The sequence below is a fragment of the Schistocerca americana genome, chromosome 1, assembly GCF_021461395.2.
Source record: "Schistocerca americana isolate TAMUIC-IGC-003095 chromosome 1, iqSchAmer2.1, whole genome shotgun sequence".
NCBI classification, from domain to species: Eukaryota; Metazoa; Arthropoda; class Insecta; order Orthoptera; family Acrididae; genus Schistocerca; species Schistocerca americana.
In genome coordinates, this window is record NC_060119.1 from 297,862,340 (window position 1) to 297,934,428 (window position 72,089).

Consider the following 72,089-nt stretch of genomic DNA (forward strand, 5'->3'; position numbering starts at 1 on the left):
TGCGCTGCCGCGTCAGCCGTCCGTGAATAGCGGCCCAGCGCGCTGAGCGAGCGATAATCGTAACGCGCGCCCATCTCCGGCGATATCAGTCATCAGAATTGGCGGCGGCGACGGCAGACATAAAAACAAAATCCGGAGCTCTTTGACAGGCGTGTTTTTCCCGTGGCGGTGACGGTCGTGATGGGCGGCTGGCGTGGTGCCCGCGCACCACACAAACATACCCAGACCAGCGCTGCCTGCATCGAGACTCTGCCAGTCCGCTGCGCTCCACGCACAGCAACAAGCCTGCAGGTCTGAGCGGTGCTGTGAATCCCTGGCACACGGTCTTCACCTCCTACATTCTCTAAGGGAAACGCATTGTGAGGAGGTACCTGACAGTATTCCAGAAATAAAGCTTCCACAGCTCTAGTTGGCCGATTTCTTCTTCTTCTCCTTTTCCTACTGACCATGTCTGGATCAATTTCTTTTCCTTAAGCCCGTGATTTAACTTCAGCCCTGTATTCCCACATTCGTTCTCTGTGCGGTTCCTTCCTCCTGTCAGTCCATATTTTGCCAGTTTCTAGTTGTGGCTTTTCTTGGAAACCAAGATGTTCCTAGAGATCTTCTATAGCGGAACACGGTTTTCATATCTTCCTGCATGTCTTTTCTACCAACTCTCCTTCGTTTTATTGGTGAGAAAGTATCACAAGATCCAACTGCTCCATCTTGTATGTTCCCATAATAAACAACGCCCCGTCTACGAATGGCATCTGGTATTTTTTCTACGCGTATGTAGAGTTCATGTTTGTGTCGTCTCATAAATTTACCATTTTCCTTGATGACGTAGGATTTTCCTGAGGATTTGTCTTTCTATTATTTCTAACTATCAGCTACCCACAGCTTCGCTCGCATATCAGTTGATTTTTTTACGACTAGTGTTCGTGAGTAAGCAAGCTATTGTACACTACTGGCCAATAAAATTGCTACACCAAGAAGAAATGCAGATGATAAACGGGTATTCAGTGGACAAATATATTATACTAGAACTGACATGTGATTACATTTTCACGCAATTTGGGTGCATAGATCCTGAGAAATCAGTACCCGGAACAACCACCTCTGGCCGTAATAACGGCCTATATACGCATGGGCATTGAGTCAAACAGAGGTTGGATGGCGTGAACAGGTACAGCTGCCCATCCAGCTTCAACACGATACCACAGTTCATCAAGAGTAGTGACTGGCGTATTGTGACGAGCCAGCTGCTCGGCCACCATTGACCAGACGTTTTCAATTGATAAGAGATCTGGAAATTACGCTGGCCAGGGTAGCAGTCGAACATTTTCTGTATTCAAAAAGGCCGGTGCAGGACCTTCAACATGCGGTCGTGCATTATCCTGCAGAAATGTAGGGTTTCGCAGAGATCGAATGAAGGGAAGAGCCACCGGTCGTAACACATCTGAAATGTAACGTCCACTGTTCAAAGTGCCGTCAATGCGAACAAGAGGTGACCGAGACGTGTAACCAATGGCACCCCATACCATCACGCCGGGTGATACGTCAGTATGGCGATGACGAATACACGCTTCCAATGTGCGTTCACCGCGATGTCGCCATACACGGATGCAACCACCACGATGCTGTAAACCGAACATGGATTCATCCGAAAAAATGACGTTTTGCCATTCGTGCACCCAGGATCGTCGTTGAGTACACCATCTCAGGCGCTCCTGTATGTGATGCAGCGTCAAGGGTAAACGCAGACATCGTCTCCGTGCTGATAGTCCATGCTGTTGCAAACGTCTTCGAACTGTTCGTGCAGATGGTTGTTGTCTTGCACACGTCCCCATCTGTTGCCTGAGGGATCGAGACGTGGCTGCACGATCCGTTACAGCCATGCGGATAAGATGCCTGTCATCTCGACTGCTAGTGATACGAGGCCTTTGGGATCGAGCACGGCGTTTCGTATTACCCTCCTGAACCCACCGATTCCATATTCTGCTAACAGTCATTGGATCTCGACCAACGCGAGCAGCAATGGCGCGATACGATAAACCGCAATCGCGATAGGCTACAATCCGAGCTTTATCAAAGTCGGAAACGTGATGATACGCATTTCTCCTCCTTACACGAGGCATAACAACAACGTTTCACCAGGTAACGCCAGTCAGCTGCTGTTTGTGTATGAGAAATTGTTTGGTCACTTTCTTCATGTCAGCACGATGTAGGTGTCGCCACCGGCGCCAAATCTTCTTCCTGTCGGTTAAATTTCGCGTCTATAGCACGTCATGGTCGTTGTCTAGCAGTTTTAATGGCCAGTAGTGTACGTCCAACTGAGTCAGTTTCCGTCACGTGTCTGGCTGTTCAGGTAGGCATAGTATAGCCGAGCAGTCCATACGGAGGAGCGTTGGTTCTGTACCTCATACCTTCCCATAGACGACATCCGACGTTTTGACGTCAGACGGTAGGAATTTTTGATGAGTGTTATGCCAAACTCTGCTCCAGCCTGTAGGCGGGTAAGTGAGTGTGCCGGCGAATACTGAAACGCTTGTTGGAATAAAAATCATTTGGAACAGCTGAGGAATTCTTCCTCCATGTAACCTGACACGACGAAATACGGCTGCACATAATGCGGCGGAGATTCTACACTCCTGGAAATTGAAATAAGAACACCGTGAATTCATTGTCCCAGGAAGGGGAAACTTTATTGACACATTCCTGGGGGCAGATACATCACATGATCACACTGACAGAACCACAGGCACATAGACACAGGCAACAGAGCATGCACAATGTCGGCACTAGTACAGTGTATATTCACCTTTCGCAGCAATGCAGGCTGCTATTCTCCCATGGAGACGATCGTAGAGATGCTGGATGTAGTCCTGTGGAACGGCTTGCCATGCCATTTCCACCTGGCGCCTCAGTTGGACCAGCGTTCGTGCTGGACGTGCAGACCGCGTGAGACGACGCTTCATCCAGTCCCAAACATGCTCAATGGGGGACAGATCCGGAGATCTTGCTGGCCAGGGTAGTTGACTTACACCTTCTAGAGCACGTTGGGTGGCACGGGATACATGCGGACGTGCATTGTCCTGTTGGAACAGCAAGTTCCCTTGCCGGTCTAGGAATGGTAGAACGATGGGTTCGATGACAGTTTGGATGTACCGTGCACTATTCAGTGTCCCCTCGACGATCACCAGTGGTGTACGGCCAGTGTAGGAGATCGCTCCCCACACCATGATGCCGGGTGTTGGCCCTGTGTGCCTCGGTCGTATGCAGTCCTGATTGTGGCGCTCACCTGCACGGCGCCAAACACGCATACGACCATCATTGGCACCAAGGCAGAAGCGACTCTCATCGCTGAAGACGACACGTCTCCATTCGTCCCTCCATTCACGCCTGTCGCGACACCACTGGAGGCGGGCTGCACGATGTTGGGGCGTGAGCGGAAGACGGCCTAACGGTGTGCGGGACCGTAGCCCAGCTTCATGGAGACGGTTGCGAATGGTCCTCGCCGATACCCCAGGAGCAACAGTGTCCCTAATTTTCTGGGAAGTGGCGGTGCGGTCCCCTACGGCACTGCGTAGGATCCTACGGTCTTGGCGTGCATCCGTGCGTCGCTGCGGTCCGGTCCCAGGTCGACGGGCACGTGCACCTTCCGCCGACCACTGGCGACAACATCGATGTACTGTGGAGACCTCACGCCCCACGTGTTGAGCAATTCGGCGGTACGTCCGCCCGGCCTCCCGCATGCCCACTATACGCCCTCGCTCAAAGTCCGTCAACTGCACATACGGTTCACGTCCACGCTGTCGCGGCTTGCTACCAGTGTTAAATATTGCGATGGAGCTCCGTATGCCACGGCAAACTGGCTGACACTGACGACGGCGGTGCACAAATGCTGCGCAGTTAGCGCCATTCGACGGCCAACACCGCGGTTCCTGGTGTGTCCGCTGTGCCGTGCGTGTGATCATTGCTTGTACAGCCCTCTCGCAGTGTCCGGAGCAAGTATGGTGAGTCTGACACACCGGTGTCAATGTGTTCTTTTTTCCATTTCCAGGAGTGTATATCAGGCATGAATACTGGCAATGACATGTCGACTGGACCACAAGACTGCGAGCTGGTGAAACGTACCGGTAGTTTTGTTATGATGAATGATGGTGATGGCACTAAAATAAAACGCGAAATTATTAAGTAGCGTTAAACTGAAGAAGAAAGATAAAAAGTAGTTTGTAGTCCTGTGCAGCGCAAATTTTCATATTTCTTTATGCTATCCCATCAGCTGCCGTCCCGTGTTTGCCTTTTACACACGGCTGCGCTCGTACAGCGTAATCTAATGCAGCTTCGCTAAAGCCTCTCACGTTCCACACTTCAAGGCACGATGTCTCTCTATTCATCGTGCAGCGTTTAAATAACGCCGTCTTTGAGAGTCTTCGAGAGTCTCAGATACTATGAGACGCTTGACACTCAGTCGCTACAATGCGACGGGCTTGTGATTGATGTTAGTATGGAAGCATGGACGAAACTCATTGAGAATTATATAAGCATTTTATACATTACGTTGGATCGTATTACGTGGAACATTATCACAAACAAGATAAGAGTTCAATAGTCATAGCGTAAATAGCTTTTTCAAGTAGAATTGTGTTTCCTTATTTCGCGTTATACCCTTCAAATCAGTAAATAGCTTGTACTAACATATTTTAAAAGAGGAAGAGATTAGTGTTTAACGTCCCATCGACAATGAGGTCATTAGAGACGGAGCACAAGCTCGGATTAGGGAAGGATAGGGAAGGAAATCGGACGTGCCCTTTCGAAGGAATCATCCCAGCATTTGCCTGAAGCGATTTAGGGAAATCAAGGACAACCTAAATGATGATGGCCAGACGCGGGTTTGAACTGTAGTCCTCCCGAATGCGGGTCCAGTATGCTAGCCACTGCGCCACCTCGCTCGTTACCAGATTTTAAAGTTCCCTATGTTATTTTCCAGTGTTCAAGCTATCTCCATGTCCAATTTAACCAAAATCGGCTCATTGGTCTAGTCTTGAAAGTGTAACAGTTACTTTCATAATTATAATACTAGAATGGATTTCTCGATCATAGTTTCCTGTTCGTAGCAAGGCATTCTGCAGCATAAACTGTCTCCGGTAGTGTAATGTGCGGCATCGTCATATCTTGGAATTAACTAATATGATTTCTTCATGTTGACATGCTGTTTGAAAAGGTTTAGTCTTTCAAGATTTAAATCTGAAATACAGCTTTTTTCTTAAATAATTAAATTGGAGCTCTTCGGTTATGATACTGCCTTAACAATTCTAAATAGATCATGAAAGTTGGAAATGCAGGCCAAAATTATTCCTAGACAAAGCAGGATCAATATTACATGTGAAATAAACTTATAGTATTGATTGGCGACTCCATGTTGTCTTGTGCACTACGACCAGATAACAGGTATACTTGAAAAAAGAGACAGCATTGGTCGTATATTTTTTATTATTGCAAAATCGATTTTCTGTCACTGAGTGACCATCTTCAGTGCTATATTGTATAACTTAAATTGGGATGCACTGTTGTCACTAAGCTTACGGCAATCACAAACTTATAGTAGGATATGCAGAGCAATGGAGAGACAGGGACGTCGGATGATAAGTTTCTCACTAAGGAAAATAAATACTGTATGTGGGCAATAGGAACATTTAATTAAATGTTCTATATCTTTTAAAATTTGTACAAATTATGCTACGCAAGGAACCGAGTAAATTATTTTCCTGAATGGGTAATCCGGGCCGCTTTGTAGAATCAGTTTTTATATTATTTAATAGAAGCATTTAAGTGCTCGTAAAACTAAAAGTACAATAACAAGTTCATGTCAACGTTCATACAGAATTATGTCGGAAAACCATGTCAGTATGCAGAAACCTGCAGGCAAAGTATAATTTCAACTTGATTTTCGCGTGAACACTGTCTAACAAGGCAGTGACAGAAGTCTTCGGACTCTCATTTGCCGCGCAGAATGGACGCGCGGTCTAGGGCGCCATGTCACGCACTACGTGTCTCCTCGCGACGGAGGTTCGAGTCCTCCCTCGGACATGTGTGTGTGTGTGTGTGTGTGTGTGTGTGTTGTTCTTAGCATGAGTTAGTTTAAGTAGTGTGTAAGTCTAGGCACCGATGACCTCAGCTTTTTGGTCCCTGACAAATTCTTAAATATTTGAACATTTTGACTCCGATTTACCTTCCTTCACAACTTTATTTGCGGAAAACGTTTACTGCGAACATCATATTCTGCTACACTCTTCTTTCATGATCCTTGTACACTGCAAAAGATATTTCACTTAATGGAAATTGAATATACGTGCATCTTTCGCTAGCCAAAAACAAAGATCAAATCGTCTAGTGCACAACTGTGCGGTCGTACTAGTCCAGCGGACAGAGTGACAAACTCCGGCCCACGATATCGTGGTTCCTGTCCTGTCTGGGCGCGGGCAATTTTCGGCGTTCCATTCCCTCCCGACGGTCCGACATCCACTCAGCCAGCTGTTAAGTCGAGCTCGCCGCCACCCCTTCCTAGTGTCGTGGCGGACGAAAAGCTGCACTATACCTGCACTTAGTCCAGAAGCTCATTTACGGGTTAATCGTCAGAGACTTTATCTTTTTTAATATGCCATTACTTGTTTAAACTCTCATTTCGAGGTCTCGAACTGTACTAAGTTCCAGCATTTTGAAAAGCGAAGTACCCATCAGAGGCCCGCCCGGTTGGCCGTGCGGTCTTACGCACGGCTTTCCTGGCGGGAAGGAGCGGCTGGTCCCCGGCACGAATCCGCTCGGCGGATTTGTGTCGAGGTCCGGTGAGCCGGCCAGTCTGTGGATGGTTTTTAGGCGGTTTTCCATCTCCCTCGGCAAATGCGGGCTGGTTCCGCCTGAGTTACACTATGTCGGCGATTGCTGCGCAAACAAGTTCTTCACGTACGTGTGCACCACCATCACTCTACCTCGCAAACATAGGGATTACACTCGTCTGGTGTGAGACGTTCCCTGGGGGAGGGGGGGGGGGGGGGGGTCCACCGGGGGCCGAACCGCACAATAGCCCTGGGTTTGGTGCTGGGTTTGGTGTAGGGCGGCGGAGGGGTGAAGTGGACTGCAGTAGTCAATGGCTCTGAGCACTATGCGATTTAACTTCTGAGGTCATCAGTCGCCTAGAACTTAGAACTAATTAAACCTAACTAACCTAAGGACATCATACACATCAATGCCCGAGGCAGGATTCGAACCTGCGGCCGTAGCGGTTACTCGGCTCCAGACTGTAGCGCCTAGAACCGCACGTCCACTCCGGCCGGCGGACTGCAGTAGTCGGCGTGGGTTTGTGGACCACTGCGGCTGCGGCGGGGACGAAGCCTGTCCGTCGTTTCTAGGTCCCCGGTTAACAAACAATACAATACCCATCAGAGACAAAGATATGGTTAGGAGCAGCACTCTCCGATTGTTTGCAGACGACTCTGTAGAGCAGAGATAGTCTCGCCTTTTAGGATACGTCAGCAGTACTCCAGAGCAACCAGTACACTATTTTTTTCCTGTGAGCGTACTACGTGAACTCAGTTTTCTGAAGTAAGATGAGAGGCACGTGTCGGAGGGCAGGAGCAGCCGTGGCGCCGTCGGGCACTCCAGAGCAGAGCAAGGTAGGGCGTACAGGGGCGGCGCCCCGGCGGCCGCTCCTCAGACATGCAAAGCGCAGAGCCGGCCCGCTGCTACCTGTTGCCCGCCGGCGCTTGACATGCAGATTATATTGCGCTCGCGACGGCGGTGAGAGCTGCGACGGGCGTCTCTGCTTGTTCCGCCTCGACTCCCTTTTGAGCTAGCGTAACAGCTTCTCCGGAGCACTGCGTTAGCTCAGCACATTAGCTGCAACTTCTGTAGCGAGCTGAATGTACCGTGCCTCTCGTGTTCGACGGAAACCGGATTCGATAGTCTCTATCTCCGTAACGAGATCAAACGTAGTCGCCATTTTTGCGCCACTCCTAAGTCCCTGCTTGAAATGCTAGAGGGTACCCATCGGAGACAAAGGTATGCTCAGGAGTTCGCCAGGGAAGAATGTCTGAAAATCATGTAAGGTTGTTGCAGGGTAGGTTGTACTGAGCTTTAATAACCGATATGAAACAAATCCGATACGTTGTGTCGTTTTCGAGACTTTTTTAATTGGTTTTCGGGTTTTGCCCATCCAGCCATCTCAATAATCACAAACGAAACGACAGTATATCGGAGAGCGTTTCCTTGCCAATTAGGACGATACGAACGCAGCATGTCCTTCTCAGTGGAGAGAAATCTTCCGAAGTAAGAGTCATTTCAGGTGTGCCGCAGGCAAGTGTCGTAGAACCGTTGCTATTCACGATATACGTAAATGATCTTGTGGATAACATCGGAGTTCAAAAAAATGGCTCTGAGGACTATGGGACTTAACATCTGAGGTCATCAGTCCCCTAGAACTTAGAACTCCTTAAACCTAACTAACCTAAGGACATCACACACAGCCATGCCCGAGGCAGGATTCGAACCTGCGACCGTAGCAGCAGCGCGGTTGCAGACTGAAGCGCCTAGAACCCCTCGGCCACACCAGCCGGCCATCGGAGTTCACTGAGGCTTTTTGCGGATGATGCTGTGTTATATCGAGAGGTTGCAACAATGGAAAATTGTACTGAAATGCAGGAGGATCTGAAACGAATTGACGCATGGTGCAGGGAATGGCAATTGAATCTCAATGTAGACAAGTGTAATGTGCTGCGAATACATAGAAAGAAAGATCCTTTATCATTTAGCTACAATATAGCAGGTCAGCAGCTGGAAGCACTTAATTCCGTAAATTATCTGGGAGTAGGCATTAGGAGTGACGAAAATGGAATGATCATATAAAGTTGATCGTCGGTAAAGCAGATGCAAGACTTTGATTCACTGGAAAAATCCTAAGGAAATGCAATCCGAAAACAAAGGAAGTAGGTTACAGTACGCTTGTTCGCCCACTGCTTGAATATTGATCACCAGTGTGGGATCCGTACCAGATAGGGTTGATAGAAGAGATAGAGAAGATCCAACGGAGAGCAGCGCGCTTCCTTACAGGATCATTTAGTAATCGCGAAAGCGTTACGGAGATGACAGATAAACTCCAGTGGAAGACTTTGCAGGAGAGACGCTCTGTACCTCGGTACGGGCTTTTGATGAAGTTTCGAGAACATACCTTCACCGAGGAGTCAAGCAGTATATTGGTCCCTCCTACGTATATCTCGCGAAGAGACCATGAGGATAAAATCAGAGAGATTAGAGCCCACACAGAGGCATACCGACAATCTTTCTTTCCACGAACAATACGAGACTGGAATAGAAGGTAGAACCGATAGAGGTACTCAGGGTACCCTCCGCCACACACCGTCAGGTGGCTTGCGGAGTATGAATGTAGATGTAGATGTAGAACGTAAAGACAGTACAGCACCCGGAGACTGAGAGGTGAAAATCTCCGACGCGGTCAGGAATCGAACGCACGGCCCTTCGGTTGGCAATCAGCCACGCTGACCCCGCAGCCCGCTTCCGCGTTAATTAGCATTCAAGTTAGCCAGTCAGGTAGCTGCGAGCGCAAATTCAAGAACCCTGGCACATACAGTTGGTGTCAGTTTTTCTCATAGCATAAATGATAGCGCATGAGACTGCTCAGCCTTTCAATCGGGTTCGATCCTTGCTACAGTCCCAGGTGCAATTTTTGTATCGCTCTCTTGTTCAGTTATAAGAAGCCAAACTGAGAACGCATTTTGGGACACCATCTCTGGCGAGCAGCTTGAATTTGCGCGCGCAACGACCTGATTGGCAGTGGTAGTAAAAGTGGGAAACGGCGCAACGTATCGCATTTTTTTTGTTAACAATTACTTCTCAGCACAACCTGTGTTTCAACAAGGTGGAATATACAGGGTGCGTCAAAAAAATGTATACACACTTTGAAGCGCCATAGAAAATTAATTTCCCGTTCTACAATGTTAAATTTCTGGAAATGGAAATCTTAAAGTCCAATTGGAAAAGTAAATGTACTTTGCAAATGTGATTAATGTTCAAACTGGTGGCCTTCAGCATCAATACGTTTCTGTGTACGAGTCACCACTGATTCCGTACATCGTACCAAAATGTCCAATGAGATTTCTGCGCACACCGCCTAAATCTCATTCCAAAGTGTGTCCAGGTTCCGTGGTTTACGTTTGTACATCTCATCTCTTACTGTGCCCCATAAGAAGAAATCCAGCGGCGTGAGGTCTAGAGAGCGTGCAGGAAACTCGATTGGTCCCCTGTGTCCTATCCACTGGCCCGGCACATTGTGATCCAGGTATGCTCGTACGTCCCTATGACAGTGCGGCGGGGCGCCATCTAGTTGGAAATAAAACTCATCATTACCGTATAATGCACGAATGGCAAGGAATATGTAGTCAGCAAGCACTGTTAGGTACGTTTCTCCAGTAACAGTACCTTCAAAGCGGAAAGGCCCAATGAGTCCCCTTGCAGACAAACCACACCACACATTTACACCAGGCAAATTTACAGCCTTTTCAACTGTAATGTGAGGATTATCTTCAGCCCAGTACACACAATTGCGGCTATTGACAGTTCCATTGAGTTTGAATTGGACTTCATCCGACCAAATTATGCTACCCATAAATTCCGGTTCACGTCTCTCCTGAACCCATTCACAAAATTCTAACCTTCGATCTGGATCGTCGTCACTTAGCTGTTGCACCAGCCTTGCAATGTACACAAAAAACTTGCCTTTCTTCAAAATGCGTAGCACACTACTAGCACTTACATTACTCTCACGTGCCGCTTGCCTTGAAGATTTTTTAGGCGAACGCTGAAACAGTTCCAAGACCGCAGTTGTTGAATCATCACCTGTAGCTGTACTAGGTCGCCCTGATCGACCTTTATGCACATCACACACTGTTCCATGAATTTCGAATTTGTCTCGTAGACGTGTAATTGTTAACCTTGAAGGTGATTCTGCACCATACTCACTGTCTTCGAACCGCAGCTACGCTCTCAAACTTCCAGTACCACTTAATTACCTGCTTCCGCGCTTCAAAGCTCAAACGCACTCCGCCATGTTGCAGTTAGTCCCTTGCCACTGCTGCCACCTGTTGGAGGAACATAACATTACTTACTCACAGATATTTAACCTTGTAGAACGGGAAATAAATTGTCTATGACAGTTCAAAGTGTGTATACATTTTTTGACGCACCCTGTAGTACAGTTCGAGACCTCGAAACGCCAGTTTAAACAGGTAAGGGCGTATTTTTTTTAAAAAAAACAAAGGGGTGAAGCCTGTGGCGATTAACCCATGAATGAGCTTCTGATCCGACTGGAAGTGCAGTGCAACTTTTCGTCCGCCGCGACGCTAGGAGGGGTGAGTGGCGAGCTCATCTCGATTGCGGGCTGAGTGGACCTGGGATGTCGTGTAGGGACTGGAACGCCGAAAATTCCTCACGTCTAGCCAGGACAGAACCCACGATATCTTGGGCCGGAGTCTGTCACTCTATCCGCTGGACCAGTACGGCCCCACAATTGTGCATTAAGCGACTTGATTTTTTTTATTTGGTTAACGAAAGATGCACATACCTTCAGTTTTCATTAAATGTAATAACTGTACAGTGTACAGGAGACCATGAAAGAAGAGTGTAGTCGAACATGATGTTCGCAGTAAAAGTTTTCCGCAAATAAAGTTGTGTAGGAAGGTAGGGAGTCCGAAGACTACTATCACTGCCTTTGTAGATAGTGTTCACTTGAAAATCGAGCTGAAATTATACTTTTCCTCCAGGTTTCTGCGTACTGACACTGTTTACCAGGAAAATTCTATGTGAAACAAAGACATGCACTTGTTATTGTACTTTTAATTTGGCCGGCCGCGGTGGTCTAGCGGTTCTGGCGCTGCAGTCCGGAACCGCGGGACTGCTACGGTCGCAGGTTCGAATCCTGCCTCGGGCATGGGTGTGTGTGCTGTCCTTAGGTTAGTTAGGTTTAAGTAGTTCTAAGTTCTAGGGGACTTATGACCTAAGATGTTGAGTCCCATAGTGCTCAGAGCCATTTGAACCATTTTGTACTTTTAATTTGACGAGTACTTAAATGCTATTATTAAATAATAAAGAAACTGATGCTACCCTGTAACACATTTACTAGCTTTTCAGACGATTTCTGGCAACCCCTACATAAATCATCGGACGGATAGGACGAGTAGGAACACGAGAATGTTTCCTAACGACGCTTTAGTGCACGGCAGAGTGTCGTCTATAAGTGGCTACAGGAGGATACAGGATGACTTGGACAGAGATTCCGTTTGATGTGTTGAATACAACTTGCTCCAAATGTTAAAAATTGTATTTTAAATACAAATGACTGCGAAAAACATTTGCTGTTTGACACAATAATGTATTTTAAGTATCTAGACGGAACATTGCAAAACGCACCTGAAATGGATCTACCATGTGAAGGCGGTTGTAGGGATGGCGTATTGTCAACTTCAGTTTACTGTGAAAATTATAAAAGTGTGTAGCTCATCCATAAAGGAGAACGCATATAGAAGACTTCTGCGACCCATTCTTGAGTACTGCTCGAGTCTTTGGAATCACCATCTTGTCCGATTAAACGAAGTATGAAAGCAATTTAGAGGCTCGCTGCTAGATTTCTTAGCGATAGGTCCGATCAGCACACGAATAGTGCAGAAGTGCTGCGTGAATTCGATTGACAAATTCCTGGAGGGAAGAAACTTTCTTTTCGCAAAATACCAAAGAGAAAGTTTAGAGAATCGGCATTTGCGACAAACTGTAGAACGTTCCTACTGCCACCAAATACCGGGTGATCAAAAAGTCAGTATAAATTTGAAAACTGAATAAATCACGGAATAATGTAGATAGAGAGGTAAAACTTGACACACATTCTTGGAATGACATGGGGTTTTATTAGAACCAAGAAATACAAAAGTTCAAAAAATGGCCGACAGATGGCGCTTCATCTGATCAGAATAGCAATAATTAGCATAACAAAGTAAGACAAAGCAAAGATGATGTTCTTTGCAGGAAATGCTCAATATGTCCACCATCGTGCCTCAACAATAGCTGTAGTCAAGGAATAATGTTGTGAACAGCACTGTAAAGCATGTCCGGAGCTATGGTGAAGCATTGACGTTGGATGTTGTCTTTCAGCATCCCTATAGATGTCGGTCGATCACGATACACCTGAGACTTCAGATAACCCCAAAGCCAATAATCGCACGGACTGAGGTCTAGGGACCTAGGAGGTCAAGCATGACGAAAGTGGCGGATGAGCACACGATCATCACCAAATGACACGCGCCAGAGATCTTTCACGCGTCTAACAATATGGTTTTTTTTGTTCTAATAAAACCCCATGTCATTCCAAATATGTGTGTCAATTTTTACCTCTCTATCTACATGGTTCCGTGGTTTATTAAGTTTTCAAATTTATACTGACTTTTTGATCACCCTGTATATCTCGCGTAAAGACAGCAAAGAGAAAATTAGAGGAATCAGGACTGGTACACAAGCATATAATCAGTCGTTTTATCCTCTCTCCATTTGCGAGTGGAGCAGGGAAGGGAATGCCTGACAGTAGTACAATGTAGCGTGCACTATGCCCCGTACGGTGGCTTGCAGAGTGTTGGTTCAAATTGCTCTGAGCACTATGGGACTTAACATCTGAGGTCATCAGTCCCCTAGAACTTAGAACTACTTAAATCTAACTAACCTAAGGACATCTCACACATCCATGCCCGAGGCAGGATTCGAACCTGCCACCATAATGGTCTCGCGGTTCCAGACTATAGCGCCTAGGACCACACGGCCAACCCGGCCAGCATATCTAGTTTTCAGCAAAGTTATCTGCACCTATGGTTGCTACAAGTGGTATATTTTGACTAAACAGATACAAGAGCAAGGTGACAGATTACGGGAATGGTGCTGCAGATGCTTGTCAGTTTTCTGAAGTCAGAGATCAACATCCAGGTACTAACAGATATAGCCGATTCAGACCTTCTTGTACAGATATCTTTGGTACCTGTATGAGCTAGTAGTTTTTTTTGTTTCCAAACAGTTCCCAAGTAGCAAGGTAGTGTTTAGTACACTCTGATACATCAACGACAGTGAGGTAGATCACAAGATATGTGCGGATAAAAATTTTTATTTCCTAACATTTCCCAAGCAACAAGGAAGACACGTGGTCTGAAGCATATATAGATAAACCTGCTTTGTTCCGCTCCTTCAAAGAATAGCAGAATAATCGCATTAGGCGATTAGAGTCAACACTACATATTAACGCTCCGGAGTGCTCATTTCCCTATAAACAGTATATGGACAAACACAGTACATACAGGTGTAACACTTTACAGGAGCAGTCATTTTGAATTACATCTTGATAACTGTTTGTGAAAGCGCCTTGTCATCGCGAACTATGCTCCCCAGCCACTCGCAATACTGAAGACTTCTCCTTTATCGTCTTCGTTCGCTGCACACGGGCCTTTTCGCAGGTTTCACGAATCACAGGACACTTCACCAACTTACGTGACTCTCAGGTTCACACTATTTCATAGACTCTTGCTTGTTAAGTGTTATCACAGCAGGATTCTTTTTATTGCTCTTCAAGCGCAATTACTGGCGGATGGGACACGACAAAGAATTCTCCGCCTCACACCGTACAGTGGCTTAGACACTTTCTGTTCCTCTAATTGTGCTTCACTGAATCTGAGTGTTAATCAAATTAAAACCTAATTTTTAGCCATTCTTGCTGTACTGTCTTCTTTTTTCAGCGTATATACATATATATCATGTGATCCTATGCTTTTTTTGAGACAACGTTTTACTCAAACTCCAAACAAGAGACAATGGTATCGTCATGAGTCCCAGGAAACTGCCCTCGTTGAGTGTAGGAGGCTACATAGACCGATTTCCTATTTGGTGTAATGATTGGCAGCTTTCTCTAAATGTAGAAGAATGTTAGTTAATGCAGACGAAAAGGAAAAAAATCCTCAAATGTCGAATATAGTGTTAGTGGTGTGCTGATTGACAGTCACGTTGATTAAATATCTATGAGTAACAATTTTTGCCCCCTACACTTCCTTGCATTGCTAAATCGACTATGCTGTGGTGCCGTAGAATGTGCCATACCAAGAGATCCCTTCATTTATTCAAAGTGTACTTTAAATTTCTTTTTCTTCCACTTCGATTCAGTACCTTGTCAGCTTCGAAATGTTTAGTCCCCATGTTTCACTTGTCTACAGCGCTACACTCCAAAGAAATACTTTCAAAAAAGACGTCATAATGTTTAAACTTTTATTAACAATACTCTTTTTTCTAGAAATGATTTTATTGTTTCTGCGTTTTATACCGTGTCTACTTCGGCCAATGTCAGTTATTTTGGTGCCTAAATAGCAAACCACATATACTACTTTTAGTGTCTATCCAAATTTCTCAGTTTCTTCACAGATTGTTCCGTGTAAACAGTGAACAACATCGGTTTGCTTTCTTCAACCAATTTTCTGAGTCGTAGGGCCAGTGTTACCTTGCGCTCTGCTGCATTTCTCCCGGCCAAAAACCGATCTTCTCTGAGGCTAGCCTTTACCAATTTTAACACTCTTCTATACATAATTCGTGTCAGTTTTTTTACACACATGATTTATTAAACTGATAGTTCGTTAATATTTGCAGCCGTCAACACATGACTTATTTGGATTTGGAATTGGAATTGTTACATTCTTTTTGAAATCGAAAGTACTTCGCCCGTCTCATGTTTCTTGCTCACAGTCTTCTGTATGTTCACGATTTGTAGACGTGTTTTGCGCATGGTGCAGCTTCCTTAATGAATGTACTTTTCAGGAACGCTAATGTATCTGACTCAGCAGTAAGTTTCAGAATATTGCAACAATCATCCACTGGAGATATAACTTCACAATTTCCCTTACCTGTCACTCTATCCGACTCGTAAACTTAAGGGGACCACACCCTGCCTATCTAACCCATGTTAATTTAGGCAATTATTTGACCCATTTCTGAAAAAACTACTTAATGCAGGACCTTAATATTTTTACTGTATGTTACATGATGATAATAGATTCAACTGTACTAAAATATACTTTATGCATTTTATAGTTGTTAAGAAAAACTTTTTTAACTTTATTAACAAAAAATATATTTTTTTCTGCAGACAATATTCTTTTGTGAACTTCGTAATGGGGAATATTAATGAATGTAGTACCGTAGGTGGATTTGTATGTTATGCAGAGTCTCTGAAAATTTCATTCATTTATCTATGATAGTTTCTAATGTAATGGGGAATATTAATGAATGTAGTACCGTAGGTGGATTTGTATGTCATGCAGAGTCTCTGAAAATTTCATTCATTTATCTATGATAGTTTCTAATGTAATGGGGCATATTTACTGAAAATTTTAGTTTGCGGTAAATTGATTTTAAAGAAAAAAACTTTTGAAATTTGTTATTTACAGTTAATTAAAACTGTCCTGCTGCATATGATGGCCCTTCTTTGGCCTCTAGCAGGTCTTCCAGCCTTTTTTTCACCTTCCTGGATGTTTGCCTTGCTTTCTTGACCATATTAGATGCATCGGCTATCCTCATTTTATCGCAATGTTGCAGCCCAAATATCATATTTTCACCAGGATTAATTCCCAGCTTTTTCAGTACCCAACACTTTTCAATATTACCAAAATTGAATGTAATAACAGCATCATGAACTCCTAGTTTCATTTTATGCATGCCCACAAATACAGTTTTAGGAAGGCGGTTCCAAATTTTGCTGTTGAAACATTCATTTGGGTTATGTGTCTGCCCATGCAGACATTTCCTTAGAAGGTCAAGATGAGCCAAGTCTCTGAAAATATGTTTAATTCCTTTAATAACAGCAGCAGGAAGAGAATGCTGGTGAGAATAAGATTCTCCAGTTGACTGAGCCCTATTTTATTTGCCCCACGAATTTTCTCCTGATGGACACACTCCATGACATGGCTTACCATTAGTAGAGGACTTGTAGAAGAATATGGCCCAAACATCTCTCTTCATTGACTCCAGATTTTCTTTATTTCTCCTGATTCCCTGTCCATAGTATACCTGTAAGTTTTCTATAACAACTACTCGCAATCACACTTGAACAAAACTAACCGCATGTTTGAAAGCGTGTTGTTTACAAACAGCAGAAACAAAAGATTACCAACCATTGCATTCCAAGGACATCCCACAGCCAACACACTCGGGAGTATATAAAAAAAATGGTGCAATGTAGGGGATATAAAGAACTAAAATATATGGAGAAATGTGGGTGACAGAAAAGTGGGCGTGGCACATAAACACACGTGGTAGGAAAATGCTCTTTAAGTGCTAGAAAAAAAAATTCCAGCAAAATACTTTTCAGAGTACTTAAATAAATCCTTAATCTATCGAAATATGATGAAAACCAAAAATCGATTTTTTTCGACCTGAACAACGGTGTGGTCCCCTTAAAAGAAAGAGCTATTTTGTCCCGACATCTGTAACGGCGAGTTACTCGCGGTAAACAGAAGTAGCTGGTTCAGCACCTCGGTCAGAGTAACCCTCACATACTTCCCACCGTGGTATTATATTACTGATGCTCAACAGAATCAAAAATCTCTGCGACAGCAGATTCGAAAATCACTACTGGCAAAAAATGCGGACGGTGAACAGTACAACTTGACCCGTCTGCGTGTTTGCGAGTAGTTGGTAGAAACACTGAATAACGCGCTCCTGAAATTCGTCTTGCAGATCTCACAGCGGCTGTCGGCATCAGACCGATCGACGAGCGTCCGTCAGCATCCGGTCCAATCCGCGAATAGCCCGCCGCTGCCGCTTCCCGTTGCTCTTGGCTCTCCGCCACTTATCAATGCAGAAGCCCACAGTGGCGCCGTGGTGGAGGTTAACACCAGGCACTTTCCACAGCAGCTCGACACATAATGGATCGGGTAGACGCACTTGTTGCACTTACATTACAATAAATGTAATTAAATAGAATCAGATTATTAAAAAAGCCGCAATGTTTCTCGTCATACGGGGGAGAAGCATCAAGTTATAATCATCACATCGAAAAAAGTAAACTGCGACTGTAAAAATGGTGAACGTTTTCTGGAGAAGTTGATTACAAAAATTTGTATTTTTCCTGCTCAGTAGATATTCTTCCTTGCTTTACGTATTACCATACATATTCTTCGATATTTAGAGCGAACAATAGGAGCGAAAGATCACATCATTGTCTTTCAACCATTTTAATCACAGCACTTCGTTCTTGGGCTTCCGCTCTTATTGTTCTCTATTGATTCTTGTGCACACTGTATCCTACCCGCCTTTCCATATAGCTCATCCTTATTTTTCTCATAACTGCACATCTATGTCATGCTATTCAAGTAGCTACGTACACTATGTAATCAAAAGTATCCGGACACCCAAAAAACCATAAGTTTTTCATATTAGGTGCATTGTGCTGCTACCCTACTGCCAGGTATTCCGTATCAGCGACCTCAGTAGTTAATAGACATTGTGAGAAAGCGGAATGCGGCGCTCCGCGGAACTCACGGACTTCGAACGTGGTCAGGTGATTGGGTGTCACTCGTGTCATACGACTGTAAGCGATATTCACACACTCCTAAACATCCCTAGGTCTACTGTTTCCGATGTGATAGTGAAGTGGAAACGTGAAGGGACACGTTCGGCACAAAAGCGTACAGGCCGACCTAGTCAAAAATGGTGCAAATGGCTCTGAGCACTATGCGACTTAACTTCTGAGGTCATCAGTCACCTAGAACTTAGAAATAATTAAACCTAACTAACTTAAGGACATCACACGTATCCATGCCCGAGGCAGGATTCGAACCTGCGACCGTAGCGGTCGGTCGGTTCCAGACTGGATCGCCTAGAACCGCACGGCCACACCGGCCGGCCCGAGCTAGTCTGTTGACTGACAGAGACCGCCGACAGATGTAGAGGGTCGTCATGTGTAATAGGCAGGCATCTATCCAGACCACCACACAAGAATTCCAAACTGCATCAGGATCCAATGCAAGTACTATGACAGTTAGGCGGGAGGTGAGAAAACTTGGATTTCATGGTCGAGCGGCTGCTCATAAGCCACACATCACGCCGGTAAAGGCCAAACGACGCCTCGGTTGGAGAAAGAAGCGTAAACATTGAGCGATCGAACAGTAGAAGTACGTTGTGTGAAGTGACAAATCATGGTACACAATGTGACGATCCGATTGCAGGGTGTGAGTATGGCGAATGCCCGGTGAACGTCATCTACCAGCGTGTGTAAAATTCGGAGGCGGTGGTGTTATGGTGTGGTTGTGTTTTGCATGGAGGGGGCTTGAACCCCTTGATATTTGGCGTGGCGCTATCACAGCACACGCCTGCATTGATGTTTTAAGCATCTTCTTGCTTCCCACTGTTGAAGACCAATTCGGGGATGGCGATTACATCTTTCAACACGATCGAGCACCTGTTCATAATGCACGGCCTCTGGCGGAGTGGTTACACGACAATAATATCCCTGTAATGGACTGGCCTAAATCCTGCAGAACACCTTGGGATGTTTTTGAACGCAGACTACGTGCCAGATCTCACCGACCGACATCGATACCTCTCCTCTGTGCAGCCCTCCGTGAAGAATGGTCTGCCATTCCCCAAGAATCCTCCCAGCACCTGATTGAACGTATTCCTGCGAGAGTGGAAGCTGTCATCAAGGCTAAGGGTGGCACGAACATGTAAGTCGTTTTCAGTCAGGTGTTCGGAGATTTTTGATCACATAATGTATTATACAACGTGCACATTATGCAATAATTACTGTGTAAGTATGGATTAAACATAGTGAAGATTGAATGTAAGCATTGTATTCATTACTTTGAATCGGATCATGTAGCACCATCATCTAATAAAACAATTTTCAGTATGATAAATATCAAAAGTCAAAGAGTAAATGGCTTTTTCGGACAGCAAATGTTTTCTTCTAATTCACTTAATATCCTTCAAATCAATAAGTATTTTGCACTACACAATTTATAAATAGCCACTGTTCTTTCTCAGGGTTCGCGCTATCTCCATTGCAAATTTCACCAAAATCGGTTCAGCAGGTTAGTCGATAAAATGTAACAGACATAGTTATTTTCACATTTATAATATTAGTATACCACGGATAAAACTTCCAATTACTACATATTTTTTGTTCGTGACTCGAATATGATGAAATAAAGTCTGTACGGTGTCCCAGCCGATACTCAGTTTACCTGCGAAAACCCAATGAAAATTCGTCTAGTAATTTTGTAGATTATCGTGTTCAGACAGAGAGACACTGCAGTTTTACGTGTTTGTTATTGGTATAGGTTACTGATAACCGCGTTGGAAGCAGAAAATATGTACAGGGCGACTCAGGAGGAAAGATACAAGTTTTGATGCGTGATAGCATTAGTGTTTCTGAACAAAAAATGTCCGTTGGGCATATGCCCTTTTTCGAACGGTTTATGAGATATAAGACATTTAATGTACATTGTGTTTTATTATCTGTATTTTCAAACATAGTCATTGTCTACAATATAACGCAGTACTGTAAAAGAAGTTGAGACGTACAGTTTGACAGGGACATCTGTGGTGTAGTAAATCTGGTAACTACCTCTAAGTGGCCTACAAAATCTACCTGTTACAGAGCACGCGCGTTGCGCAAGATTTTGAATATTCTCGCACTCTCTTCGCAAAAGCAATGGAAACAATGAAAAGGTCCTTTTTTGTAGGATGACTGACATAGTTTAGTTTTGTGCTGCGACACATTATCACTGGGGTGAGTGGTTTCCGAGTTACTCAAGAGAAAATGTACAAAAGTGATATTAAATGTGTTCTATCTTGGAAAAGATTCATAATAAGACATATATCCATATAAAGTTTTTTGTTCAGAATAACTAATTCTGTCACTCCTCAAAGCATGTACCTTTCTTCCTGACCCACCCTGTATTACATGAGGAAAAGTTCCACTTCGGAAATCATCTTGTCATCATTTGGAAGTATCTGAGACGCAATGGTTTTTGCAGCTGAGGAAAGAGGAAGAAATCGCTTGATGACATGCAATACAATGCGAGGAGTTTGTCAACATTCGGGAAGGAAACCAAGCAGTATACGTGACTGTGTTCTGTGACGAAAGAGCTGGATCATTCCTGTGGAGCACAAACATGGTGCTTAGGTGGCTGAAGAAGTCATCTGGCTTGATCTGACTCATCTACATCACCGCTGCTGCCTCGAGGTCTCAGACTGACGATGCTTTAGAATGGGTGCCAGTAATAGCGGAACCCAGCGAACAGAAAGGGTGAAGCATGGGGAACGAAATGAGCCGTATTATTTTAAAAGCTGCCACATGATCATTTGCCTGAAGAGATTGATGGGAAACCACGGAATTTCTAAATCAGGGATGCCAGACGTTGGATTGAACTGCCCGCCTGTCGCATGCCATTGCGGCACTTCGCTCGGTAAACATGCAGACATGCAGAATAAAGATGTAGAATGTTAATCGGTGTCCATGCGACAACAGGCACACCTAGTATGTTCCAAAATACCGCGCATAATAACGGGATTTGGTGCTCGTACCTCGTGTTCTATTCGTGATAAAAAGGAAGGGTCATGTGTGTTGAATAGCCCTTGGGCTAGGGACCATTTTTATACCCAACAGAAGGATCTTGTTAATGTCACTACCCTACAGTACAGGGTCAAAATATGAATATTACACGCTTCCTCCTGGTTAACCAAATGCAGCAAATTGGTTAGTTCTTTTTGCATTTGATGTGGTTTACGATGGCTTGATAAATCTTACTGAGGCATGGACGTTTCCTCTGAAAACCCCTAAAAAAGATTCTTTTCATATATTTTCGCCGTCGCCGGCGGACCGAAACCCAGCCGAGGATTTCAAAACGTCTGTGCACAGCAAGTGGCTGAAATTTTTCGGCTATATTCCTAAGGACCCGATCTCGAACACGCAGCAAATTAATCAAATTTTAACGGTGTATTCTCTAGGCATTGTGCTAAAGAGTCATCTAACTGTTTTAAAAATTCTTTATTCCTTTCGAGAAACACCCCAAAAACTTTTTATTGGTACTAAAACGAAACTACAGCTTTTGAGACAGTTATGCACAGCAAATAGCTGTAATTTTACGGTGTATTCTTAAGATCCCGATCTCGAAAAGCCTTGAAAATTTTCTTCAGATCTTTATACGTTTCCGAGATACAGAGGTTTAAAGTTACACTCCTTGTACATGTAAAATATACACGTTAGATACGGTAGCTGTAATTTTACGGTGTATTCTTAAGATCCCGATCTCGACAAGCCTTGAAAATTTTCTTCAGATCTTTATCCGTTTCCGAGATACAGAGGTTTAAAGTTACACTCCTTGTACATGTAAAATATACACGTTAAATACGGTGTGAGGCGAAAACGTAGTGTATAAAGTGACGTAGCACGAAGAAGTATATTGTAAAGTGTGTCCGCCATGATCTGGGAATCCCATATTGTACTACTGAGGCACATGGAAAATATTTTTTAACTTAAAATCTGGTCTGAGGCGTAAACTTAGTTTTCTATTATTTCAATTTCACTTAAGTAGGCTATCTAAATTTTGCTGACCAATACATTTCTTTTCATGTGAGTTATATGTTCCGCATAGAACAGAAGGGAACCAGCAGAGAAATGGTCCTGTCTGAGCATAGTAACTAGGAATATATTCCTATTTATTTGAAACACTTTGACTAAAAACTGAGGTATCAGCTGCCTCATTCTACCTTCCTCAGTCCTTTAAAAATTTTCCCAAAAACTGTGGCACACATTCGCGGTTTTTTATGCTGAGAGGGAAGAAGACAGTGGTAGTAGCAAAGAGAAAGAAAAGTAATAAATACTGGAATATGTTGACAGTGGTTGTGGTATAGAAAGAGGAGACAATGTCAGTGTGAGAGAAATAGAGGGACCCAGTGGTAGAGGAACATAGTTGATAGTGACAGAACAGAGCTAGGAAAAGAGCGAAGGAGACAGAGTGGAGGAATTAAGAGGAGGACTAGGTGGAAGTGGTGGAGAGCCAGTGGCTGAGACAGAGCATATGACAGTGACAAAGAGGAAGAGAGAGATAGTGACAGAAGAGATAGCAGCAGTGGGAAGGAAAGAATGAGATATTAGCAGTAATAGAGAGAGGAAGAGAGTGACAGCGATAGTGAGAGGACACTATGGTGGTAAGAACGAAGTGCACTGAGGCTGAGAGACAGGAAGGGGTGACAGTAAGAGAGACACAATGAGTTGAGCTGAAAGAGAGAGTGAGAAAGACCAACTGGGAAGGGATGGGTATGAGCGACTTAAAGCGATTGAGTAATAAGAGTGAATGAGTTAAAGTTAGGGGTGGAGCTTTTGGGAGTTTGCGGTGAGTCGCATGACAAAGAAAGCCCGGATATGTTCGCATCCCAAAATGTTTGGGAAAATTTTTAAAGGTGCCGAGGAAGATAGAATGAAGCAGGCGGTATCCCACTTTTCAGTCGGAGTTCTTTAAACAAGAGCATACTCGACTTTTTTCCGTTGTTAAATTTGTTTTATTTAAAAAGCTTTAAGAATTTTCACATAAAAAAAGTGGGAGTATTACTTTTCAGCACATCCTCGTATAAATAAACTTTAAACACAAGGTTCAACTAGAACAGCAAGCAGTAAAATTAATCCTGAATACCAAAACAAATTACACAAGGCCAGCACAAATAAAATTCATGAATTAAAATGGGATTCAAAAGCGATAGACAGAAGTAACTTAGGCGTAGATGGACAGAAACCTGTAGCAATGTAACTTATCCAAGTTGCAACCGGTAAACTCTTTAAATGAAATCAGGATTAATTGAAACCTAAAATACATAATACTAAGAGACCTGCGGGACAGTGGATTGCTCTTAACGACTCGTTGTGTACTATGCATGCTAAGAAGCTTACCAAAAAACTATAGCAAGCGCTGATGACCTGTAGCTCTGTAATTCCGCTTTGCCTCTGAATTCTGTAGCCACAAATAGGTGACCAAGTTCATCGGCCATCTTCCACCAGATCTGGACGACGTGATCCTCGGGCATGCAAGCTAGAAGATTAAAGAATCACACAGTCGTTTAAAATGGTTTCAGCTTTGGCTAATGCTCATAGCGTCCGTGTACCACACGACCGACAGCAGTTGTCCTTGGATGACCATCTTGTAATTACCGGTGGTAAACGACTCCGTGCGTGCTTTTACGCATCGCCGTTAAGCCGGCGAGGTAGTGGGCGCACATGTCCCCTAGCGGGGCGCCGAGGAGGAGGTTTCTTACACAGGCAAAGAAATTACATCGCGCCTTAGATATTATAGCTAAGCCCCGCATGTGTCACACATTTAAGTATCTACTCATATTACAAAAACCTTTCATCACGCTACGACCGTATTCTTCAGTTTTCTGCTGTATCGCAGACTATTCTTTTTAGTTTGGCAAAATAATCTGCTCCTACTGTACATCTTCGTGCTGCAGAAAGGAAATGTCCCTGAAGATTGCTGCCTTCTGTATAAGGTGTGAGATGCAAAGGCTACAATTACTGTTATCCCAGTGAAACCAGGAGATCAAAGTACACAATCGTCTACCAGTACTCCGCAAGCAATCTTACCGTGTGCAACGCGCCCCTTTACATTTCCTTTTATCAACACAATACTGCACACTCCGTAATGCAAATAAATATTCTGTGTACTATTTAGTACAACCATATAACATGAGATGCAAAATTCTGTTATCAATATGTACTTTATAATAAAATTACTTAAAAAACATGAAGAAAACTGTTTCTGCATCACAGTAATAAGAAACTGTTATTTTGGATCATTGCTACAAACGTCGGCAGAAGACTTTATCTTTCGCGAAATGGCTACCTCCAATTAGCAGACAGTAGACGCAGGATCGTCATCCGCGTATGTGATCAGTCACACTAAATAAGTTGCAGACGAAAAATGATGCCTAAAATTAATTCTCAAAGTGTACAGCATATCGTGGACAGGAAGATGATTACAGGCAAAAGGACGAGGAAAGAAGTCGGATACAACCTCTGCGAAAGAGCCATTCCACTACTTGCCACTAGCTTTTTACGATTTTAGAGATTAACTCACTGAGTAAATTCTCCGATCAGTTTTATCCTAAACTAGCCAATTGCCCAGCGTTGCCCGTGCATGTATTTATTCCAATCTTCTACTATCCATCTCCTCCTTTCCCGTCTCTCTGATCGTCTCCTCCTTCATGCCATCTTTGTCCATCTCCTCTACTCCGTCTCCCTGTATCCATCTCCTCCTCTTCTCTTTTTCTGTTCATTTTCTCCTCCTCCTCTCTCTGTTCATCTCTTTCTCCACTCTCTCTCTCTCTCTCTCTCTCTCTCTCTCTCTCTCACTCACTCACTCATTCTCTCTCTCTGCCTATCCTCTCCTCCCCGATTCTGTCCCCGTGTGGTTCTAGGCGCTTCAGTCCGGAACCGCGCTGCTGCTATGGTCGCAGTTTCGAATCCTGCCTCGGGCATGGATGTGTGTGATGTCCTTAGGTTAGTTAGGTTTAAGTAGCATCTAAGTCTAAGGGAGTGATGACCTCAGATGGTAAATCCCATAGTGCTTAGAGCCATTTGAACTATACTCCCCGTTTTTCTTTCCATTTCCTCCTCTTTCCTTCTTCTATTTATCTCCTCCTCCCCCTCTCTGTCCATTTTTCCTCTCCCTGTCTCTGGCCATACCGTCCTTATCCCTATCTGTGTGCACCTCCCCCTTCTTCCTCACTACCTCCGCCTCTCCTCTCTCCACGTTACCACTCTCACCCGAAGAGGAGGCTGGTGGTTCTTACCCTCACTGTGATTATTTCCAGACAGTAACTGATACGTGTACCAAGTCTGGTTGAAATAGGTCCACTGGTTTAGGAGGAGATATGGAACATACATACACACCTCCATTTTCATAATATATATGGCTTTTCGTTCCTGCTGCTACTGCACAAGGTAATCCGCTCACTTTATAAGGCCGAAAACCCCCGATCCCTTACACTCGACCTCGTAGCCGAGTCAGTGCAACTGCGGCGATACCAAGGCAATTGCATTGAATCCTTTTCGTAACGTAAATATTCGTCACGAAATTTCGGCGAGTGAAACAAGGATAAGGAACGACGCACGTATCGTGATTATAAAACCAAAACCTCCGTTCGAACAGATCTCGGAAGGCCCTAACAGTACTGACTGACACCGATGTCATCCTCAGCCTAAAGGCGTCACTGGATGCGAATTCGGAGACGCGTAAGGTCAGCACACCGCTCTTCCGGCCGTTGTCAGTTTCCGTTACCAGAGCCACTACTTCTCACTCATGCAGCTCCTCAGCTTGCATCATAAGGGCTGAGTGCACCCCGCATGCCAACAGCGCTCGGCAGACCCATCCTAGGGCTAGTCAAGCCTGACAGCGCTTTTCTTTGGTGATCTGCATCTACATCGGTGTGTGGCGGAGGGTACTTTGAGTACCTCTATCGGTTCTCCCTTCTATTCCAGTCTCGTATTGTTCGTGGAAAGAAAGATTGTCGGTATGCCTCGATGTGGGCTCTAATCTCTCTGATTTTATCCTCATGGTCTCTTCGCGAGATATACGTAGGAGGGACCAATATACTGCTTGACTCCTCGGTGAAGGTATGTTCTCAAAACTTCAACAAAAGCCCAGACCGAGGTACAGAGCGTCTTTCCTGCAGAGTCTTCCACTGGAGTTTATCTATCACCTCCGTAACGCTTTCGCGATTACTAAATGATCTTGTAACGAAGCGCGCTGCTCTCCGTTGGATCTTCTCTATCTCTTCTATCAAGTCTATCTGGTACGGATCCCACACTAGTGAGGAATATTCAAGCAGTGGGCGAACAAGTGTACCGTAACCTACTTCCTTTGTTTTCGGATTGCATTTCCTTAGGATTCTTCCAATGAATCTCAGTCTGGCATTTGCTTTACGGACGATCAACTTTATATGATCATTCCATTTTAAATCACTCCTAATGCCTATTCCCAGATAATTTATGGAATTAACTGCTTCCAGCTGCTGACCTGCTATATTGTAGCTAAATGATAAAGGATCTTTCTTTCTATGTATTCGCAGCACATTACACTTGTCTACATTGAGATTCAATTGCCATTTCCTGCACCATGCGTCAATTCGTTTCAGATCCTCCTGCATTTCAGTACAATTTTCCATTGTTACAACCTCTCGATGCTCTAAAGCATCATCCACAAAAAGCCTCAGTGAACTTCCGATGTTATCCACAAGGTCATTTATGTATATCGTGAATAGCAACGGTCCTATGACACTCCCCTGCCGCACACCTGAAATCACTTTTACTTCGGAAGACTTCTCTCCATTGAAAATGACATGCTGCGTTCTGTTATCTAGGGACTCTTCAATCCAATCACACAATTGGTCTGAAAGTCCATATGCTCTTACTTTGTTCATTAAACGACTGTGGGGAACTGTATCGAACGCCTTGCAGAAGTCAAGAAACACAGCATCTACCTGGGAACCCGTGTCTATGGCCCTTTGAGTCTCGTGGACGAATAGCGCTAGCTGGGTTTCACACGATCTTTTTTGAAACCCATGCTGATTCCTACAGAGTAGATTTCTTGTCTCCGGTGAAGTCATCATACTCGAACGGGACTCTGACGGGAACCGGTGTTACCACTGCGGCTAGGCCGTTGGCTCGTTTCATGACCATACTATGTGGAAACGCGTACTCGTAAATTGGAAATCTTTTAGCAGTGTCTCAGCGTGTACCACTGTTCATAGTGATTCGTGAAACATCTTTGTGGCATTTGTTAGTAATAGTATCAGTGGACAATTGATTTCCCCTCCCCTCCCCCCTTTCTTCCATAACATGCTGTTCATCTTTGGAACACAACCTACGACCAGCTTAAAGAGAGAAGTGGTGACACTTTCTGCAGGACCTCACCATCATTTTGCAGGACAATGCTCAAGCACGTACAGTGCAAGCTGTTACTGATTTGTTTGACTGATGTGGCTGCTAAGTGCTATACCACCTACTGCACTCCCCTGATTTAAGCCCGCGTGAGTTCAACTCGCTTTCTAAACTGAAGGAAACACTTCACGGCATTCGTTTCAGAACTGTTACAAATTCGTCGGGCAACAGACCGCGCCGCTCGAACTGTCAACACAACTCGCACTGCTAAGAGTATCCTACGACTTCCATATCGCTGGTAACGGGCTATACACAATGCTGATGACTACTTTGAAGGTCAGTAAAACTTTGAAACACGTATCTATTTTGTACGAGCTGTAAATAAATATTTGCCACTATTAAAGTTCCAACCCTCGTATAAGCTAGATTTTCGAAGAAGAGGTGAGGAAGGAGGAATGATAAGGGGATATTTTTTACGAAGGAAAATGTTGTGCGGGTAGGGGCGAGAGGAGTAACTAGCTGGAATATTATTGTAATATTACTGGAAGGATACTGCCGGGGTTAATAAAAGGTTGACATCATCTATCGTTTCTGTTATATCCTAGCCAGTAATGCCACCCGAGCCCGCTGCCAAAAGGTTGGCAGCATCAAAGTCCGGACGCCGTCCGCATAAGCAGCGCCAGCGAGACAGGAAATCGCCGCAAGTCTGCGCGCGCCACCGCTGGCTTCTGGCTTCTTAAGCGCTGGAGTCGCGAGCGCTAGGACAGTTCTGTATTCGCCGCTCAGTTGTATACTCGCCACCGAATTGTGTACTTGCTAGTCAGTCGTGTGTTCATCGCAGCAGAGTTGTTGTTTGTCGTCAGCCGACGCTGACCTAGCCGCTCCGACTCGAACTAGACAGATTTCTGTAGACACGGAGTTCACTACTGTGTTTCTGTATCTTCGTTAATAACGATTAGTACCGACTTTTATTTAATCAGAGTGTTTGGGTTTTCATCTTTCTGTTCACTGTTCCAGCGGTCCGGTCGGCCCGCTATTAAAAGTGTGGCGGTGGCTTCGTAAGCCGTTTCTACAGTGAATTGTTTGTCGCTACGAACGCCGCCACAAAAGTTTCCACCAGGTTGTTAATTTGAGTGAATATTTTACTAAGCACTGCTACCTAGTTTCGAGTGAATGCTGATTCTAAGGTGCACCCTCATAAATCGTATGAAATAGAAATCACATGCCATGCACAGTTATGTGTAGCGAGACATGCCTGTTTATACTACCGTGAGTATGACATACGTGCAAACATTATGCCCTTAACTGTAGGAGCACTGCCGACTCGCGGGAGCTCGGCCACGTACATGGCGTGAGCGAGCGGTGTCGCTGTGTTGGCAGTTCGGCTGCCCGAGAGCAGTCTCTCCTCTGGGCTAGCGTGTACCTGGCCATTAGCATCAGCTACCAGGGAGCCACGCGCAGTGGCTTGAGAGGGGACGGGGAACTGGAGGAAAAAAAGGTCAAGCGCCAGATCGCCACAGTCCGTGTCGGCTCTAAGGTAGCAACAAGGCTGCGGCGAGATTCACCGCCAAGGTCGCAGGCACAGAGGTGGAGCAGATGTCCACTGAAGCAGACTGTGCCACTGAACGAAACATCGCGTCGCCCGGTGGTCCATTTCGCTTCAAACTCTGGACAGAGTAGAAGAGAACGGAGGAACGGGTCTAGCTTTAGTCCTGCTAAATCTTGTGTACGTAGCACTGGTATATACTTGTGCAATGCTGCGATGTCGTTCCAGTCTCAAGCCGATATAATACGTGCCGTGACAGTTGCCGTTAAACAGTGAATCGGACAACGTCACATTTTTCCGATAATGTGTTTGAGACTTGATTAATATACACTGAAGTGCCAAAGAAACTGGTATAGGCATGCGTATTCAAATACAGAGATATGTAAACAGGCAGAATACGGCGCTGCGATAGGCAAGGCCTGTGTAAGACAACTGTCTGGCGCAGTTGTCAGATCGGTTACTACAATGGCAAGTTATCAAGATGTAAGAGAGTTCGAATGTGCTGATACAGTCGGCGCACGAGCGATGGGACACAGCAGCTCCGAGGTAGCGATGAAGTGAGGATTTTTCCGTACGACCATTTACGAGTGTACCGTAAACATCAGGAATCCGGTAAAACTCAAATCTCCAACAACTCTGCTGCCGGAGAAAGGTCCTGTAAGAACGGGACCAACTACGACCGAAGAGAATCGTTCAGTGTGACAGAAGTACAACCCTTCCGCAATTTGCTGCACATTTAAATCCTAGACCATCAACAAGTGTCAGCGTGCGAATCATTCGACGAAACATCATCGATACGGGCTTTCGGAGGCAAAGGCCCACTCGTGTATTCTTGATAACTAGACGACACAAAGCTTTACGCATCGCCTGGGCCCGTCAGCACCGTCTCTGTACTGTTGATGACTGGAAACATCTTGCCTGGTCGGATGAGTCTCGTTTCAAATTTTATCGAGCGGATGGACGCGTACATGTATAGAAACAACCTCATGAATCTATGGACCCTGCATGTTAGCAGGGGACTTTTATGCTGGTGGAGGGTCTGTGATGGTGTGCAGTTGGAGTGATATAGGACACCTGATACATCTAGATACGACTCTGACAGGTGACACGTGCGCAAGCATTCTGTCTGATCACCTCCATGTCCTTTGTGTATTCCGTCGAACTTGGGCAATTCCAGCAGGACAATGCGACACCCCATATGTGCAGAATTACTACAGAGTGCCTCCAGGAACACTCCTCTGAATTTAAACGCTTTCGCTGGCCACCAAGCTCCCCAAACACGAACATAATTGAGCATATCTGGTATTCCTTACAACGTGCTGTTCAGAAGAGATCTCCACCACCTCGTAAAAAAAAAAAAAAAAAAAAACCGCTCTATGACGGTTTTCGGTGACCGGGGCCGTTACTATTCGGTCGAGTATCTCCTCAACTGGCATCACGAGGCTGAATGCACCGCTAGAAATGGTAACAGTACGTGGCGGCCAGGATGGTCACCGATCCAAGTGCCGGCCACGCCCGACAGCGCTCAATTTCGGTGATCTGACGGGAACCGGTGTATCCACTGTGGCAACTCCGTTGCCGACACTCCCTCCTACTCTTCCGAGATTTATGGACAGCACTGAAGGATTCATGGTGTCAGTTCCCTCCAGCACTAATGCAGACATTGGTCGAGTCCATGTCAAGTTGTGTTGCGGCACTTCTGCGTGCTCACGGCGGCCCTACACGGTATTAGGTGGGTGTGTGAATTCCTAAGGGACCAAAGTGCTGAGATCCTCGGTCCCTAGACTTACACACTTCTTATACTAACTTAAGCGAACTTATGTTAAAAACAACACACACAGCCATGCCTGGAGGAGGATTCGAACCTCTGGCGGGAGGGGCAGCGCAATCCGTGACATGACCCCTCTAACCGCGCGGCCGCTCCGCGCACACGATATTAGGTAGGCGTACCAGTTTCTTTGGCTCTTCAGTGTATGACAGCGATTCTGCTTAGTTGTCAGGATGAAATAAGATGATTAACGCTCGAGAAGGTATGTTTATCACATTTTTGACCGGTGTAATGACGCATATCGATTTAGAATTAAACTACTACCGATATTATCCGAAATCATTGGCTACTAAATTTCCTCCCACTGGCTCCACATTTGTAACTGGCTCTCGTACTGGCTTAATAGCGTAGTTCACGAGTTCAAATGTATCTGCGTGCACATATTTGCATTTTTTAGTCGACGGTCACTTCCCTACGGTGCGGCAATGCCACATCGTAAAAATTGGTTCCTCATTACTGCAGTTACCTCTGCACACAAAAATGTCAATAATGTTTTCTGTAGAAATCTTGGGGAGCTGTTCGGAACTGTGAACATCTTTTTGTCCTCAAAGTGACAAATAATTTTTATTATAAGATTAAAATTTTTTTCTAAGTAACGTTTCTTTTTTTGCGAAATGCAGCAGAGCTATTAAAATTTTTTAGATTGAACTGAAACGTATGGATAAATATCTTTGAAAAGGATTGTATATTTCTCGTAAGTCGGGTGCGAACTTCACCCGACACAGTATTCTGCAATAATGCCCGATGCCGATATCAGTCCACATGGTTTCGATGCGAGGATACGCCATGATCGAAGCTGGCCCGTTGGCGATTGGTCGGCTGTCTGAAGATGCGCATGAAACTCGGTATAAGGATACTCGCCGTTACCAAGGATATTTTACACGCATATGTTCTCGCTAGGTAACAACGTTTGACGTATTCCATTGATTTCTGGCATCTTCGGAGCCATCCATCTCGAGAGTCCAGAAAATGACAACTGAAGAAGACAAACGGATGTCACATGAGGTAAAGGAACTGCTTTTGGAACCGTTCACGAACGCAATAACACAAGCGACGAATATGACTACGATTTCGATCGAAAAACGTGAAATATCGACTAAAGCATTTCAATACTGCGATTTCTACTTCTAATTCTTTATCAGCGACTTGAGTATAAAGTTTTACTGGAATCCGCTAAATTTGTAATTCCGACATCGGACTTCTTAATGAGCGACTCAAAGCATTTAAAAAGGACGCATTTTTGTATTGTTTTATATCCATTTTTCTGTTCTTTCCAGATGTTGAAGCGAGTTGGGCCACTGTGCTTCGCAGTGGTTTTCTCTATCCCCGAAGTGAGGCGCGTTGTGCTGCAAATGGTGTGATGGCACACACAACACGTGCTGAGCAATGTACGCGTAATGTTGTTTTCACAGAGTGACCACCCCAATTAAATATCGATAGCTATTCAACGCTCGCTTGATGGATTATCGAAAACGAAAACGAATTCTGCAGAATTGACGGAATCCAATTACGGGATGGAGCGCCCCAAATCGGCCCGCCTCGCTGCTGGCCCAGCACTGTGAGGCGTCCGCGCTCTCGCCAAGTGGAGTAGTCCCCCCCCCCCCCCTCGCCCGCCCCCTGCCAAACTGCCTGAAGCGATATGGAACAGGGCCGGCGAAATGTGCGCTTATATCGAAATGACATCGACGCCCCATATGTCGAAATATTTCTCCTTGGGGTCGACAAATACAGAGGATCATTTTCATTGGAAACACTCTGAATCGTGAGACGGCCGAAGATGCACCGGACAACGCTTTATATTGTTCTCAAATAGTCGTCTCTCCACTAAACGCTTACATACCAATGTACTACATTCACGATACATTTATATTGAAGAAAAAAAGCAACCAACAAACGATGGACGCTCAATAAGTAATGTAACTGTTTTTTCAGAAGGCAGGTTGATTTTATTCGGGATTCCAATACACCGCTTTTTACCCACTACTTCGGGCTACAAAACCCCATTTTTCAACATTATCATCCGCTCAATGCGACGGCCTTGCACCACCTTATCGGTGGAGCATGGTACCACTCTACTGCTCGATGTCGGAACCAGCGTTTACTGCATCAATAACCTCGTCATCATCTACGTACTGCTTCTCGCGGAGTGCATTCTTCATTGGGCCAAAGAGATGGAAGGTGCGAGATCCGGGCTGTAGCATGGATGAAGAAGAGCAGTCCAGAAAATTTTTGTGAGCTGCTCTAGGGTGCCTTGCGTTGTCATGGAAAACGAGAATTTCAATTGCAGTTTTGTGGCGCGAGCACGCTGAAGTCCAAGAATGCATCAGATACAGCTGTCTGCGGCCAGTCCGCACGCGGGAGATCGAACAGGTTTCCGCAACCTTGTTGCGACGGTGACAGACGTCTCGCCCAACGACTTACCGTGCTTTTTTCTACTGCCAAGTCTCCGTAGACATTCTGCAAGCGGCTATGAATATCTGCGATTATCTAGTTTTCCACCAAAAGAAACTCAGTTACAGCTCTGCTTGGAATGCTGCTCAGTTACAGACACCATTTTCAAGGCTACGTATACCACTGCCACCTACCATAACTTCATGAAACTACAGGAGCGAGAATATTCCACGTCCCTCAACAAATTCTGCATTTTTTCAACCTAAATTTCAGGAGAAACAATGTCATGATCACTTATTGAATGAACGTGGTCTTATCCCGATGTTTTGTGTTCCATCTGAGACAGCGTAAATCGAGTGATTATGATTAAAATAGCGTTGTCTTTTATATTAATGGTATTTAGAGAGGTGCAGCGAATAATTTCCCGTCCTCGTCGTTTCCCACGGTTTGAAATTCGGTGCACTTCTGTTCTTATTGTTTGTAAATGACGATCTTCTTGATCTTATACTGTTGAGGTCAGTATAGGAGACGTTACGACTGAAATTTTCAAGACATTTTTTATCATTTATCTATAAGTGGCCTACATTAATAAAACGGTTGATACAATTGTATATGAAAGCAGTATGTAATTTCATCGGTACCTATAGAGCATGGATAAACACTATACTTAAACTACAATCTTAACAACTATCGGACGTGTACGTTGATGAGAAATTTAATGGTAAATTTTGTACAATATAAGACATGAACAACAGCAACAATGTTTATTCTGCCTCAGAGGCCTGAGGTAATGAAAATGCCGTGTGGCGGGGGCCTTGCGTCGGACAGACCGTTCGCCTGGTGCAAGTCTTTCGAGTTGACGCCACTTCGGCGACTTGCGTGTCGATGAGGTTGAAATGATGATTATAAGGACAACACAACACCCATTTCCCGAGCAGAGAAAATCTCCGACCCACCCGGGAATCGAACCCGGGCCGTCAGGTACGACATTCCGTCGCGCTGACCACTCATCTACCAGCGGTGGACAGTACTTGCATGTAGGAGGCACGGGAAGCAAGTTATGTTTCTTTTCTTTTTAGAAATAAAGAGTTCAGTTCATCTTAAAGCGTTATGTACAGATTACTTTGAATTCCTGCCACAGGCCATCCCAACTTTCTTCCTTCATTGTTCCTGTCTGTGCTGCCTCCCTCAATATCCGACACTACTGATAACAGTAAACAACAGTAGCATTCGGGGATACGCTATTTGATCAAAAGTATCTGGACATAATAGTGGGCATTAATATGACGTGTCTCCACCCTTCGCCTTTACAACAGCTTGACCTCTTCTCACTGTCGGCGACATTTTCAGTGAGGTGTCTGAATGTCTGTGAAAGAAACACAGTCCGTTCTTCCTCAACAGAGGAAACCATAGAAAGTAGTGATGATGGCCGCTGGGGTCTGCAGCGCCAGTCTATTTCAGGAACTTTATTATTGACCACAAAGCGCCTGTAACTTTTTCTTGTACTCCTTCCCCTACAACTGCATTCCAGTCCCCCATGACTATTATATTTTCGTTTCCCTTTACGTACTTTCTCCACCTCTTCATCTTCAGGTTGCGACGTCGGCATGTCTATCTGAACTATCGTTGTCGGTATGGTTTGCTGTCGATTCTGATAAGAACAACCCTATCACTGAACTGTTCACAGTAACACTCTCTCTGCCCTACCTTCCTGTTCATAACGTATCCTACTCCCTTTATACCAATTTCCGCTGCTGTTGATATTACCCTATACTCATCAGAAATCCTCTCCTTCTTTCGATTGAGCCTTTGGACTTCTCTTTTTAGATTTTCTCGGTTCTCTACGATATTCGAGCTTCTAAAATCCCAAACCCCGACTGGTAGAACGTTACCCTTTCATTGATTATTCAATCTTTTTCTCATGGTCACCTCCCCCTTGGCAGTCCCCTCCCAGAAATCCGAATGGGGGACTATTCCGGAATCTTTTCCCAAGGAGATATCATCATGACAGTTTTTCGATTACAGGCCACTTGTCCTGTGGATACACGTTATGTGCCTTTAATGCAGTGGTTTCCATTGGCTTCTGCATCCTCATGGTGTTGATCATTGTTTATTCATACATTTTAGCGGCAGTTTCCCATCCCAAGGACAAGAGTGTGTCCTGAACCTCTGCCCTCTTGACAAAGCCGTTGGCAGAATGAGAGTGACTTCTAATGCAGGAAGCTTTCAGCTGCCAATGCTCATTGTTAATCAAAATTTAAGCTGTGGCGGGTTTTGAACGCAGGACCGAGGTTGTTTTGATTAGTAACCAAAGATACTTCCCCTAGACCATCGATGCGGTAAGCATATAACAACTAATCTAGTCTAGAAAGTTGTATCAGGTTTACGGTTTCCATCGGTTTTTATGTCGTGCTACATGGAATAACATGCTTCTATGTCGGGTATAATGGAATAACAAGTATTCCATATTGTCGGATATGCTATCTTGTACTTCGGAACGTACCAACGAAGCCAAGTGTATTCATTGTCAAACATCAAACAAGGAATAACATTCTACTGCTCTTCTAATTGATGTACCTTTGAAATCATATCTGCAAAAAGTTTGTGGAACTACAAAAACTATTTTTATGCACTGTCGCTCACACGATGTATTGAGACGACCTGGACTTCGTGCAGAGCATCATGTGGGCACGTAGAAGTAGTTCACGCGCCTACCGCTTTGCAGCTCCGCTCTAGGGACGACAGAACACGGTATGTCACAGTAGCCAACTATTCTATTCCATAATGCCCGAGTTTCCCATACTAATATTGTAAATTAAGTGACATTTAGCACATCATTGCACCGTATCCAAGCTATCTGTAACGAACGAACTTGCTAGCAGATGATAAATGCATCGCCACCAGCGTAGTTTCATGCAGTAAAATCTGAAATCTGCTACCTACAGACACAGCTTGACACGATGATATTTGGCGCCACCGTATCTCTTCCCTTTACCAAAAAAATTCTGGAAGTGTCAGTTTCGTCTACCAGCAGAATCCGAATAATCAACCTCGTGGTTGAAATGTGATTTACACACTGAGCATACGCTGATGCAAATTAATTCTGAAAAAAGTAATATGATAACATGATTTTCTAAGAGCCTTGGTTCCTACAATTACTCATTTATCACCCTTCAGATACTTCAGATCTGGGAAACTTATTGTAGCGTATGAAACATTCAACATTACAGTGATGTTGATTTATGTTGCTCAACAGAATAACCTATTTTATAAAACTTGATCGTGTGTTAGGGATGACTTGATAGAATCCTTACACTCGTAGTTCCCAGTTAAACCCCAAGACGGTTAAGTGAGAGTCACTAATATAACTGGACATTAAAAAAATAAAATTATATGGAAGTATATGCAACAGAAGTTGCTCTCATGAAGTTATATTCAGCTTACAGACTGAAAACTCAAACCAAATTAAGGCATTCATTAAAGACATCCAATGGAGAACAGAGAAAACAAAAAGGCTACGAACTTCTCAGAAAATACCACATGACTTAAATTTTGGAATGCAGAAGTCAGAGTTTTGACGTCACACAAGGTCATTTGGAACTGAACAGATTTGAAGGATTTGGATGGGGATGGGTGTGAAGAGAGAATCGTCCAGGCAGTCATCTGAGATAATTTTGGGGAACAATGGAGGGCCTAAACGAGAGTCATCCAATTTGAATTTCATCTATGCTCTACCGAATACGAGTCCAGTGTCCAAACACTACCCTCTACGTACACTACACTTAGTGCTCAGATGGACTAGATGGTATGTTTGAGAAACTATACAGTTTTATAGTTCACAATCCAGTTCCACACAAGTAAGGTATTGTTGTGTAAATTTTATCTTGATTAGTTTCTTTTGTAACCTCGTCGGAGAACGATTTCCATACCAGCTGTGTGGACTGTTCTTGATGTATTAATACACCCCTGGTCTTTAAGGCTGGAACACCATCTAGGCGGCCTACAACAAATATCAAATTGGAACTAAGTGTAATATGGGAGGACTTCAGAAAGTAAGTTATACATTATTATGGTAAAACTAATATTTTTATTGAATGCTGCACTACATTTCAGAATGACACGGATGAGTGACACTATTTATAATCATGATCACCAAGTAACTTCCCATCGCTGGAAAAAAATATTCCCTCCCCCCCCCCCCCCCCCTTGTATACAGTATACACTGCGGCCAATCGCGACATTGCATTTGGTCCATATACCACCAGAATTTGAAGATGAATCTGTGTACGGTTGAGACGTTTTACCCAGAAGAATCGAACCGTCTCGTGTAACTCCGCATCACTGAGCTTCCGAAGCTGGTAATGCATCAGTGTTAGGAACAACTGAGGTCTATGACGAAACATTTTCAGAACTGAAGTATTAGCACATCGAATAAGATAGAGTGATGAACATTTGAAAGCAATTCTTTTGAGCGGATACAGCAGCACCAAACCGAGCATTAATTTCACAAATCTCATTAACTTGTTTTATTTCTTGGTTTTTCAGACTCGTATATGTGCACACTAGGTATGATGTTGCTATCTTTTGCTAATATCACCTCCCATAATAACTTTTTTAGCTAATAAATATGTTGGCTGTCATTCTTTGTGCACCGCAGGCCACTTACCCATGAATCATGATTAACATGGAATACTGAACTTAGTTTTCCATCTTTTTCCCAAGAGATTTCGTTCTAGGTTGCAAGTATTGTAAATAATGATAGTGCGGCCCATGCTTGTAATTTTGTCAGCTACCCAGCGCTCTGTGAAAAAAGTTTGGTGACCTGTGGGCTGGTTCCGGCCCGCGATTTGTTTCAGTCCGGCCCACAGAAGAATTTCGTTGGAGAGCTGGTGAGTTCCTCAGACGTTCAGTATTATTGCAAAACGTCAATACAATGACGGAGTGAGGGAGGGATTGTCGTATTGCCACTACGAGAAATATTGACGAACAGTGATGATTTCGACCTATATATTCTAAAAATTACCAACATGTATCGAGCTCGTGAGTATAGGCATTGTCAGTTTCACATTTCGCCACTCTGTTGTTCCCATTTTTCCAGTTTGGCTTCTGTATAACACGGCTGATATATGTTAAGGTGAAGGGATCAAAATTTTCAACATTTTAAAGTTGAAAAAGAAATGACGGTTAATATACAGTATTTAATATTACAGAGGCAATCCATGACTATGCAGTCCGTTATCAAAAGTGTTTTCTGTAAAATATTTAAAACCTGCTAGCTAATAGTGTTTCTAGATATTGACACACTCGACTGATTTGCGTGTAGCTAAAAAGGACAGAGTTACTCCTGATTGCTTATCGATTGGGATTGGCTATTTTATCACCATATTTTGTTTATCTGTTATTTCTCGTATTAACGTTAACAAGTAATTCTTATGGGTTGTGGACGTATTAGTACACTGCAACTGGTGAAACTTAAGGTAATTTATAATGAATTAGCTGCAACCAGTACCTTTTATAGGTGTTAATTTTTCACAATACTTGAAGAAGCCTGGTATCCCATCTTCAGATGTTTACATTTATTTCCGTGTTATGAAAATTTTTTCTTTACTAACAGCGTTGCAGAATGTTTCAAAGCTCGTTTTTTAGCTATATCGGTATGTTATCTCAGCAACATTAACGTCGTGGACATTATAGTTTTGACTATGTGCACAGGGAGTACAGCTGACGAGGTGGCCCAAGAAGGAGTTCACGAATCAGGCTCGCAGGTAGTCAAATGTTGCTCATGCCTGCTACAGAGCACAGGTGTGCAACCATAGTCCGCAGGCAAGATCGGGCCAGTAATTGGTTTCAATCCTGCCCTTGGACGGAATCTGTAGATCAGACCTATATTCTGTTATTTCCGCCGATCCTCGGCTATCTTGAAACTGATGTTAGACATCAGTGAAATTTCTGCTTACTCAGCACATTCACAATAACGTATCACCACCCCTAGATTTGAACAATAAAGACAAACGCGTTTCCAGTCTGAGCGCGAAGTTATGGCCCATTTGCATAAAGACAGTGGGCCAAACAGCTCACTGCTTCAAAAGGGTGCAGGTAGAAATATTTTCACTTATGTATCAATGCTGACAGCACATACACAAAAAAGAATTGTTGTAAAACACTGTAAAGTGTTTTGAATTCTATGCTGAAGCGAATTTTTTGTGCGATGTGACGATGAAAATTCTTATTTGTAACAAACAATTGCGTCGGGGACCACGAATGAAGCGCCGCCTTGCGGTCTAGTCCACTTTGTTTCAATCTTGTTCCTTGATAGCTGGCTGCAGTTGCTTCATGGTTAAGAATAGTAACCTCATACAGTGCAGCTATTTGACCATTTTGTGTTTCACATTATGGTATAACATTTGGTGAGCTAAAGAAAAACATATTGTACAATGAGAGAACAGAGTCATGGGATACCTCCTAATATCGTGGCGGACCTCCTTTTGCCCGCCGTAGTCTCACGACTCGACGTGGCATGGACTGAGCAAGTCGTTGGAAGTCCCCTGCAGAAATGTTGAGCCATGCTGCCTCTGTAGCCAGTGCGGGATTTTGTGCACGAACTTACGTCTCGATTAGGTCCCATAAATGATCGATGGGCACTACGTCCGGCGATCTGAGTGGTCAAACCTTTCGCTCAAATTGTGCAGAATGTTCTGTAAACCAATCGCAACCAGTTGCGGCCTGGTGCCATGGCGCATAGTTGTTTGGGAATATGAAATCCATTTTCAGTCAATGATCCGTTCAGTTGAACCAGAGCAGAGGGTCCATTGTATGTGAACAGAGACCAAACCATTATGGAGCCATCGCCATCTTGGGAGTTGGGTTGGGTTGTTTGGGGGAAGAGACCAAACAGCGAGGTCATCGGTCTCATCGGATTAGGGAAGGACGGGATTGGAAGTCTGCCGTGCCCTTTCAAAGGAATCATCCCGGCATTTGCCTGGAGCGATTTAGGGAAATCACGGAAAACTTAAATCAGGATGGCCGGACGTGTGATTGAACCGTCGTCCTCCTGAATGCGAGTCTAGTGTGCTAACCACTTCGCCATCTTGCCCCAAGCCTTATTGAGTACTTGGGTGCATGGCTTCGTGGAGTCTGCGCCATGCTTGAACCACGCATCAGCTCTTGTCAACTGGAATAGGGACTCATCCGACCAGCCTACGGTTTTCCAGTCGTCTAGGGTCCAACCAATATGTTCATGAGCCCAGGAGAGACGATGTCGTGCTTTTAGCAAAGGGGCTCGCGTCGTTCATCTACTTATAGGCCATTAACGCGGAATTTCGTCGCACTGTACTGATGAATACGTTCGCCGTACTTTCCACATTAATTTCTGGCGTTTTTTTACGCAGTGTTGCTTGTCTGTCAGCACTGACAACTCTATGTAAACGACGCTACTCGCAGTTGTTAAGTGAAGATTAGATTAGATTACATTACATTACATTAGATTAATACTAGTTCCATGGATCATGAATACGATATTTCGTAATGATGTGGAACGAGTCAAATTTTCCAATACATGACATAATTAAGTTAATATAACAACTTTTTCCCCTTAATTTATATCTAAAAATTCCTCTATGGAGTAGAAGGAGTTGTCATTCAGAAATTCTTTTAATTTCTGCTTAAATACTTGTTGGTTATCTGTCAGACTTTTGATAGTATTTGGTAAGTGACCAAAGACTTTAGTGGCAGTATAATTCACCCCTTTCTGTGCCAAAGTTAGATTTAATCTTGAATAGTAAAGATCATCCTTTCTCCTAGTATTGTAGTTATGCACACTGCCATTACTTTTGAATTGGGTTTAGTTGTTAATAACAAATTTCATAAGAGAGTATATATACTGAGAAGCTACTGTGAATATCCCTAGATCCTTAAATAAATGTCTGCAGGGTGATCTTGGGTGGACTCCAGCTATTATTCTGATTACACGCTTTTGTGCAATAAATACTTTATTCCTCAGTGATGAATTACCCCAAAATATGATGTCATATGCAAGCAATGAGTGAAAATAGACGTAGTAAGCTAATTTACTAAGATGTTCATCACCAAAATTTGCAATGACCCTTATTGCATAAGTAGCTGAACTCAAACGTTTCAGCAGATCATCAATGTGTTTCTTCCAATTTAATCTCTCATCAATGGACACACCTAAAAATTTTGAATATTCTACCTTAGCTATATGCTTCTGATTAAGGTCTATATTTATTAATGGCGTCATACCATTTACTGTACAGAACTGTATGTACTGTGTCTTATCAAAATTCAGTGAGAGACCGTTTACAAGGAACAACTTAGTAATTTTATAAAAGACATTATTGACAATTTCATCAGTTAATTCTTGTTTGTCAGGTGTGATTACTATACTTGTATCATCAGCAAAGAGAACTAACATTGCCTCTTCATGAATATAGAATGACAAGTCATTAATATATATTAAGAACAACAAAGGACCCAAGACCGACCCTTGTGGAACCCCATTCTTGATAGATCCCCAGTTTGAGGAATGTGCTGATATTTGCATATTATGAGAACTGCTTATTTCAACTTTCTGCACTCTTCCAGTTAGGTACGAATTAAACCATTTGTGCACTGTCCCACTCATGCCACAATACTTGAGCTTGTCTAGCAGAATTTCATGATTTACACAATCAAAAGCCTTTGAGAGATCACAAAAAATTCCAATGGGTGGTGTTCGGTTATTCAGATCATTCAAAATTTGATTGGTGAAAGCATATATGGCATTTTCTGTTGAAAAGCCTTTCTGGAAACCAAACTGACATTTTTTTAGTGCTTCATTTTTACAGATATGTGAAGCTACTCTTGAATACATTACTTTCTCAAAAATTTTGGATAAAGCAGTTAGAAGGGAGATTGGAGAGTAATTGTTGACATCAGATCTATCCCCTTCTTTATGCAAAGGTATAACAATAGCATATTTCAGTCTATCAGGGAAAATGCCCTGTTCCAGAGAGCTATTACACAGGTGGCTGAGAATCTTACTTATCTGTTGAGAACAAGCTATTAGTATTTTGCTGGAAATGCCATCAATTCCATGTGAGTTTTGGCTTTTAAGCAAGTTTATTATTTTCCTAATTTCAGAGGGAGAAGTGGGTGAGATTTCAATTGTATCAAATTGCATAGGTATGGCCTCTTCCATTAACAGCCTAGCATCTTCTAATGAACACCTGGATCCTACTATATCCACAACATTTATAAAATGATTATTAAAAATATTTTCAACTTCTGACATTTTGTTCGTAAAGTTTTCATTCGATTTGATGGTAATACTGCCTTCCTGTCCTCTTGGTTGACCTGTTTCTCTTTTAATAATATTGCAAATTGTTTTAATTTTGTAATCAGAGTTGCTGATTTCAGACATGATACACATACTTCTGGATTTTTTAATAACTTTTCTTAATATAGCACAGTAGTTTTTATAATGTTTGATGATTTCTGGGTCACTACTCTTTCTTGCTGTCAGATACATTTCCCTTTTCCGGTTACAAGATATTTTTATACCCTTAGTAAGCCATGGTTTGTTACATGGTTTCTTACGGGTATATTTAACTATTTTCTTGGGGAAGTAGTTTTCAAATGCATTTACAAAAGTGTCATGAAATAAATTATATTTTAAATTGGCATCAGGTTCACGGTACACCTCATCCCAGTCTAACTGCTGTAGGCTTTCCCTGAAATTTGCAATTGTTAAATCGTTGACTGAACGTACTACTTTGGAGAACTGTTTAGTACTGCTGAATGGAGCTATGTCATATATTGTAACTAGCTGTGCACCATGATCAGAAAGACCATTCTCAGCAGGCTGAGCATTTATCTTCTTAAGCTTATCTTGGTCTATAAAGAAGTTATCTATCAGTGAGCTGCTATCCTTCACCACCTGAGTAGGAAAATCAATAACGGGTGTCAAATTGAAAGAACCGAGTAATACTTCAAGGTCATTTTTCCTATTACCCTCTTTCAGAGAATCTACATTGAAGTCCCCACAAATAATAATTTTCTTCCCCCTGTCTGACAGATAGCACAAGGAGTCCAAATTTTTCAGAAATAGATGAAAATTTCCCAGTGGGGACCTATATACAGTTACAATTATAAATGTGCCTTTATTTAATTTAAGCTCACAGGCACATGCTTCTATATGTTTCTCTACACAAAACTTTTTTGTTTCTACACTTTTTGCACAATGATAACTTTTGACATATATGGCAACTCCTCCTTTCTCCATATTTTCTCTAATTACATGTGCAGAGAGCTTATATCCACTTACATTTACCTTATGCATATCAGTAACAATGTGATGCTCAGACAGGCATAGTATATCTATTTCATCCTCATCTTCTAAATCTTCTAAACAAACCAGAAGCTCATCTATTTTATTCTTTAAACTCCCAATATTTTGATGAACCATACTTACATTATTTTTAATTATACTTTTATGAGAACCTTTCCGTATTCTAACATTTGCAGTACTCTCCTGTCTGAGTTTTTCATTCTGCTTAGGCCAAGTTCCTACACCAGTGGTCACATGGTGTTCAGAGAGGCAGATTATGTCAACTGGTTTGGGTGACTTTAATTTATCAATGCAATTACCTAGGACTGAGATACAACTTGGTGGAGATAAAATTTCTGGATGATTAGTGAAAATTTATAACTGACAGCTGTGATTGGTGATCCAATGTGCTAGAATTGTGCTGTTTAATTTCTTTCCTAAACTGAAGATTTGTTTCAATCCTGACCTCTCGTAGAACTTGACATCTTTCTGTCTTACCTATCCTAAAAAAGGTGCTGCTCCAACACCTGTAACCACTGGTATTTTACCATTCATGGCAGTGCCTCCCCCCTTAAATTTCCTGCTATTACCCCAGCCAGTTTACCCTTCCCTTTCCTGTTGAGATGTAGGCCGTGCCTGGTATAGTCCCACCTATTGATAGAATCAACAGGAACCACACCAATATGAGCCCCCACACCCGACCCAAGTAGCCGTTCCAACTCCAAATTAACTATCCCAACAGAAGGGTTCAAATGAGGCTGGTCATGGCGTCTCAGTACAGACACAAATTCATCAGTGGTGTGTCTCGATGCCGACGCAATCTGTACCAGGTCACACTCTATACTGTACCCAGGATCTCTGTCGATACTGTTCCCTGGCCCTCCCACAATAACCACAGTGTCTTCCCTGGTAAATCCTTTACAGAGTGAACCTAAATCCTCTGTCACCTGATCCAGACTAGCACTTGGTTTGAAAAAATTTGTGACCTGGTATTCTGGTCCTAATTCCTCCTGCAGAAATTGGCCTACACCTCTGGCATGAGAACTGTCTAACAACAAAACTTTCTTCCTTTTCGATGACTTTCCTATATTCTTTATCAGTTTCCTATTGAAAGTTTGTTGTGTCCTGTCTACACCTACCTCTGCTTGAGGCTCATCAGTTTCTAACTGAAGCAACAGGTCAAACTTATTTTTGACATTCACCACAAAACTGTCATAGTTCTAGGCCTGTTCCTTCTGTTACCTGTTGCCACTTCCCACCTCTCTTTGCCCTTCTCCCTCCTTAACGTGTCCAGATCTTCCCTAGCCTGATCTAGCTCAGCCCGAAGGGCAGCAATTTTCCCCTCCTGTTCCACTATCTTCCTATCTCTGCTGCAAATCCTACATAACCACTGATGAGCCTGATCCACATTCCCGACACCCACGCCACTGCAGTGCCCCCAATGAAAAAAACTACTGCATCCATCACACCAAACGCCGGAACTAACAATTCTGCGGCAAGTCGGGCACTTCTCACTCATGACAAAAATAATACTTTAGCTAGAATAAATCAATTAAATTTCCGAAAATCAAAAAAGACGTTACAAGAATTAAGCCTATTTACAAATGTATATAAGCAAGTTTATGATTTAAAATTCCGCTGTTTTTGTGAGATCTGTGTTAAAACAATGAAGGTATACGATATTTATTATATATATCACTCGATGTAATGAAAAAAGGACAATTAAACGAGATACTTTAAGTTTGAATCTCCAAAAACGTTACGAGAATTAGGCTTATAAACAAATGTATATAAGCCAGTTCTGATGTAAAGTTACGCTGTTTTTCTGAAATCTGTATTAAAACAATGAAGTTATACGCTATTTACGGTAGTTTACTTATATGTTACCGAAAAACTAGTCAAATTACCGTGAAACAAGAAACAAACACGCTTACAAAATTTAAGCCTAAACGCGACTTCGCAAAGTTACGATCTTTTCGTGTTTTCTGAAAAAATACGCAAATAAAAGTGAAACCCTTAACGGCAAGACTAAACGATACACTAATGCACGTATTTAATTTGTTGTCGGTGTTAAACTAAATTATATTCCTGTCTAAATCACTTAACTTTCACCGAGCGAGGTGGCGCAGTGGTTAGACTCTGGACTCGCATTCGGGAGGACGACGGTTCAATCCCGCGTCCTGCCATCCTGATTTAGGTTTTCCGTGATTTCCCTAAATCACTCCAGGCAAATGCCGGGATGGTTCCTCTGAAAGGGCACGGCCGACTTCCCTCCCCATCCTTCCCTAATCCGATGAGACCGATGACCACGCTGTCTGGTCTCCTTCCCCAAAACAACCAACCAACCAACTTAACTTTCTGGAAATAGTTTCTGGTGTCACTCGGCGGCCATCTTGGATCCCGAAGGCCGTCGGTCAAACTACCATTCTGCGTTCAAAGTTTGTTAATTTCCTTCGAGCGGATAATTTGTCGCATGAATCACCTGCGTCAAATAACAGCTGCGCCAACGCCCTTTTACACATTATGTACGTGATATTACCACCATCTGTATGTGTACATATCGCTACCCCCATGACTTTGTGTCGCACTCTATACTAGGTCTCTACTCAATGGTGAAAATGTAATATATTTCTTATGTTTTGGTACCAGTTTTGTGTTGCATTTTGTGTCCTTTGAAAATGGCGGAATGTCGAAATGCATAAGTCGACTTTGGAAATAATAAAACGTTTGGTCAAGTTACAGAAAAGACATTGATTAATCAAGAACTTTTGTGGTAGGCGACAGTGGCACGAAAATTATCTACTATACAAGAAATGCGTCGATTCGAAGAATGGCAGCTCGCTGCCATTCGTGTCGGTATGTCGCCCATAGACATTAAAGACACGGACGCTACTATTTTGGTTTTATGCGCCGGAACACTGTTGCCGCGTCACGTGACGAGGCTGCTCACGAGTTTAAGTATGTGAATCAGTTCCGCAGATCACTAAAGGTTGCCCATCCCTGCACTAGACAGAGGTCAATACAGCAACCGTAGATGGAGAAGTGGAGATGAACTGCCAGCAGTCTCTCTCTCCCTCTCCCCCTCCCCCCTCATCCCCCCCCCCCCCCCCGCCATGTTACTTGCCTGTACAGCACTGTCCCCACCCTGACCCTTAAATCCGTGTTAACAAGTGGTGGCGACTCGTCGCTTGCAGAACTGGGGTGGTAATTAGCGCTAGGCGGCACCGCTGCAGCGCGGCGCACTCTCCCAGGGGCCCTCCACTGCAGTCAGTCCGCGGGTGTCGGAATCCCGGCTGGGCTGCGCCACGGCAGGAACCTAATCACCGCCACGTCGCGGCTCTTCCAGTCCGGAGGATGGCTTCCACTCAGTTCCAGCCTCATTCATAAGGCTGCTGCAGGAACACTGCACTCTGGAGAGAAAAGAATGAGACGGGAGCTTATAACGCACTGAGGCCGTTGTCAGCCTGAATATTGTAGAGCTACACTGATGGAAAATGAAATATGAACATCATGCATCTACGAATGAAGTTTTGTTGTTGTTCATCTTCATCATCATCTTCTAGTCGCCTCCTCCTGCCTGTCTCTATCTATGTGATGACTAATCTCAGAAGCTGCCGTAGGGCTTTTGATCTGGTTTTGCTAATAGATGCACTGATTCCCGAGGAAAATTTATTGTAAATAATTTATAAATACTTTGTACAAATTATCTGAACTGTGATGAATTAAAATTAAGTCCTGAAAACTATGCCACTGCCACCTAGCGAACGGCCACAATAACTCGAGAGAGAGCAACAGTAGTTTGAGGCAGTAGATGTTCAAATGTTCAAATGTGTGTGAATTCCTAAGGGACCAAACTGCGGAGGCAGTAGAAATTAAGACCAGATTCACATCTGCTGTGCTGGATGATGATGATGATGTTTGGTTTGTGGGGCGTTCAACTACACGGTCATCAGCGCCCGTACGAAGTACCAATTTGTACACAGTCCAATTTTTTTACACAGTCCAATATAGCCACTGCCGAATGATGATGATGATGAAATGATGAGGACAACACAAACACCCAGCTCCAAGAAAATCCCCAACCCGAGCTGGAATCGAACCCGCGACCTCGTGATCCAGAGGCAACAACGCTAGCCAATACCCCGAGCTGCAGACTGCTGTGCTGGACACACTAGCTCAGCGTGTCGGGTCAGAGGGCTGGTAACCAATTGTAATTTAAAAAAAAGCCTCGCTGAAGAATTTGAAACACGTTGAGTTACATCCGCCTCACAGCTAAAATTACAAAAAATGAAGACGAAACAGACAGAACGACAAAAAATAGTGATAGCGCATTTGACTAGAAACCGAAAGGTTGTACGACCGAATCCTGACAGTGTTGCCTTTATGCTCTCTTCCTTTTAACCTAGAATTCACCTCTCAATGATCTGGAGATTCGCCACAAACGAAACGCTGCTCGGATTCCATGTTACACTGCAGCTTCCCTTCTGTCAGTAGGAATATGTAAGCCGCCTAAGTGACCTCTAGTCGATTTCAATCGCGTCAGAACAACTGCATAGTGAAAATACAAGCAAGTGCAAAACATTTGGTTTTCCATTATTTATTTTGAAAAAGGGAGCCGCCTGGTAGAATTTTGCACAGAGTATAACTTAATCATAGCAAAGAAGCAGGCATGAAATAAGGTTGTATACATGGAAGAGGCCTGGAGATACTGGAAGGTTTCAGATAGATTATATACTGCTAATACAGAGATTTAGGAACCAGGTTTTAAATTGTAAGACATTTCCAGGGGCAGATGTGCATTCTGACCACAATCTATTGGTTATGAACTGTAGATTAAAACTGAAGAAACTTCAAATATGTGGAAATTGAAGGAGATGGGACCTGGATAAACTGACAGAACCAGAGGTTGTAGAGCGGTTCAGGAAGATCATTAGGGAACGACTGACAGGAATGGGGGAAAGAAATACAGTAGAAGAAGAATGGGTAGCTTTGAGAGATAAAATAGGGAAGGCAGCAGAGGATCAAGTAGGTAAAAAGACTATGGCTAGCAGCAATCCTTGGGTAACAGAAGATATATTGAATTTAATTGGTGAAAGGAGAAAATATGAAAATGCAGTAAAAGAAGCAGGCAGAATGGAATCCAAAGTCTCAAAAATGAGATCGACAGTAAGTGCAAAATGGCTAAGCAGGGATGAATAGAGGACAAATGTAACGATGTAGAGGCATATGTCACTAGGGGTAAGATAGATACTGCCTACAGGAAAATTTAAGATACCTTTGGAGAAAAGAGAAGCACTTGTATGAATAGCAAGAGCTCAGATGGAAAACCCAGTTCTAACCAAAGAAGGGAAAGCAGAAAGGTGGAAAGAGTATATAGAGGGTCTACACAAGGACGATGTTCTCGAGGACAATATTATAGAAATGGAAGAGAATGTAGATGAAGATTAAACAGGAGATATGATACTGCGTGAAGAGTTTGACAGTCGAAACAAGGCCCCGGGAGTAGACAACATTCCATTAGATCTACTGACAGCCTTGGGAGAAAAATGGCTCTGAGCACTATGGGACTCAACTTCTCAGGTCATTAGTCCCCTAGAACTTAGAACTAGTTAAACCTAACTAACCTAAGGACATCACAAACATCCATGCCCGAGGCAGGATTCGAACCTGCGACCGTAGCGGTCTTGCGGTTCCAGACTGCAGCGCCTTTAACCGCACGGCCACTTCGGCCGGCAGCCTTGGGAGAGCCAGGCCTAACAAAACACTACCATCTAATGAGCAAGATGTATGACACAGGCGTAATACCATCAGGCTTCAAAAAGAATACGATAATGCCAATCACAAAGAAAGCAGGTGTTGACAGATGTGAAAATTACCGAGCTATCAGTTTAATAACCGATGGTTGCAAAATATTAACACGAATTCTTTACAGACGAATGGAAAAACTGGTGGAAGCCTACCTCCGGGAAGATCAGTTTGGATCCGTAGAAATGCTGGAACACGCGAGGCAATACTGTCCCTACGACTTACCTTGGAAAAAGGAAAGGCAAACCTACGTTTCTAGCATTTGTAGACTTAGAGAAAGCTTTTGACAACGTTGACTGGAATACTCTCTCTCAAATTCTGAAGGAAGCAGAGGTAAAATACAGGGAGCGAAACGCTATTTACAATTTGTACAGAAACCATATGGCAGTTATAAGAGTCGAGGGGCACGTAAGGGAAGCAGTCGTTGGAAAGGTAGTGAGACAGGGTTGTAGCCTATCCCCGATGTTATTCGATCTGTATATTGAACAAGCAGTAAAGGAAACAATAGAAAAATACGGATTAAGAATTAAAATCCATGGAGAAGAAATAAAAACTTTGAGGTTCACCGATGACATTGTAATTCTATCAGAGAAAGCAAAGGACCTGGAAGAGCAGTTAAACGGAATGGACAGTGTCTTGAAAGGAGAATATAAGATTAACATCAACAAAAGTAAACATGGATAATGGAATGTAGTCGAATTAAATAGGGTGATGCAGAGGGAATTAGATTTGGAAATGAGACACTTAAAGTAGTAAATGAGTTTTGCTATTTGGGGAACAAAGTAGCTGATGATGGTCGAAGCAGAGAGGTTATAAAATGTAACCTGGTAATGGCAAGGAAAGCGTTTCTGAAGAAGAGAAATTTGTTAATATCGAGTATAGATTTAAGTGTCACGAAGTCTTTTCTGAAAGTATTTGTATGGAGTGTAGCCATGTATGGAAGTGAAACGTGGACGATAAATAGTTTAGACAAAAAGAGAATAGAAGCTTTCGAAATGTGGTGCTACAGAAGAATGCTGAAGGTTAAATGGGTAGAACACAGAACTAATGAGGAGGTATTGAAGAGAATTGGGAGAAGAGAAATTTGTGGCACAACTTGACTAGAAGAAGGGATCGGTTGGTCGGACATGTTCTGGGGCTTCAAGGGATGACCAATTTAGTATTGGAGAGCAGCGTGGAGGGTAAAAATCGTAGAGGGAGACCAAGTGATGAATACACTAAGCAGATTCAGAAGGATGTAGGTTGCAATAGGTATTGGAAGATGAAGAAGCTTGCACAGAATAGAGTAGCATGGAGGGCTGCATCAAACCAGTCTCTGGACTGAAGACCACAACAACAACAACAACATGACTGCTTTTATTGAATCATACCTAGATGTGGACACGTTTTTTTGCGTGGCACAGCGAAGTAGTCTGCTATAACGAGCCCACTACAAAGAATTGTGGCAATGAGTCTCAACAGTCCATCACAGTGCTTACTGAGCTTCACAAGATGATTGCAATAACACGAGCTAACACGTAGGTCATTCGCGTTTGCTATTATTTTTTCTTTTATTTGTGCCACCTCAGCCAGCCTCCAATACATTTTGAAGCACGCACAAACAAATACACCCATGAAAAGTGAAATGTCGTGTGGCGAGGGCCTCCCGTCGGGTAGACCGGTCGCCTGGTGCAAGTGTTTTTAGTTAACGCCACTTCGGTGACTTTCGTGTCGATGGGGATGATATGATGATGAAGACAACATAACACCCAGTCCCCGAGCGGAGAAAGTCACCGACCCAGCCGTGCATCGAACCCGGGCTTCTTTGCACAGCATTCGGCCGTGCTGACCACTTTTTTTTCATTTTGTTCGGTATTGTTCGATGCGTTTTGTCTGGTCGGACGTCGCAAGACATCCGTTCAAGTTCATGGTTGATTCCTTTACTCAGGTTCTTTTTTTTTTTTTTTTTTGGCCACAGCTCTCTGACCGAACACGCTGAGTTACCGTGCCGGCGCCACTCAGCTATCGAGGCGGACAATACACCCATGCTTCGCATACAATATTTACTATTTACAATGATTGTAACCATTTTACTTAGATCACGATCTGTTCCCGTCGTTGCAATGCGATGTCACTCCAAAGGCCAATTCAACATGGAACACACAGTGTTCATGTTTCCAGACAACTTTCCTAGCGTGTACTGCTTACACCACGTTAAATTTTATGAAAGTGATGATATTCAGGTACTTAACGTTGTTCTCTGAATTTTATTCGCGGCTCCCAAGCAAAATACGCTATGCCAGTAAAGTCGTCTGGCGGTAGATACTGAATGCTACGTGCGCAAAGCCGGGCCAGGTTACTAGTTATTATAAGCTGGAAACCGTTGCTCGCTTTAATCATAAATATAAGTCTGAGTGATGCTAAATGTTATTATCGTTACATAAAGAAAAGTATTATCTTCTAAATAAATTTCAAATCGTGAGCTAATTTTTATATATGAAATTAATGAATTTACTCATGGTTCTTTTGTTGCCTGTGCCTGCAGTCACTTTCAGAACTCAATTAAAATTCCAATTAATTAATTCAATAAAATTGAACTCCAAGTTGCTGGTGTAGCCATGTACCATCACAATAAAATAAAACAGTTAATAATTGAGAGAGTATGTATAACGAGGTGATAAATTTTACGCAACAAATGACAAAGACAAATCAGAAAAGGAATGGAGTTTGGTTGGTAAAGCATACATAGGGGTGGAAGTTATACAAATTCTCCCGTGAATTAATCCTTTCTACAACGCCATCTGACTTTTTTATATGAACCACTGTGACACCTAAATCTGTTCAAATGGAGTGAACTACGACCAAATACATCACAAGCTACGCTTCACCAAATAACCGCAATCTGTGACTACCATTTAACAACCCTACGCGGGTGCAGAAATACTTTACCCTTTCACCTTGATTCAGACGGCAGCATAAAACAGCGCGCTGTGGGCGAGGAGCGGCGCACTGCAGCAGCTTTAAGTTCTGACGCGTCCACGAAAATTTGCAAACTGTGACTGTTCTGTTGAAGAAGTGCTATATACATTTAGATATTAGTTCATAGCAATACTTAATAAAATTACATCAGCTTCTCAATGACAAAAGATTGCGTTTTCTTTTTCTAGGTCGTTTAATTCTCATACCTCATACATTACGAATTTATTTTTAATTGTTCGATCACGCACGAATCATGTTTCTCCACATCAGTTTACTGTTGCAACCCACTAGCCACGGTTACTTTTAAGTGTCTATGGAGTTCTCTGAATTTAGCTTCTTAAACAATGTTGCATTTCCATCCTGCTCTATGAAAGAAGGTAGAAACTTAGAATACCGAATGTGAAAGTACTGACAGATCTATTCTTATGATGTTTTTCATTATTTCTCTGAGCAATAAAAATATCTTGAACAGTTATATAGGATGTTCCGATCGTAAGGGCTACAAAAATTTTAATAGAAGAGGATATGAAGCCAGATCTGTACCTGACGTATCTTCGTAATTGAGAAATGAAGGTAAATTACCACACGTGCTTGAAATAACCTCCCCCCCCCCTCCCCCCCAACTGTATACAAGATTCAACATGTCACTGTATCTTCTTGAATGTTGCTGCCAGTGTACTGGATTTCACGGCGGATGATCCAGTGTAACTCGCCGAAGTACCGAAGTATCTGTAAAATGTGGTGACACCGAGGTCTAGCGAGCTGTGTGTGGGCCTCGTGTTCCAGTGTGGAGTGGCTTACTGTCCATGGCGTTCCGTGCGACTTCCTCCCTCCGGTATCTCACTATGTATTAATATTCTGTGGAAGAGCACGAGTCTCTTGTGAAACGATATCGGATAAATGGCTCCTTTCAGACATGTCTGCGACTGCTTTTAGAAGCTTCGGTTGTCGACGTAACTCATCTAAATAATGAATCTGAGGCTTGGTGACGAAACTGGAGACAAAGGGGACATAATTAGAGCTGTACCCTGGGGGTCTACCTCATACGTCGCTAGAAAGTGTGGTTTTGATAAAGACACGATTGTTGGGGGTCACGAACATAGTCTCATCGCCATTTATCGCAAAAAAAATGGTTCAAATGGCTCTGAGCACTATGGGACTCAACTGCTGTGGTCATCAGTCTCCTAGAACTTAGAACTACTTAAACCTAACTAACCTAAGGACATCACACACATCCATGCCCGAGGCAGGATTCGAACCTGCGACCGTAGCAGTCGCACGGTTCCGGACTGCGCGCCTAGAACCGCGAGACCACCGCGGCCGGCATTTATCGCAGGTGCTAACCTTATAAAGGTAATGTGTACAACAGCAAACCATGCACCATCGACGATTTGTGTGAGAACATCCACGCAATACTCTGGCTGCAAAATTCACGAACATGCTGGACTTTGTTGAACTGGTGGGGAAGACCTTTCCAGCACCTTTTGTAAAATGCCTTTATTTCTCAACCATAAAGGTATGTCACGTATAGATTTAATTTCATATTCCGTTTTATTAAGATTTTTATAACACTTTTCCCAGGGCCCCTTATGGGCTGGGCACCAAGCATTTAACGTAACTGAAACGTTTGTGAAAGAGGCATTTACCATATCTGCGTTTCAACACGAATATCTTTCGTTGCAGCCTCCCATACACTAAAGACATTTTGTTATCTGTAAAAACGTAAATACCAAGAAAGTTTTTGCCCTCGTAATTATTCAGGGCTTAAATCAAAAATTGTGTATTTGCTTCCGCACAACTGTGCGTAGCTTGTGAAGCCGGCCGAACTTTGAGCGTTAGTATGAATGAAAAAATAGATATTTTGCTCCTGACGCCATGTTTCCATGCAAGAAATATGGCTCTGATGTGGACACACTCGAAATTTATATACGAGGACCCACTGAGAAGTACCACTTCCACATTTTTATGTGAAAATACTTGAAGCTTTTCAAACAAAAAACGTGTGAAATCTTATGGGACTTAACTGCTTTAAACAAAACAAACGTTATTTACATTCTGCGTCTTTATTCTTTATGTCTACATATGTATTACTCAGTAGCCACACCGGCGATGAAAACGTTTCTCCCAATGAGAGATCAGTTTGTTGATTTGTTGATACTGTTACAACCCCTCCGAGCTCAGGAGTTGTATTCAGAACGACCGAAAAGTATAGTTTGGGAGAGGCAGATGACTCACGCTGTAGCGTGCAGAGAAACACAGGCAAGTGTGTCACTGACTTTTATTACGTCGAAGATACACAGCGGGCCTTCTGCTGAACTCGGCGATGGAACCGCGCAGGTTGCGTGGGTCAGCGCCAACGCGAAATGCCGGCATCTGCAGTGTCGTTGTCCGACTGACCAGCCCTGCGGACGTAGCGTCCCACTCGCACCACGGCTAAGTGGCCGCCGCGTGCGTTAACTACGCCCTCAAACGCAACTCGTAGACCCCTTGTAGAGCGCCGAAGGGAAACAGCGACCGCCGTAGTTGTAGTGAGCCGTAGAGGCTCCGGCTGTCCACCCAGGTAGAGCTCGTTCAGTGCCAACAGACAGTTCTGCCCCCGGGAGGGCGCGAGTTCCCATACCGGCCCCGACTCTTCAGACGGCAGCTTATAGTCCGCCGGACGATACCACCCAGAGAGCGAAGGCTAGCATCCCTCTCTCTCCTCGCGATATCCATTACACAAACGGTCATCGTGGTTGGCCCGTAAATTAAACAATCCTCCTTCTAGTCGTGGACAAAAAGGCGACTCGATTCCCCGATTTGAGCCTCTGGGCTCGGTTATTTGTACTTCTTTTCCCTACGCCTCTGACCTAGTTCCTCTGTAGATAAGTGGAGTGCTCTTTAGTAACTAGAGCTTCAGCTTTCCTCAGCCTGCTTGGACCCCTACACACTGCTCACTTGACGCTCTTGTAGCTGCAACGTATGGGCCCTTACCAGCCCGTCGCTGCCAGGTGCAGTCCTGATTACTTCACATTTGTATACAGTGCCCGTCGGGCCGTGCCTTCTACCCTGCGAGGGGTATTGTAAACCTGCCTCGCGGACCCGTTTGTAAAATATCAACATTGGCCGCGCCTGCCATCCGATGTGGCAATCGGTCCATTAACTACTGCCTTCCAGCCATAGCTGCGCGAAATTACGAGGGTAATCCCAAAAGCAAGGTCTCATATTTTTTTATAAGTACATAGACCTGTTTATTTTTACAATTGTTCACATCAGTTTACAGCTTGAACATTTAGCTATTTTTCGACGTAATCACCATTTCCGTCAATGCATTTTTGTAGACGCTATGGCAGTTTTTGTACGCCCATGCCACACCAGTTCGCCGCCAAGCTGTTCAGAAAGTTATGAACCTCTTCTTTCACCTCATCGTCGGAGCTGAATCACTGGGGCTACAATGAACGCTGACAGATACTGTGAGACTCTGAAAAACACAAACTGGCAATTCATAACCGGAGAAGAGGAATGTTGAACAAGAGCATACACATTCTCCATGACAACGCTAGCCCACACGTCGCTCGGCAAACCGTTGCTCTCCTGCAACAGTTTCAGTGGAACATAATCACCCACTCATCCTATAGTCCTGACTTGGCGCCCAGTGACTATCACCTGTTTCCTAGGTTAAAAGAACATGTGGCCGGAAAGCGATTCAGCTCCGACGACGATGTGAAAGAAGAGATTCATAACCTTCTGAACAGCATGGCGGCGAGCTGGTATAACATGGGTATACAAAAACTGTTACAACATCTACAAAACTGCATCGACAGAAATCGCGATTATGTCGAAAAATAGCTAAGCGTTCAAGCAGTAAATTGATGTAAAACATTGTAGAAATAAACAGGTATATGTACTTATAAAAATGGGAGACCTTACTTTTGGGATTACCCTCGTACAAGAATTCCCCGAATTCACGTCTGTACTTATTCGTGGCGCAAAAATACCGTCGCTCTAGCACGTTTACCTTTGTTGAGTGAGCCACCTGTACTTGCAGCGCTTTATCGCTATTAAAGTGAAGTCCACGAAGGTGTTCTTCAAGTTTTGGAAACAGATGAAAATCGTGTGGAGGCTAAGTCGCGACTGAATGGAAGATGATCGATAACAGTGAACCCAAAGCGTCAGATTGTTCCAGATGTCGCTGCCCTCATGCGTTGTCTGGCATTGCCATACTGAAAGAAAGGGTGCTTCCATGCGTCGACGAACTCCTCGAATTTATGCTTTCAGTTTTCTGTTAGAAACTCGATTACAGCACGCTGTTTTTCACACGCCGACTCAGTCACGTTACACACCGCCATGTTGCACGCCTCAGTTCGGAACCCCCTAGCAGACGAGGGTCGCAGCTTGCGTCAGCGCGAAAGACGACTGAATAATCTGCATGACGTGTAACACCTTAACCGATGTTGAGAACAGCATAAAAAATTCGGACGCATTATTTTTCAGCACGCCCTCACGTAAGTCTTATGTCATACCCTCACACTTTCGCAAAAATATCGTCCAGACAATCCCGAAGGTAGCAAGGGCAGGAAAGGGCTCAAGCAGCCAAGTTTCTGATACGCAAAATATTCAAAAGAATGGGAAATAAAACTGGGTATCTGTTAAATGACGATATAGTCGAATGATGTAACCAGTCTGAAGACTGCTGACACAAGAAATGAAGGAAAGCTAAAAGGAAAAGCCTTCAGTATTGCAGCCAACATTGTCGAAAACTTTCGTGAATTCTGAAATTTGTCTTTATTCTACCCCAACCTATTCTTCTAACAAGGAACCCCTTGAGTGCGAAATCTCAAGTTCAGTCTTTAGTAAAGCGCTTTGAACGCACGTTGTGTTAACAATTATGACAGGAAAAATATTAGCTGCTAAGAAGTCGTCATGTGCATCGGAAGGGTGACGGAAAATGAGTGTTAGATTGGCGCTGAGATCAACCTTTGTGGGATGTATGTATTACACTTCACAAAAGGGACACCTCGAACTCAGAAGAAAAAATGTCACACCAGAGTGATCAAAAAGGTTCGTACAGTCAAGATCGTCCGCAGCTCGCTGTCTAGTGGCTAGCGTTGCTGCCTGTGGATCACGGGGTCCCGGGTTAGATTCCCAGCCGGCTTGGGGATTTTCTCCGCCTGGGAACTGGGTGCTCGTGTTGTCCTCGTCATTTCATCATCATTGGACTGATTAAATATTGGGAATTTGTACGAGTGCTGATAAGTGCGCAGTTGAGCGCCCCATAAAACCAAACATCAGCATAACCACCGTCAAGATCGAAGGTGAACTCCTTGGAAGCTATAACCGATGCAAGACTTTCAGCTAGGTATCCATGCTTAAAGGATGCATATAGAACCATCCTGGTGTAGCGAGATGATAAGAACTGGTGGAATGTGCTGGCTTGCAGCTGAATGCGCTACACTCTGTTCTGGAGCGTATCGTGAAACTTGCTAACCTTAAGGCTTAGCTGCATATAGTGCGATAATATGTTTTATAGGCACGGAAAAACAAACAACTTATTTGTGCAGGGTTTCCAGATGGTATGAACTGTGATTTCTTATCCAAACGAGTATGATTTTTATACGCAGACCAGTTTTTTGACAGCAGTTGTCCAAAGGCAGTGCTCTTACCATCGTTGTAGTTCTCTTACCACCTTTTTCCCACTCTTGCTTGCTGTGACGTAAATATTCCCTATTTCCTTTCCAAGAATCGTAGGAAGTAGAGCAGCCCCAGCTTATCGCAGCACAGTAAATAACTTTCCAGCCAATGTACCATCCAAACTAACAGTGGGTATAATCATTTACGAATGCGCTAAGGCACTGATGTTGGTTGACGCTGATGCAACTCTCTTGGTACCTCTGACTTACAGGGTTCCTTTCATGTGCATTTCCTTTTAAAATCCAGATTGGTTGGAGTTGAAAACAAGTTCCTAGTGAACAACAGAATAACTTTATTTATCTCATCTACAAATCTTCGGGCCGATTCTGCAGTTTGCTGTGCATCGTCAAGTTGACGCTTTGTTTCAAATTTCGTTATCTTACGTCTTCCAGTTCTGTAGCACTGTTTGAAGTTATGCAGCCATCCACTGCTTCCTTTGAAATCACTGTAATCTACGAAGCGCGCAATTTGATGTGCATAAGGCAGTAGGTCAGTATCATGCACATTCTCTAAATTGTATCGAGCATCCTTGAAACTCACAAACACCAGCTTTTGTAATGTTAAGCACGTACCGTCATCATTGTATCCTCATGTACATCGTCCGCGCAGTAGAGCGTATACGACACCACACATTCCACTGATTAGTCTTGCAGAAACGCTAAGATATCATCTGCCACTTCTTTCACACCTTGCTAAATATCTTGGGTTCCTTTCTGAAGTAATGTCAATTTCGGCAACCATTGCTGTACATATAATCCAATGTTTGCTTTTTTTATCGTTCCCGTTGCTCTGCTTTGTATGGACACCATTAGCACTATAGCACTGTTGTGACTTAGTCGCCGAATAAGCAGGTCAACCTCATGCTGCGTTCAGCATTGGCTACATCCAGTCCCTCCCTCTGTTGCCATTAGCAATCAATATTGTGGTTGCATGGGAGACAATATGTGGGGCGTCAAATGCTGTAAACTCATTCGTCTGTTGCCACCTCTCATTCAAAGGGCTCCTTGTAACATAAGTCATAGTATCTGTTCTGCCTCGCGTGCTCCTCCAGTTCTCCAGAACACGATCTGATCTCCCCAAATCTAGAGCTCGACCAGTTTTTTTCATTCATCTGTACATAATTCGTGTCTTCGACTGGTAACCAAGACTTAACCCGCCAGGGTAACCGAGAGGGCTAATGCGCAGCTTCCTGGACTCGGGTAGGCGCGCCGACCCCGGATCGAATCCGCCCGGCGGATTAACGGCGGGGGCCGGTCTGCTGGCCAGCCTGGATGTGGTTTTTGGGCGGTTTTTCACATTCCTCTAGGTGAATACCGGGCTGGTCCCCAAGTTCCGCCTCAGTTACACGACTCGCAGACATTTGAAAACGTTCGCACTATTTCATGACTTACACTCGGCACAGTCAGCTGGGGTACACTACTTCCATCCCAGGGGGTTCGGGGTGGCGTCAGGAAGGGCATCCGGCCATCCCTTAAAGGCTTAAACATTAACATGCCAAATCCGTCCTAACAAAGCCGACCCCGCGTTGGAGCGGGACAAAGACCCCGAGAAAGAAAGAAAGAAACTGGGAACCAAGACTTAATGAAATAGTAGTTCGGTAGATAGATTAGTAAATGATAAAACAAGATATTTGATCGACGCCGACGTCTGGAGCATGCCAAACGAAGGTAAATGAAGTCGTGGCGGCGTTGTAAAATTTCTTACTCTAAATTGCCAGAAATTGATGCTGGGCTATTAGAGGAATTTTTCACGTAATCAGATTCCCTCCTCCCCCCAGAATGTTTTTCGGTGGGAGAAATTTTCTGCACAGCGGACATCGTCCCGATCGCCGCTCGTCGTCAACAGGGCGTCCTCCGGCGCTTCTGCGTCCTCCGCGCTGCCGCTGCTCGCCCCCCAATCTGCCTGCGGGTAACGAGGTTATCGGCGCGGCCGCAGCGCGAAAAAGGGGAGAAAAATAATTTCCGAAACAGGGCCGCCGTTCCAGCCGACTCGCCCCCTTCCAGCGACCGCCGGCGGGCCGTGGGCGCCGGGAAGGTGCGCCGGTCGCCTGCTAGCCTCCGCGGGAAATAAAAGGCTCGTAATTACGTTGGGCCCGTCCCCTGGCCGTGCCCCGGCCCGCGGCACTGTCTCCTCCCTCCCCTGCTGCCATCTAGCGAGGACAAAGAGTGCCTGGGGAAGGCGCGAATTTCCGGGATTAGCCCACGGCCCGCATAAGCAGCACTTCGAGCGACGAAAAATCTATCTTGCTAAGAGCGAGGTAATGCCCGACGGTAAAGCTACCGGCATTGTTTATTTAATCATGTTCTTTTTCTCGGCCACCAATTTGTATGTATGGTGAGCGATTCGCAGCTTTACTAACGTCTGAACGTTATAACCTGTCGGAGCAAGCATGCACTTTGTCAGGTGATACTGCTCCTTATCCTGCGTAAGGATAACAGCAGGCACCAAATTTTATAGGTGTGATGGAAGGATAGTAACAGGTAGTTACAGTCATGCGAAAGCCCAACAGTGATGTGAAGGGAATTAAATAGGATATCTTTGGAATAAACACTGTTGGTGATTAGCCGGCCGGGGTGGCCGAGCGGTTCTAGGCGCTACAGTCAGAACCGCGCGACCGCTGCGGTCGCAGGTTCGAATCCTGCCTCGGGCATAGATATGTGTGATGTCCTTTGGTTAGGTAGGTTTAAGTAGCTCTAAGTTCTAGGGGACTGATGACCTCTAAGTTAAGTCCCATAGTGCTCTGAGCCATTTTTTTGTTGGTGATAGTAGGGAATACTATTGTTCGCATTATACACTACTGGCCATTAAAATTGCTACACCAAGAAGCAATGCAGATGATAATCGGTTATTCATTGGACAAATATGTTATACTAGAACTGACATGTGATTACATTTTCATGCAGTTTCGGTGTATACATCCTGAGAAATCAGTACCCAGAACAACCACCTCTGGCCGTAATAATTGCCTTGATACCCCTGGGCATTGATTCAAACTGAGCTTGGATGGCGTGTACAGGTACAGCTGCCCATGCAGCTTTAACACGAAACCACAGTTCATCAAGAGTAGTGACTGGCGTATTGTGACGAGACAGTTGCTCGGCCACCATTGACCAGACGTTTTCAATTGGTGAGAGATCTGGAGAATGCGCTGGCCAGGGCAGCAGTCGAACATTTGCTGTATCCAGAAAGGCCCGTACAGTACCAGCAACATGCGGTCGTGCATTATCCTGCTGAAATGTAGGGTTTCGGAGGGATCGAATGAAGGGTAGAGCCACGGGTCGTAACACATCTGAAATGTAACGTCCTCTGTTCAAAGCGCCGTCAATGCGAACAAGAGGTGACCGAGACGTGTAACCAATGGCACCTCATAGCATCACGCCGGGTGATACGCCAGTATGGCGATGAATGCACGCTTCCAATGTGCGTTCATCGCTATGTCGCCAAACAAGGATGCGACCATCATGATTCTGTAAACAGAACCTGAATTCCTCCGAAAAACTGACGTTTTGCCATTAGTGCACCCAGGTTCGTCGTTGAGTACACCATCGCAGGCGCTCCTGTCTGTGATGCAGCGTCAAGCGTAACCGCAGCCATGGTCTCTGAGCTGATAGTCCATGCTGCTGCAAACGTCGTCGAACTGTTCTTGCACATGGTTATTGTCTTGCAAACGTCCCCATCTGTTGACTCATGGATCGAGACGGGGCTGCACGATCCGTTACAGCCATGCGGATAAGATGCCTGTCATCTCGATTGCTCGTGATATGAGGCCGTTGAGATCCAGCGCGGCGCTCCGTATTACCCTCCAGAACCCACTGATTCCATATTCTGATAACAGTCATTCGATCTCGACCAACGCGAGCAGCAATGTCGCGATACGATAAACCGCAATCGCGGTAGGCTACAATCCGACCTTTATCAAAGTCGGAAACGTGATGGTACGCCTTTCTCCTCCTTACACGAGGCATCACAACAACGTTTAATCAGGCAACGTCGGTCAACTGCTGTTTGTGTATGAGAAATCGGTTGGAAACTTTCCTCATGTCAGCTCGTTGTAGTTGTCGTCACTGTGTATGAGAAATCGGTTGGAAACTTTCCTCATGTCAGCTCGTTGTAGTTGTCGTCACCGGCACCAACTTTGTGTGAATGCTCTGTAAAGCTAATCATTTGCATATCACAGCATCTTCCTCCTGTCGGTTAAATTTCGCGTCTGTAGCACGTCATCTTCGTGCTGTAGCACTTTTAATGGTCAGCAGTGTACGAGGTGCGGCTAGAAAAAAACCGGACTGATGCTGGAAAAAACATTTATTTACAATTATTTACAATTTCATGTTATCTCCTTCAATGTACTCTCCTCCTCGGTCTCTACACCGCTCCATACGAATTTTCCACTGTTCATAGCAATGCTGCAGATCATTTTCGGTAAGTCCATACATTACTTCCGTCGCTTTTTCTTTTACTGCTTCAACAGTCTCAAATCTAGTTCCTTTCAAAGCTGACTTGACTTTAGGGAAAAGAAAAAAGTCACAGGGGGCCAAATCAGGTGAGTAGGGTGGATGATCTAAGATAGGAATGTTGTGTTTTGCCAAAAACGTCTTCACTGACAACGCACTGTGAGCTGGGGCATTGTCTTGGTGAAGGATCCATGACTTTTTTCTCCACAAATCGTTCCGTTTTCTCCGTACTCGCTCACGTAGGGTAGCCAGGACGCTAATGTGGTAAGGCTGATTCACTGTTTGTCCCTCTGGTACCCAATCAATGTGCACAATCCCTTTGATGTAAAAAAAAAAAAAAAACATCATTGCCTTGAATTTCGATTTTGACATTCGTGCTTTTTTCTGTCGTGGAGAACCAGGAGTTTTCCAATGCATCGATTGGCGCTTAGTTTCGGGATCGTAAGTAAAAAACCACGATTCATCGCAAGTAATAACATTTTGTAAGAAGGTGGGATCACTTTCAATGTTTTCCAGGATGTCAGAACAAATCATTCTTCGGTGTTCCTTCTGTTCAATTGTAAGACACTTTGGAACCATTTTTGAACACACTTTGTTCATGTTGAAACTTTCATGAAGAATCTGCCCAACACTTTCCTTGTCAACTCCTGTTAACTCAGACACTGCTCTGATTGTTAAACGGCGATCTTATCGAACAAGTTTACCGATTTTTTCAATGTTTTCATCAGTTTTTGCTGACAATGGTCTGCCAGTGGGAGTGTCATCACTGGTGTCTTCGCGGCCACCTTTAAATCGTTTAAACCACTCAAACACTTGTGTTCGCGATAAACAATCATCGCCGTACACTTGTTGTAACATTACAAACGTTTCACTTGCAGATTTTCCTAGTTTGAAACAAAATTTGATGTTAACACGCTGTTCTTTCTGTACACTCAACATTTTCCGACGTACAGACAAAACGTCAACTACTTAAAACAGACGCCACGGGCAGACTGAGTGCAGGAGGCAGATGAAACTCGAGCAGTAGGCGGAGCGAGAGTCACGTGACAGGCCATGCGACTTTCAGCCTTATTGCATTCGTTTTACTGTTTCACCAGTACGAGTCCGGTTTTTTTCTAGCCACACCTCGTATATGGAAAAAAAATCGCATCACTAAAAATAGTGTAGAGTAATCAAATTTTGGGAATACATTTGTCTAGGTATTATATTTAAACGATTAATATTCTAAGATCGCGGGTTAGTGCAAGCGCGAGATAATCCACTGAAATGTCAATGCAAATACATCACTTCAGCCGAATGCAAGCGTACAAATGTGGATGCATTGTGTTGAAATGTGGATGCATTGTGTTGTACGTGCACCAGATGTCAGCTTGTGGGATGAAGTGCCATGTCTGTCGCACTTGGTCGGTCGATACAGGGACGGTTAATGCTAGTTGTCGTCCGCTGGTAGTCCATATGTGCCCGATTGCAGACAGACCTCGTGATCGAGCGCGCCACGCCAATATGCTGACACTCCGTAGAGCATGCTGGGTTACAACAGCGGTATGTGGGTGAGCGCTGTCCCGATTGAAGACACCCCGTATGACTCTTTTCATAAACGACAACACAACAGGTCTAATCACCAGTTTGACGTATAATTTTCCAGTGAGTGTGTGTGGGATAAGCACGAGAGTGCTCCTGCTGTCGAACTAAATCGCATTCACAACCGTAACTCCAGGTGTAGGTCGAGTGTGTCTAGCACGCAGAAAGGTTGGTTGCAGGCCCTCAGCTGGCCTGCTCCTAACCAACACACGGAGGCAGAACCAGCTTTCATCAGAAAATACAAGAGACCTTCACCCTGCCCTCCAGTGAGTTGTCCCTTGACGCCACTGAAGTAGCGAACGGTGGGGGTTTGGGGTCAGTAGAACGCGCGCTCCAGGGCGTCTGTCTCGGACCTGTCCTCGAAGTAGCCGATTTGTAACAGTTCGTTGTATCACTGTGGTGCCTACTGCTGCTCAAATTTCTGCTGCAGATGCAGTACGATGCGCCAGAGCCGTACGCCGAACATGATGGTCTTCGCCCTCGGTAGTGTCATGTGGCCGTCTGGAACCCGGTCTTCTTGCGACCACCGCGGCCAGCAATTAACTTCAGGCCCTACGTTCCTTCCAAAACTTTTTGCATTATCGCAGAACGGACATCCAGTTCCTCGCAGTCATTTTTCACAACCTCGTTCAAACTCAGTGAGGTGTTACTAATGGCGTCATTGTCGCCTTACAGGTATTCTTGACTAACATTATTAACTTAAAGGGTGTATTTAAAGCAAACCAGACTTCTTTCCTCACAGTGACGCTACCAAGGCCATTCTTATGCGACCGGCGCGAAATTTAAATAGACATCATCTTTCGCATGTAAAAACTCGCCTACCAACGTTCTTTCTTGTCTCACCCCGCCAGTGTATAAATTACTTATCACAAAATAAATTGATGAGATCAAGTGAAGCCAGCCGCTGTGGTCGGGTGGTTCTAGGAGCTCCAGTCCGGAATCACGCGGCTACTACGGTCGCAGGTTCGAATCCTGCCTCCGGCATGGATGTGTGTGATGTCCTTAGGTTAGTTGGCTTTAAGTAGTTTTAAGTCTAGGGGACTAGTTACCTCACATGATAAGCCCCACAGTGCTTAGAGCCATTTTATCCATTTAGATCAAGTGTTATGACCACTGTCCATCACGAGAATGAATACTGCGCAGTGGCGTTGCGGGCTAGTCACGCCATAAGAGGGAATCAAAAAGACTTCGTTCGAAGTCCGTACTGTCAGAATCGGTATGTGATCTAGACAAAGTCACCTTGAGCACTGAGGCAATAATCCTACCGTTGCACCAGGTTGAAGATACCCGTTTGGTAAAATACCGTGTGCTGCTACTGAAGAACTCTGTAAGTGCCTGCTGCGTTGTCTCGTCCGACAGGAAAAATCGACCCTTCAAGGCGTTTTTTAAGGGACGAGAGGCTTCATAATCGCATGGGGAGAGATCAGGACTGTAGGGCGAGTATTCCAGGGTCTCCTACCTCCGTTGGAGTAGACATCTGCCATATGAAGACGTGCGTTATCTTGCAGTAGCAGCACGCCTTAGAGCACCATTCCACAGTGGTGGTTTTTGACAGGCATGCTGCCCCATACACATTTTTCATTTCCCAGTGGATCTGTACCAGTAAGCCAAGAAAAGCTTAACAGTACGTTCGTCCTGTTTCTACGAATTCAGTAGTAACATCGCCATAGTTCACGTTTTTACATTTAGCGAACGCACATGGCAAGGACGCGCTTGCCACGTTAATTCTGCGCCTACATGGCGGTGCTTAAGTAGACGCATCCGAGTCGGTGTTGTCGTATATGCGCTGTAGAAACGCCCTCTAATGGAGACTTTTTGATCGACTCTCATATACAGGCTGAGCAGAGACGAATGAATAATCATTACAGTGACAACACGGTCTCCAAATGGGAAAAACGTCTTATATAAGCAACTCTGACAAAGGGCAAATAATTATGGTCCAAGTGACTGGAAACGACGAAGCTGGTCTGCTGTTCGCGTGGTAATGTCGTGAGCCTTCTATGAAGACTGGTTCAAGGATGGTGAAAGAAGAGCAGGACGTCCATGCACTGCCACAGAAGTTGGAGATGCTGGACTTGTCAGCACTGTAAAGCGGCACCGGTGGCGAACTTTTGCAGGTTTGACAACACTGTACGAAGCAGGTGCAGGCAAAAGTGTTTTGGAGTTCATTGTTGAGCACATATTGATGGTGGCACTGCACTAGACGATCTCCATGAATTCCATCCTGACTCAACAATATCTTCAATTGCGATTGTTGGTCAGATGAATCTCTTTCGTTGTTACACCAGGTCGATGGTCGTGTCTGGATATACTGTGATCCAGACAAAAGCCTGACTGAAACATGCACCACACCACGGACGGCAGTCTCGCAGCGGCAGTATTATGTTACGGGAGACATTCACCTGTCCTGCCAGCGGACTAGTAGTAGTAGTAGTAGTAGTAGTAGTCGAAGGCACCATGTGGGGTGTGAATTACGCGAACATTATTGCGGATCAGCTCCATCCCTTCGTGCCTGGTGACTTCCACGACGGCGATGGCACCTTCCAGCAGGATAACTATCCGTTTCATTAGTCTAGAATCGTACTACTGTGCTTTGAGGTGCTCGATAGTGAACATACGGTGATGTCTTGGCCACTAGATTCGTCTGATCGAAAAACCCGATTGAACACTTCTGGGACACTATCGGTCGCCAACACCGAGCAACCCAACCAACGGCTCGTAAGGTGATATGTTTGAAGACATGTGGTGTCACATACCTCCTGCAACCTACCAACCAATCACTTGACGAATCCATGCCACGTATAATCGAGGCAGCGCTGCGTTTGAAAGGTGGACCGACACGCTATTAAGCACGTGGTTATAATTTTTTGTCTCATCAAAAATGGCTCTGAGCACTATGGGACTTAACATCTGAGGTCATCAGTCCCCTAGAACTTAGAACTACTTAAACCTTAACTAACCTAAGGACATCACACACATCCATGCCCGAGGCAGGATTCGAACCTGCGACCGTAGTGGTCGCGCGGTTCCAGACTGAAGCGCCTGGAACCGCTCGCCCTCATCGGCCGGCTTTTGTCTCATCAGTGAACAAAAATCACTCAGTGACTAGTGACGGAAATTCCATCGGTATGTTCGCTGTGATCCTGTTGTATACAGAGAAGTCACAACGCTAGAAAATCGTTTAGAAATGCAGAAATAAGGCGTAGGATCAACGCTTGGTGTAAGGTTTGGCAGTTGACTCAGAACACAAACAAATGTAACATCTTGCAGGTAGGTAGGCAGAAAGACCCATTATTGCATGATTTCCGAAGATCATTGAAAAGAGTCATACTCATTAAATGTGTGAGTAGGCGTACGGTGCAATTTAAAGTGGAACGACATCGCGCAACTAATTTTACGAGAGGCAGTTGCCAGACTGTATAACGTTTATGCAACCAATTCCGCAGAAGCAGCGGCTAAAGCTCATTGTTACTAAGGATGGATTTAATAAAAAGGAGTTTGCTTAGGTCCTGTTAACTACTAAATAACTTGTGAGAAGGGATTTCATAAATTAAGTCTATTTAAAACTTCAGAATCATCATGACCCATAACCAATAACAGACAATAACAATTACACTGACATAGGTATAAATAATGGCTGAGTACCAGATTAAAAAATTATTTCAATTTAATAACCACAGCATATTACTTAGATGTGGAGAATAATTATTATTTGGAGGATAAGAAGGCTTCTTTAACTGACAAGCAAAACATGGGATTATTGTAAACTCGGACTAACAATCACGAGCCTAACCCTGCAATTGCTTTTGTGCTGTGCGTGGGAATTTTACCTTTAATTCTATCTTCAAGCGTAGTGAAGCCATCTAAATCTCTCCCGGCTATATAAATGAAATCAGGCCTTGGGTGTGGTAATATTAACCATCACCGATATGAGGGCAGCGTGATACGTCTTCTGTCTCCGAGCTATCGACCGACACTCTCACAACAATGCTTAGAATCGCACTCCCATGGTTAGCCCTCAGATTTTTACTATCGATATCCGAGTGCTTGCACAAAGCAAAGAATAGCGTTAAGTTGGATATATTGTTTTCAATGTAAGGGAGAGTTTTGACACGCTCCTTACAACTTTTACTCATTCGAAGAAACCTGTAGTTTTTAGGGCCACCCGTGGGGGAGGTAGCTTACGAAACACTTGTTCACCCGACACTTTAGTACGGGTCCTCAGTATGGAATCCTTTCCAGAAAGGATCTATAGAGAACGCAGAAAGGATCCATAGAGGAGTAGCGCATTTCATTTAGAAAGCGCGAAGGCACCACGAAGATTGTCACCCAACTCTAGTGGTAAGGGAAACAACGGAGGCGCTAGTGGATTGGCCTATTGTTGATATTCAAATACCATACGCTTGACTTCCGGAAGGCGTTCGATATAGTTCCGCACTGTCGCCTGATAAACAAAGTAAGAGCCTACGGAATATCAGACCAGCTGTGTGGCTGGGTGAAGGGTTTTTAGCAAACAGAACACAGCATGTTGCTCTCAGTGGAGAGACGTCTACAGACGTTAAAGTAACCTCTGGCGTGCCACAGGGGAGTGTTATGGGACCATTGCTTTTCACAATATATATAAATGACCTAGTAGATAGTGTCGGAAGTTCCATGCGGCTTTTCGCGGATGATGCTGTAGTATACAGAGAAGTTGCTGCATTAGAAAATTGCAGTGAAATGAAGGAAGATCTGCAGCGGATAGGCACTTGGTGCAGGGAGTGGCAACTGATCCTTAACATAGACAAATGTAATGCATTGCGAATACATAGAAAGAAGGATCCTTTATTGTATGATTATATGATAGCGGAACAAACACTGGTAGCAGTTACTTCTGTAAAATATCTGGGAGTATGCGTATGGAACGATTTGAAGTGGAATGATCATATAAAATTAATTGTTGGTAAGGCGGGTGCTAGGTTGAGATTCATTGGGATAGTCCTTAGAAGATGTAGTCCATCAACAAAGGAGGTGGCTTACAAAACACTCATTCGACCTATACTTGAGTATTGCTCATCAGTGTGGGATCTGTACCAGGTCGAGTTGACAGAGGAGATAGAGAAGATCCAAAGAAGAGCAGCGCGTTTCGTCACAGGTTTATTTGGTAAGCATGATAGCGTTACGGAGATGTTTAGCAAACTCAAGTGGCAGACTCTGCAAGAGAGGCGCTCTGCATCGCGGTGTAGCTTGCTGTCCAGGTTTCGAGAGGGCGCGTTTCTGGATGAGGTATCGAATATATTGCTTCCCCCTACTTATACTTCCCGAGGAGATCACGAATGTAAAATTAGAGAGATTCGAGCGCGCACGGAGGCTTTCCGGCAGTCGTTGTTCCCGCGAACCATACGCGACTGGAACAGGAAAGGGAGGTAATGACAGTGGCACGTAAACTGCCCTCCGCCACACACCGTCGGGTGGCTTGCGGAGTATAAATGTAGATGTAGACTAGAAGAGTAAACACCAATATTTCTTCACCCTGCGAATAGCTCGCAAGAATATTGTGGAGACAACAGTAAAGGAGGAGTCTAGCTCTCAAGGATGCCTTTCAAAAATTGTTCTTCCCAAACAACTTTCTAGATCGGAACAACAAAGGAGGGAAGTGACAGGGATACAAAAACTACATCACAAGGTGGCATGTGGGACACGGATATATATATGAATATCACTCTGCCTCCATCGCATAATACATCAGCACAACAGCAAGGAAACAATTAATATTCCTAAGAAATTTTTGCTGATACATGTTAGTGCACAGATCAAAATACACGGCCCAATGACAGTAATGTGAACATCGCTTATGTTCGACGCCACTGTGAAAGAACCACAGACAGGCTGGACAGTGAAGGAGGCGTGTTTATAGCGATAAGAAGTGCAATAGTATCGAAGGAAATTGACGGAGATCCGAAATGTGAAATGATTTGGGTGAAGGTCACGGATAAAGCAGGCCCAGACATGGTAATTGGATGTCTCTATAGGCCCCTGGCTCAGCAGCTGTTGTGGCTGAGCACCTGAAGGATAATTTGGATAATATTTCGAGTAGATTTCCCCACCATGTTATAGTTTTTGGAGGAGATTTTAATTTGCCGGACATAGACTGGGAGACTCAAACGTTCATAACGGGTGGCAGGGACAAAGAATCCAGTGAAATTTTTTTAAGTGCTTTATCTGAAAACTACCTTGAGCAGTTAAACAGAGAATCGACTCGCGGCGATAACATATTAGACCTTCTAGTGACAAACAGACCCGAACTATTTGAAACAGTTAACGCAGAACAGGGAATCAGCGATCATAATGCGGTTATTGCATCGATTATTTCAGCCGTAAATAGAAATATTAAAAAAGGTAGGAAGATTTTTCTGTTCAGCAAAAGTGACAAAAGGCAGATTACAGAGTACCTGACGGCTCAACACAAAAGTTTTGTCTCAAGTACAGATAGTGTTGAGGATGAGTGGACAAAGTTCAAAACCATCGTACAATATGCGTTAGATGAGTATGTGCCAAGCAAGATCGTAAGAGTTGGAAAAGAGCCACCGTGGCACAACAACCGAGTTAGGTAACTGCTGCGGAAGCAAAGGGAACTTCACAGCAAACATAAACATTGCCAGTCTGGAACCGCGCGACCGCTACGGTCGCAGGTTCGAATTCTGCCTCGGGCTTGGATGTGTGTGATGTCCTTAGGTTAGTTAGGTTTAAGTAGTTCTAAGTTCTAGGGGACTGATGACCTTAGATGTTAAGTCCCATAGTGCTCAGAGCCATTTGAACCATTTTGAACCACAAACATTGCCAAAGCCTTGCAGACAAATAAAAATTACGCGAAGCGAAATGTAGTGTGAGGAGGGCTATGCGAGAGGCGTTCAATGAATTCGAAAGTAAAGTTCTATGTACTGACTTGGCAGAAAATCCTCAGAAATTTTGGTCTTATGTCAAAGCGGTAGGTGGCTCAAAAAAAAATGTCCAGACACTCTGTGACCAAAATGGTACTGAAACAGAGGATGACAGACTAAAGGCCGAAATACTAAATGTCTTTTTCCAATGCTGTTTCACAGAGGAAGACTGCACTGTAGTTCCTTCTCTAGATTGTCGCACAGATGACAAAATGGTAGATATCGAAATAGACGACAGAGGGATAGAGAAACAATTAAAATCGCTCAAAAGAGGAAAGGTCGCTGGACCTGATGAGATACCAGTTCGATTTTACACAGAATACGCGAAGTAACTTGCCCCTCTTCTTGCAGCGGTGTACCGTAGGTCTCTAGAAGAGCATAGCGTTCCAAACAATTGGAAAAGGGCACAGGTCATCCCCGTTTTCAAGAAGGGACGTCGAACAGATGTGCAGAACTATAGACCAATATCTCTAACGTCGATCAGTTGCAGAATTTTGGAACACGTATTATGTTCGAGTATAATGACTTTTATGGAGACTAGAAATCTACTCTGTAGGAATCAGCATGGGTTTCGAAAAAGACGGTCGTGTGAAACCCAGCTCGCGCTATTCGTCCACG